We start from the raw sequence: 72,089 nt of genomic DNA, 5'->3' as shown, positions 1-72,089 counted from the left end.
GTGCCAAGTCACTTGGATGTTTGAATTGATCTCTCTATTAAAGCATAATTTCTTAAGGACTTGTTTTTGAAGTGTGTAGATGAATCATACTTTTTAGCTCATTACGATTTATGTCAATGGAGGAAGTGCTAAGTTTTTGTCAACTCTTTTTAGATGTTTTAGCTTTTCTGCCTAACTGTGGCATGAAGTTAGATAAATTACATGTGGTTGCAGTACCGGATATTGATGTTGTTGGCACATTTAAAATGAGTCAAGCAGCATTAAAGTATTTGAGGGAAGGTGGAATTGGAAAGCCTCCTTTAGAGGCTAGTGTTATTTTAAATTTAAGTGCTACAATACAGTACCTCAGCTTTCTGGTATCAAATTCATGTCTCTGCTACAAAGGTTCATTTTTAATCATTATATTCTTCTTGGATTAAGATTTGAATTAACTATTTAATAAATTTAAATGTTTTAGCATAAACATGAGAGTCATTTTACTTACATAATAATTTAAACAAGTTATCTAGCAAAGTTTTGTTTTGTTTACATACATCTGTTGATAGTCTTACAAGATCTATGGCTTTAGAGTGGGGGAAAGATTATGGAATACTTGTAAATGGTATTGCATCTGGTCCAATTGAAGGCATTTCTAGAATGGACATACTTTTACCCAAGGAATTCCTAGGTGATCTTTGGAAAAACCAACCTCTTTATAAAGAAGGAGAAAAATGGGATGTTGCTATGGCAATCATCTATTTGGCATCTGACACTAGTTAGTATCTCTTGAACCTATCTAATAATCAATATTCAAATCTCAGAGATGGAAGCTATTTAAAGAAAAATATTATTTTGAGGGTTTATTTTTTTTTAAATTTCTTTTCCATAGCCTTGGAGGTGTTTAAAAAAAAAAAAATTAACAATTTTTGAAAATTCCATGGTATAGAACTTTGAAAATAAGAATAGTATATTAGTCATACAAGAATGCTAATAGTGAAGCTTCTCTCTAACAAAGGATTAGTCATACAATTTTTTATATCCCTCTTAAAAGGTGTATACTTGATCACTATAACTTTACATGGATTTCTATATCATTCAAATTATCAGCTTGAAACATTATATATTCTTGTTTTATTTATTTGCTCTTTTTTGCTTTTAACTTGTATTGCAAAATTATTCAATTTCTAAAAATTAATGGAGACATATCTCATACCAGAGATGTGTCTGTCTTCAAAACATGTCTCAAAAGGTGCAAGATGGCTCTCCCTGTACCAATGCCTTTTTCCTTAGTCTGGAACTCATTAAAATCCTTCTATCGTAATCAATTTTCATTTAAATTTTGGCATGAATAAGTTCTTTATATTAAAACTTAATAAGTGTACATAAACATTCAAATCAGAATTTTCATCCATGCTCAGAGTGGTAATTAATCTACTAGATGAATTTTCACAAATAAGGAGCATTGACATGTTATTATATTTCTTTGAAGTGTTCATAGTTGTAAACATTAAACATCTGGTTTTCTTTCTTTTCTTTACAGATTTTAGGAAATTGTGCCAATGAATGTTGGGAACATATTGGGTGTAGAAGACAATGGTCCCGCTACAAAATGGTTAGCCCTTATTAGCCATACATTGAACAAAAATACAAGTTTTTCACCATATAGCTTGGATGGACCAAAAGATTCATCACTAGAACCTTGTAGTTTTGATTCTGATTGTGGATGTTCTCAAGCAAATCAGAATTCTACTTCTTACCAGAGTAATTCCTTCCAGACTTTGAAATTTCATATCAAACCAAACATTGAACTGATTAAAAATCCAACCTTGCTAATTGTGTGAATGTGTCCCTTTGGAAATAGATATCTCAGTAGACTGCAATGCCTGGTTTGGATCAGTTTCATCATAGGAAAAAAGTGTTTTCAATGTAAGGCATTCCTTGTAATATTGGTGCATATCTACATAGTTCCATGTTTGTATTTTTATATGTTGAATCAATGTAATTATGTTGTAGCAGATTTGATGATTGTCTCTGTTATTTCAATGTGCTCTATTTTATTTTAACTCTATTTTTACTGTGACTCTCCTGCATAATTCCTGCAGAGAAAAAGGTCTTAAGTACAAAATGAATTACTATCTCAGTATGAGTGTCAACTATTTGAGAAGGAACATTCAGGTTGCCATGCATTGCTAAGAGATGACAAGGTATTATTTTGGTCTATGAGTTTTAATATTGCTACTTGTGTGGGAGTTGTGACCATGCTTTTTAGTATTTTTGTTGCTTATAATCTTCTACTGTTTAGGGTTTATGGTGTGCCTAAAATCTCTTTTTAAACTAAAATGCCATTTTTTTCTTGATGTTGTTTCTAATGAAGTCCATTCTCTGTGTGAGAATATTAACTGGTTTCTCTTGTATGAAATTCATGTTCCTTTTTAATATATTTTGTATAACAATTTTACTATATTTTGCATTTACAGAATGCTTCTATCCAGGTGAAAGGCCCCCCAAAGAAAGACACAAGCTCTAAAGAATCAGATAGTGAAGAGTCTGAAGAGGATATTGTACAAAAAGTAGATTGCTTAATCTCTTTGCAATGAGGATAATGCTAATTAACATACTAGTTTGCTTCAAGTTGTTTTTATCTTTGGATTTTCAAAAATCCTAGGTAGAATGCCATGTCTATTCAGTAGGCATTTGATGTTTTTGAAGTATCACTCTCATAGTTGCATGCATTGAACTATTTGCATATGTAGATTATTCGAGTTTGTTCCTCAAGAGTGAAGCATTTTGTTGTTCAAATACTGACAAATATCAAAGCATCTATTTATGTGTGCTACTACTAGTTCAATTGTCAAAAAGTATTCGTTGATAAATCTTATTTATTTACACAACTCCTTTTTTGTTTTTTTCATGCCTGAATCCATGTTTTTTAAAACAAATATTATTAAAAAATTAAGTACACTTTGCTAATTGTTTACGGTTAAGTTAGTTCCTCATTTGAAATGACTCTATGGGGTGTAGTTGAAATTGTATTTTTAAAAACTGATTGGTATTTTCATTTTTGATGATGTCCATGACCTTATTCTTATTTTCAAACATTCTAAAGAAAAAAACTGAAAATATGCTAAATGTATAAGTTTTGACTCAAACCCTCCACGCAGTTGAATCCTGATAAATTAACATAATTTGATACATTGGAAACAATACTTATATGGGAATTAAAGTTACAATATCCATAAAGATAGAGGTTTCACACATCACATATCCTTTTGTTATTCATTGATTACACGATCAATAAACAAGTTAACTAAAATCTCTACATTTCATGTTATATCCATTTGCACCATGTGCCTCATGGCTATGTTTTTGTGATGGGTGATAACTAGAACAACAACTGTGACTCTCATGTTTGGTAAGTAGAGTGGAAGCTTCAGTTTCTAATAGACTGTGTGCCACCTATATTTGTATATCTGACTTTTAAATGGACTGACTCTCGATTTGTCTTATTTTAAAATAGGCGATCTCTTCCTGTCAAGAACATTCTAGGAAGATATGTAATGTGTTATTTGTGACCATCACAATTGGGATCTAACATATATAGACATCATTAGAAATTTAGAGGCACGAGATTTGCCAGGATGTTACTAGACAATAGCTTTTATGACAACATGAATCTTTTTTTGTGGAGAAAATACTAGTAGTAGTCATGCATCATATGCAACCTTCAAATATTGGCAGGGACCCTAGTGGACAAAAAAGTAGTGGTTGTGAGTATGTGTCATTGGAGTATCAATTCCTGATTGGGGTAAAGCTTCTTAGGAAAATGTTGTCCATAGTAAAATGAGCAACTGCAGACTCTACAAACTCACTTCTCAGTCACATAATTTGGTGGTTGTAATTTCCTTATGTTTCTAATTACGAGATACTACTTGAATTCTTCACAATTCAATGAATATAGAAACAGTTTCTTGTATTAAAGTAATATTTGAATGATTCTTAATTCCAAATGCATATACATTATGGTTCAGATCAAAATAATTATGATTGCATAACAATCAAGACGATATATATTTGCTATTTCTGATATATAGGAAATTACATGCAATGACTGAGGAAATTCTCAGTACCTTGTACTATTCATTGTGTCTAATATACAAGTAAGAATTTGCAAATATGCAGGCCATCTCTGATATAACTTTATATTTATGCTCTAAATAGTGTGATAAGTTGTTTGATATGACAATATAAATATACTCAATGATAATGTCATTTCTGATGGTAGACTTTATATGCTTGCACTGAATGGGTGCCAAAGGCAATATGCTCTCTTACAGAGCGATCATTGTGAGATACAAAATATATTAAGTTCTTCCAATCATCCTGAGTTGAATGATAGAACTACCTTTTTATAGCTTTCATTAGAAATGATTAGTCATGTTGTAAATGACGTGAGTTATATCTCTTTTCAGTCGCACCCTTTCATAATAATCTCTAATCACTTCTCTTATGATCCAGATTGGTTTGTTCACAATAAGCATTGGGTGGGGGTGACTTGGTGAGCTGACCTAGGGGGTGGACTTGGTGAGTGAACATAAAGAGTCCACTTGGTGAGCGTACTTGAATTGTCAGCTTGGCGAGCTGACTAGGAGAGTCAGCCTGGCGAGCTGACATGGCGAGTCAACTTAAAGTGGTGAGTTGGTGGGGCAAGTGGGGCTGACTTGGTTAGCTGATCTGGAGAGTTGTCCTAGGGGGCAGACTTGGTGAGCGAACTTAGAGAGTCGACTTGGTGAGTGTACTTCAATTGTCAGCTTGGCAAGTTGACTTAGGGAGCCAGCCTGGCGATCTAACATGGTGAGTGGGCTTAAAGTGGCAACTTGGTGGGGCAAGTTGGTGAGCCGACTTAGCAAGGCCACCTAGAGATGCGACATGGTGAGCTAACTTGGTGAGCAAGCTCGATTAGCAGACCTAAAGATTAACCTTGATGAGGCACTTTGGTGGGGTGACTTGATCACCAAACTCAAAGATTCAACTTGGCGAGCATACTTGAACAGTCGACTTGGTGGGGCAAGTTGGCGAGCTTACTTAGCAAGTCCACTTGGTGAGGCGAGAGGTGAGTCAACTTGGTGCGGCGACTTGGTGAGCAGACTTGGTGAGCAAACTTAAAGAGTCAACTTTGTGAGCGTACTCAAACAATCGAATTGGTGACATGATTTGGTGGGTTGGCTTGGCGAGCTGACCTAGCATGTGTACTTGAATAGTAGACTTGGTGAGCTGAATAAAAGAGTCAACTCATTAAGGTGACTGGTGGGAGTGACTTGGCGAGCTGACCTAGGGGATGGGCTTGGTGAGAAAACATAAAGAGTCAACTTGGTGAGCACACTTGAATTGTCGGCTTGGCAAGCAGATTTGGGGACTTGGTGGGACATGTGGCTGAGCCGACTTGGTGAGGCGACTTGGTGACATGAATTGGTGGGTTGGCCTGGAAAGCTGACCTTAAAGATTCAACTTTGTGAGTGTACTCAAACAATCAACTTGGTGACATGACTTGGTCGGCTTGGCGAGCTGACCTGGCATGCGTACTTGAATAGTAGACTTGGTGAGCTAACTTAAAGAGTCAACTTGTTGAGGTGACTCGGTGGGGGTGACTTCATAGGCTAACCTGGAGAGTTGACCTAGGGGGTGGACTTGGTGAGCAAAATTAAAGAGTTGACTTGGTGAGCGTACTTGAATTGTCAGCTTGGTGAGCTAACTATGGGAGTCAGCCTCACAAGCTGAGATGGCGAGTTGACTTAAAGTGGTGACTTGGTGGTGCAAGTTGGTCAGCTGACTTATCAAGGCCACTTGGTGAGGGGACTTCACAAAATGACTTGGTGAGCCGACCTACTAAGTGTACTCAAAGATTGACCTTGATGAGGCACTTTGGTTTGGTGACTTGATGAGAAAACTTAAAGTGTCAACTTGGTGTGCTGACCAAGTGAGTTTACATGGTGAGCGAGCTTAGAGAAGCAACTCTATGGGGAAACTTTGTAAGAACATTGAGTGAGCCCACTTGCTGGGGAAAGGTGGTGAAACCATTGGGTGAGTCAAATTTGTGAGCTGACTTAATGAGTCAACTCATTGAGGTGACTGTGTGGGGGTGACTTGGTGAGCTGACCTAGAGAGTTGGCCTAGGGAGCGAACTTGGTGAGTGATCTTAGAGAGTCGACTTGGTGAGCATACCTCAATTGTCAGCTTGGTGAGCTGACTTGGGGAGTCAGCCTGGCGATCTAACATGGTGAGTGGGCTTAAAGTGGCAACTTGGTGGGGCAAGTTGGCGAGCTGACTTAGCGAGGCGGCCACTTACAGATGCAACATGGCGAGCTGACTTGGTGAGCAAGATCAATGAGCGGACCTAAAGACTAACCTTGATGAGGCACTTTGGTGGGGTGACTTGATGACCAAACTCAAAGAGTCAACCTGGTGAGCATACTTGCACTAATGAATTTGGGTTCATTTTTCGACCTTCATTGATCAAATTTTTGACCAAATTCGACCAACCCATTGGTCAAAATTTTTTTGGTCAAAATTTTGACCAACTCACTGTTACATGATTTGTCTCAATCATATAACTAGTTATATATTTTTCATATTAGTTATTGTCAGTGCTTTTCAGGCATTCTATAAAACAATTCACATGCCTTGCGTATGATATGGCATTTTGCATGCATCCTGCACTTTCTCTCATCCGACTAATGATGGATTACGTAGAGTGATCTAAAACCATGATGCTAAAAAACACACAATGAAATCCAAAATGAACTTGCACTACAAATGGATTGTGGAAATCTGATATTGGTAAAATTGCATGCATGTCTACCAGGACAATCACAACTTAAACATATATTTGTCCTAGTAGACATGCATGCAAAATTAACAATATCAGATTTCCACAATCCATTTTTAATGCAAGTTCATTTTCAATTTGATTGTGTGTTTTTTAGAATCATGGTTTTAGATCACTCTCTGTAATCCATCATGAGCTGGATAAGAGAGTGCAAGATGCATGCAAAATGTCATGTCATACGCAAGGCATGTGACTGTTTTATAGAATGCCTGAAAAAAAATTTACACCTACCTGTTGGTAGAAATTTCTACCTTCATTGGTCAAAATTTCTGACCTTCATTCGTCAAAATTTCCACCTTCATTGGTCAAAATTTTTTACCTTCATTGGTCAAAATTTCTACCTTCATTGGTCAAAATTTTTGACCTTCATTGGTCAAAATTTCTACCTTCATTAGTCAAATTTTTTGACCTTCATTGGTCAAAATTTCTACCTTTATTGGTCAAAATTTTTGACATTCATTGGTCAAAATTTGTACCTTTATTGGTCAAATTTTTTTCCTTCATTGGTCAAAATTTCTACTTTTATTGGTTGAAATTTTCTACCTTCATTGGCCAAAATTTTGACCAATTCCTGGCAGAACTTGCACCATGGCTATGGAGGTTTTTTGACCAACGTATTGGTTGAAATTTTGACAAACCAAAAGGTTGGTCAAAAATTTTGACCAAAAAATTTTTGATCAAATTTTGTCAAAGTTTGGTTGAAAATTGGGTCAAAATTTTGACCAATAATGGTCGAAAAATGGTCTCAAATGTACTAGTGCTTGATAGGGTTTGTATGCGTGAATATGTGGCCTCTGTTTAACACACACACTTCAACACGATCCTTATTTGTGGATTTATCCTAGAATAAACATGATATTGTACACCCAAGAATAGTCCAGCAAGGCGACCTCTTGCCTTCTATCTAGAGGGATTTTACCTATTTAATATCCTCAGATTTGAGGTGTAGGCAACTAGACCCTCTAAGAATGAAGAATTTTAATGCAATTAAGTCTATATGAGTATGCAAGTAAATTTAAATGATATATGCAATTAATCTAAGAACATATAAAGTAAAATTATCTAGATGTATGCATATTAAATCTAGATGATTTTTTAATCTAAATGATGGAAAGCTTATGAGAATAACGAGTGCACAATTCAACAGAGATTCAATAGAAATAAGATTCAACCTTCGTAATGAGGAATTATGAGTTCCTTAAATACAATTCCTGGAATCTATCAACATATGAGATCAACTCAGATCAACAGTTAGGATTGAAGGAAAGACTCAGTTAAGATGGAAACTTCCTTGTGTAGGTGGAGTGAACTGTTTCTGATCTGAGTGTGATGAGCAGTCAACTGAACTTACCATGAGTGAGAGAGTAAGTTAACTGGATTGATTCTAATTTTGAGAAGTAGTTCACTCAAAGTTTCCATTTAGAACTGAAGAGAAGATTTAGGAAGAATATTTAATTTAATAAAATGAGATATGTTCTCATAAATACCTTTTCTATTTAATTAAATAATTTTATTTAATTAATTAGAATAAGCATATTTATTAAATTAAATAAATTTAACCTCATAGTACATTAGCCTTAGGAGATAATTTAATTTAATAAAGTATGAATACTGTAGATTAAATTAAATTTAAATCAAATAGGTTTAATGTGGCTAATATGAGTGGGTATTATATGGATTAAATAAGAAATATAATGAATGCAAATTAGAGTTTTCTGCATCTAACAATTAAGTCAAGTAGTGACAATCAGAACAAGAATTTTCCTAATAAAATAGGACTTTAGAAATTATCAGGATAGACCAAAATTGGTATCATGGCAATGAGCCAATTTTGGGGTATTACATTTTGCCCCTCTTTGAATAAATGTGTGAGCAGCACATTTAATTCAAAGAAAATTAGAAAGCATGATGTGAGGATCAAGAAATGATATTGGTTCTAAAATTGATGATACGAAGACCAATTGATAAGCTTTTAAGGACCATCTCCAGAACAGATCTTAATCCCAAGGAATCCAAGCAGAGCACCTAGATACCTAAATTGATAAGAATTTTAAAGGTTTCCTTCATAACAAAGTTTAACCTTTAAGGATCCAAACATAATTTCTAGATACCCGAGATTGATAGCATTTAAAAGATCATCTCCAGAACGGAGCTTAACCTTTAAGGATCCAAACAGAGCGTCTAGATACCTGAGATAAATAGCATTTAAAATATCATCTCCAGAATGAAGCTTAACCTTTAAGGATCCAAACAGAACGTCTAGATACCTGAGATCAATAACATTTAAAAGATCATCTCCAAAATGGAGCTTAACCTTTAAGGATTCAAACAAAATGTCTAGATACCTAAGATCAATAGCATTTAAAAGATCATCTCCAGAATGGAGCTTCACCTTTAAGGATCCAGATAGAACACCTAGATACTTGAGATTTGATAAGCATTTAAAACATTATCCCTAGAATGGAGCTTAATCTTTAAGGATCCAGATAGATCACCTAGATACCTGAGATTGATAAAGGATGGTAAGATCAAGTTATGAGTCATAGAATCATCCTCAGAACGACGCTTGATCCTTAGGATTTAGAGTTTAGACTGTCCCAATACCTATCCATCAAACTATAAGAAGAGTTGTTAAACGATTGATCAGTTGATGAAAAGATAAGATAGATAGCAAAGATGCTAGATAGAAGGGAGCAAGATGTCCTGAGTGATGAGATGCCCCAAGTGACAAGGACATAAGATAGGAACAAGATGCCCCAAGTGATGAAGCTTCAGATTGATTTGAAATTCAAGTTCAATGATGTAATCATCCTACCCCCTCGGGAGTGAAATCAAAAGATGACACACCAAAAATATGATGTAAAGCAATATACAAAGAGATACAGAAGAAATCTAAGATGTCTTAGAGTGCAGAAAGGATCAGAATGATCAAAAGAAAATATAAAGAGATCAAAACAATCTGAAGAAAATTGGAAGTCAATCCAAAGTGATTTTGAGGTCTAAAAGATCAAGTTTGACCAAAAGTTGACTAGAATTGGCCATGGTTTAATTGAGTTGACTATTTCCAAAATGGATTTTGAAAGTATGAAGAACTTTGAGTTGACAAGATTCTAGTAATCAAAAAGTATCAAAAAATTGTGGGTTGCACAAGCATTCGATCATGTCGGTCTCCAAAATTTTAAAATACATTTTTGAGGCACTGAGGTGTGTCAAATTTTGAATTCAATCCAAAAAATGGATTTAGAATGGTCAAATTAGCCAAGGGTGATTTTCATGTAAATCAAAGCACTTTGAAAAATTAGGTCAATAACTATATAAGGGCCCAATGGGTCATTTTCAAATCATTTGTGCATTTTGTCTTTTGTGAATAGTGGCTCTAATAGGAAGATGGTAGTGAACATACGAGATCGTTATTTTGAGCACTCCTGACGACATAGTCGGCTAGTAGACTACAGACCTCCAATGAATCATCGATATCCCAGCTTCGTACTTTCATTTTCATGCATTTTGATGTCATTTACTGCCTTTTTTTTAGCATGTTTTAGGAAGGTCAAATCAGTCTTTGCGTGAGATTGTCCTTTCTCATGTGAAGACATTCTCTTCTCACACAAAGAAATAGGATCCGCTATTTCTTTGCATGCGTCGGTGGGTTTTCTCACATGGGAGATACTGACCTCTTGCATGAAGAATGAGAAATTTTGCTCGATCTTCACGTGGAAGACTTTTGTTCTTTGCACGATGAAGAGATTTCTCACACAAAGAAATGAAACTTTGCACGAGATCTTGACATCTTCGTGCGAGATCTTGACATCTTCACACAAAAATTCATGACAACAGAGTTGAATTTTTCATTTTTGTGCATGAAATTTACATTTTTGTCTACATTGTTCTGTCGTTTTGACCTGGTATTGATCATTTGCTTGTCATTGTTGTTTGTGTGTGTTTAGGAGGTCTTTCATAATGTTTCATTCAGATCACATTATCCACCATATGGAGATTTCTTGTGGAGTCTCGATGATGCTAATAGGGCCCATATCTCTCGATTGGGCTTATCTTCTCTATGCCGGATCCTAGCAATGTTGGTGAATCACAGCCTGCTCAAAGCCTTGGTGGAGCGTTTCCATTTAGAGACAAACACCTTTCACCTACCAATGGGGGAGATGACTATCACCCTAGAGGATATATGGAGGATACTGAGGATCCCATTCCATGGAGCACGTGTGATATATGATGTGGTGCCCCGAGTAGGTACAGAGGCACTATCTATTCTGTTCGAGAGAGAGCTATGAAGGGGTCAAGCCATTAGTTGGGATGAGCTTGTACACACCTATGGGCAGACTCACAGACTAGCATTAGTGTTGTTAATATTTCTAGGTTGCTACAGCACAGCTTAGAGTGTGGTTGGGGGGTCATGTTCTGCTAGATGGTAGAGGCCCCAAAGATATTTGGGTGGAGTCAGTGCATGTTGGCCCATATGTTCCAGGAGATGCATGAGATAGCCTTCCATTAGAAGAAGACTATGGCAGCAGGAGTATATGTCTTATAGATCTAGGCATGGGAGCATCTTCCCATATGTAGGCCCATTCATAAGGAGACCTAAGAGCCTATGGAGCCATATATCTACAGGTATCAAGGTCACATTACCCAGGTCTTCCTGGGTAAGACAGAGCACTAGCAGACTTGCCTCAATGACCTAGTCTCTGTTGTATGGTGGCTTTGGTGAGAGACAGAGGATTGGGATGTTTTGCTCATGACCATTCTTGGGAAAGATGTCATAGATCATAGATCAGTTTGTGATTTCACGGGTGTGGCGGTAGTATGGCCAACTGCAGGACATTTCACAGGAGTATTGTGCCTACGCCAGATGGGCGAGGGATGTAGAGCGAGGGTGGCCACCACCACTGGACCCAGGTTGATCTATGATAGATGTGCGCAACTTGGTTGTGACATAATGGGACTATCTCCCTGACATTGTTGATGCAGGGTTGATGCTTACATACCAGTCATATTTGATTAGTCATCCTTTCCCATGATTCACAAACCCAATGGGGAGAGCAGGGCAAGGTTAGAGATAGGCACCTCCGTAGCATGAGGTACCTCAATAGTAGGAGCAACCATAGCTATAGGTCTAGTACTAGATACAACAAGTATAGATTCCCCCACATTAGATGGGATCATACATAGGTCTAGGTGGTAGTGGCACATCGTAGGGTTAGCGATGAAGGCCGAGGAAAGAGAAGCAGGCACCACCATAGGAGGTACCACTATAGCAGCAGCCACCACCATAGCAGCAGCCACCACCATAGTAGTAGGCACCTGAGATACTGGATGAGGATATGCCTGATCAGCTTGCTCCTGGGACACAAGATATAGTGTGATGCTACCAAGAGAAGATTCATCAAGCCTCTCAAAAATTGGGAGAGTTGCAGATATAGGTAGTTGTCCAAGATGCATAGCTGCTGGAGCAGTAGCAGGAGATTGATCAATGAAGAGAGTGTGCTGAGACTGCTGAGCAGAGAGTAGAGATGCTCCAGGACAAGGTTTTCTTATAGCTAGCCTAGGAAACATACTATTTTGTTGCATATTCGACAGTGGTTCTTGATGAGGCTCTGCAGGTACAACACTTTTCACAGTATGCACGAGAATTTGGAGGTGCACGACCTCCTGCGAGGCCAGACATGCCACCACCTCCTCCTCCACCTATTGCTCCTGCTCCTCTTGGAGATGAGAGTACAAGACAGAGTTAGATTTTGTGTGCCTAGCTCTTGATTTTGATCTCTGGCTATGTATTGATTGGTGTGCCAACACCATTTTGTATCATATTGATCGATAGCGCTCGAGTAGTGCCCATTGTTGTACTAACCCATTTTTGTGATAGATATATATACAAGATTTTGAACCAAGTATCATCATGTACATGTCATTTTCTATGTCTACTTCACTTTGATTTACATGAGATGTTAATATGATGATTATTAGATGTATGTTTTACTCTGATATGATGTGATTATGAGCATGTGGAGTAGATATTATGAGTATATGAATGCAATGCATATGAAAATGGATTGACATCTCATGTAGTGTTCCCTATTTTTCTTGATAGTGACAGGTACTCTATTGAGGAGCATAAATCAACAAACCAAATTCTTGTGCAGCTGTGGAGAAACTTGATATGTTTGAAGATGTCCCCAATCCTTCATCACATAGGGGAGAAATAGAATCACAACTGAATTGTGTGCTTATGCAAGTTAGGCCTATAATGCAAGACTTATGTTAAATGCAACCCTAGGTCTAGTTACCAAGCCTTGACAATTTATCATCACTATATATAGAAAAAAGCTCGTATGTTATACAATTCCCACTGACATTGCAATCATGGGAATATGAATAGACCATACGTTATAGGTTTTTTAGGATTAAATGTAAGCATTCGAGGCACAAGAAGTTAGAATGACTAGAACATTTGTCCCTTTTAATATAGCAAGTTAACATAAGCATCAAAGCATAAATTCTAGGATAACCAAAATGTTGTTTGCATGACAGGCACACCAAACACACGAAAGATCCTTCTTGTGCTAATCAATCAATAAATAGTATGTCTGCAACGGCCTTTGCATCTGTATCCTAGGACAACATTCATAATTTATACTTGTAGTGACCCATACATTCACTTATTAGGATGAGTATTAGATATTACTGTATGAACAGTTCACTCCAATAGACAAGGAGAAGTACCCACGTTATTGATGTACTCATATAAAAGGAGTCAAGGTACACTGGCCATCCAATGCGAGATGGAGGCTCTTATAGTGGACACCCCTCTAACAGGAACATGTCAACTAATTGGAACTAAACTGCAAATAGAAAGCAAAGACAGGATCATGCCCCCTAGTCATTACTTCTCTAATCAGAAATAACATCATCAATTTGCTCGAAGGGACATGATAAAGCAAAAACAAAGAAAACAAAGAAAAAGCTCAGCATATCCAAACAAGTCATTTCAAAACTATTATTTGTCATGGGATTAATGTCAGATGTCAATGTCCAAAACATGTTTGAAAGAAATCTCTTTAGTAGGGTGACAATAGTAGGCAGACACAGTCAGAACAATTGGTGATTGAGGTTAAAGAGGAATCTTCAAAATGAAGAACCTAAGGAGGAATGAACGATAGTATATAGACATAGCCAAGACAACTAGTGACTGATGCAAAAGAGATCTTCCATAAAGGAATCTAGAGACATGACCCAAGCAACAGTAGGTAGACATAGCTAAAAAAATAGGTGACTATTACAGAAGAGATTCTATGAGGAGAATCTTGAAAATGAGGGACACTAGCGATAGAGATTCTATTAGAAGAATCTCAAAAAGAGTGACACTAGTGACAGTAGATAGACACAGTGAGGACCACTGGTGACTTTCACGAAGGAGATTCTATGAGGAGAATCTCACAAAGAGTGACACTAAAGGGGAATGCCCCCAAGCTATGACAAGACTCAATCCATGGATACATGAGTGAAAGCAAGAAACCAAAGTAGGAAAGCGGAAGTATGAAAGTGACTATATAGAATAGCCAGAAGATGCACAGCAAGATGGAGCGTTGGGAACAAGAGGTGCCTGTTTACCAAGTTTTCACCTTCTTAGTAGGATTTTACTTTTTTTTGCTACCATGATGCCTGTTTCCAGGTTTTCACCAATGGCACTTTTTTGTTTTTCAATTTTTTTTACATTTTTCTGTTTTTGATTTTTTTTTGTATTTTTGAAATTTTTCACTTTTTTTGGTGTTACCAATGCGCCTATTGCTAATTTTTCACCAAGGTAACAATTTTTTTCAAGACTTTTTCTATTTTTTAGATTTTTTTTAGGACATATAGATATGTACAAAGAGCTACTGCTATCAGATCAATTGTAAAACTGCTTTAGGTGGAAAGTGTTGACAGGCTCCTTTAGCACTTCTCCCTTAGTTGTGGAAAGCTGATAGGTGTTGGATCCATATACTATAGTATTGATGTAAGGACCAAGCCAATTTGGTTCAAACTTTCCTTTTTGGACTCGCTGTTGTTGATTCTTGGGGTTCTCTCTTAGGACAAGATCACCCAACTAGAAGTCACATGGCTTGACCCTCTGATTGTAGCTTCTTGACATTAGTTGTTGATATGCTCTCAAATGATCACATGCCACTTGTCGACGTTCATCCAGTAACACAAGCTCTTGAAGCTGAGCTATCATGTAGTCATCATCAATAATAAGGCCCTTCATAGAGATTCTCAAGGTAGGAATCTCGGCCTCTATTGGAAGCACAATATCTGTTCCATACACCAAAGCAAAAGGAGTCATGCCCGTTGGAGTTTTGATGCTTGTCCTATATGCTCACAAGGCTGGCTTGAGCTGGAGATGCTAGTCTCTTTCTGATCTATTGACTGTGTGATTCAAAATTTTGACGATCACATTATTGAATGCCTCAGCCTGGCCATTACCCTGGGGGTAATAAATGGAAGACCAATGTTGTGTGATTTTGAATTTCTTGCATAGTTCCTTGAGGTCTTTGTTCTTGAATTATCCTCCATTGTCAGTAATGATTAAGGATGGTACACCATATCTACAGATGATGTATTTTGTGATAAAAAGTGTTATAGTTTTGCCATCGGCAACTATGAGAGGTACTACCTCTACCCACTTTGTGAAGTAATCTGTAGCTGTGATAATGAACTTATGTCCATTAGAAGAGGTTAGGTGAATCTTTCCCATGAAGTCGAAGGCCCATTGTTGAAATGGCCATGTTGTAGTAGAGGGAATCAACTCTCTAGCTGGAGCATGGATCAGATTCCCATGTAGCTGACACTACTTGCAGGATCTAGCATACTTGATAGCTTCTTGCTCCATTTTAGGCCAATAGTCACTAGGTCTAAGGAGTTTACAAGCTAGTGTCAGGCCATTGGAGTGAGATCTAAAAATGCCCTCATGAACATCAATTAGTGTGTGTTTGGACTCTTCGGGTTCTAAACACCTAAGGAGTGTTCCATCGAGACCTCTTCTATACAGATTGTCACCAATAATGACATAATGTGAAGCATTACAAATTAGGTAACATTTCTTATTCTAGGTCAGAACTTCTGGAATGGTTTAATTGTGGAGATAGGAATAAATATGATGTTAGCGGGATGATTCTTGTCCAATAATAGAACAGATCATCCTGGAATCAGGGGTGTCATAGGCTAGGTAGTGTAATGCTTCCACCAAGAATTCATGTTGAAGGTCATTTTCAGGCCTCTATAGCAGGGAGGCCAAAGTAGCCATGGAATTAGCCACTTTATTATCTGCTCATAGAACTTGTTGGAAGGTGATGTGTGAAAAATACTTCTTTAAGTCATCAACCATGAACTTGTAAGGAATTAGTTTCAAATCCTTTGTTTGGTACACATCATTAACCTAGTTGATGACAGGTTGAGAGTCACCAAAGATGTCTAATTGTTCCACTCTCCATTCGGTTGCAATTTTTATGCCATTGATCAAAGCCTTGTATTCAGTAATGTTGTTTGTACAAGGAAACATAATTTTGTACATGTTTAGAAATGAGTATCTTTGTGGTGTAATGAAGAGTAGTCTAGCACCTGATCCTTATTGTGTGAAGGACCCATCAAATAACATAACCCATTTTTGGTGTGTAAGTTTCAGAATTGACTCATCTAGGAAATCATTGTTCATTAGTAGAAGACTCTATATGGGTGCATTGGCCAGCTGATCTGTAATTGCCTGCCCCTTGATAGCCTTGTGTTCAATGTATTGGATGTCAAACTCACTGAGTATCATAACCCATTTAGCCAATCTTCCTACGAGAGCTACCTTATTGAGCAAGTACTTTAGTGGGTCTATTTTAGCCACAAGCCGTGTAGTGTGGGCAAGCATATAGTGTCTCAAATTCTGGGAAGCAAAGACAACTGCTGAGCAAGCTTTCTCAATAATGCTATAGTTCTTCTCATAAGAAATCAAAGTCAGGCTCAAGTAATAAATAGCCCTTTCTTTGTTTTCATTATCTTCCTGAGCCAATAGGATTCCCAAAGATGTTTTAGATGCTGAGAAGTATAAAAGCAAAGGCTTCCCATGAATAGGAGGCATCAGGATTGGTAGATTGACAAGATATTGTTTGATCTGTGTTAAGCTTTGCTCACAATCTTGGCTCCAATTGAATTTCACACCCTTATGTAAAGTCTTTGTGAAGGGTTGTGATCTATCAACCAATTGTGAGATAAACCTACGAATAGATTGGAGCCTTCCTTGCAGTCCTCTCATCTGACTGATGTTTTGAGGTGGTTGCATGTCCATTATTGCTTGTACTTTCTTCGAATCTACCTCAATTCCTTTTGTAGAACTAATGTAGCCCAACAACTTCCTTGATGTGACACCAAATGTGCATTTCTTAGGATTTAGTTGAAGACTAAATTTTTCCATATGATCTAGGATGGGCCCCAAATCTTGTAGATGAGTATTGTGTTTAGCACTTTTGACCAAGATATCATCAACATAGTCCTCCATGGTTCTATGCATCATGTCATGGAAAATTGTAGTAATAACATGTTGATATGTACCACCAATGTTCTTCAAGCCAAATGGTATTACATTCCAACAAAAGGTTCCCCATGCACATATGAAAGCTATTTTCTCCTGGTCTTCTGGTGCAATTTTTATCTGATTGTATCCAGAAAAACCATCCATAAGTGAGTACATCTCATAACCAGCCATCATGTCCATGATCATATCAATATTAGGGAGCCGCAAGTCATCTTTAGGACATGCCAAGTTAAGATCATGAAAGTTTTTACAAACCCTAATAGATTTATCATGCTTGGAAATTGGAACAATATTGGATATCCATTTAGCATAATCAATTGCACGGATGAAACAAGCTTTTAGAAGTTTCTCCAGTTTCACTTTGACTAGCAATGCAACGTGCGGATGCATTTTCTGAAGCTTTTGTTTAAATGGTTTGATGCCTGGTGCTATGGACAAGTGATGCATGATAAAATTGGGATCTAGCCCTGGCATGTCAAAGTATGTCCAAGAAAAAATTATTTTCTTTTCTTTAAAAAAAGCAATGAATTCTTCCTTTTCCTTAGGTGATAGCGACTGTGCCAGATGTATCATATGAGGATGTTCTTATGTGCCCAGGTTAATTGGCTATTTTGGCTCTATTAACACTGATGATCTCTCCTAACAACGACTAGGAAGTGCATCAAATATCTCATCTGTGGATGCGTCAGAGAGGTTTTCACCCTTGGATACATCTTTTTTTTTTACTTTTCTGGGTTCTAACATTGCCACAATGTGGTTTTCACCATCGGACCTTTTGCATTTTTTCTTTTTAATTGTATGACTGAGATATTTGATGTTAGCCTCAGTCATGTTGACACTCTGCTCATTGGTGGAAGACATTACAAGTTCGATAGCATTTAGGTAACAGGCAAGAGCATAGTCATTCTAGAACATGGGGACTTTTCTAGATGCATTAGGGTTCCAATCTATAAGCTCAAGATGTGTGAGTGAGAGAGTAGTAGCATATTCAATCGTGTTCACAGTATAGTCATTAAGTGCTTGGACTAGAAATTTGAGACCTACGGTGACCTTGTCCACAAGTGTGTTCAAATGCCTCTGATTATGAACATCAGTAATTGATGACTCTAGGACACTAGTTGGATCATACCCATGTGACCTAACCCTAGATGTTTCACCCGCTTCAATTTGGTTTTCATAGATATGTACTTGGTCAATGTCTTTGTCAATAGTCACTTCTAAAAGAGAGTCAAACTCATATTCTTTATAATCAATGCTACATGGCGAGAGACTATAGAACTCCCCAACAGTAATAGGGACATACTCGTCTTCATCCTTTGGGTTCTTACACAAATACTCAATATGGAATGACTGACTAGATTCTCTCTTTTTTGAATGATATTTGAGTTGCTCAGTATTGTCCTCAAAAGAGTCACTAGTATCATCCATAGTGCTAACACATGGCACAAAGTCATCGGGCTTAGCAAAGAATTTAGCAAGATCATGAGGAATGGGATAAGGATAGGAATCCTCATCATCAAATTCTTCCTCTTGAGTATCTGGCTCAGCTTGTGACTCATTTTCAAATGAACTCTTAGGTGTTGGTATAAATTTATTTGGTTGTAGAGAAAGGAACCTTCTTAAATCCTAAGCTAGTTGTATCACTTTTGCTTCAAGTTGTTGCTTTGATAGGATCAATTAGGCCATTGTTATTACATCCAATAGGGCTAGTTCCCTTGTAACCACAACGCTTCATAACCCTAAGACCAGGCCCATATTTCTCAAGAGTGATTTCTTGAGCTTGCTCTATTAGGTCTATTGGAGCCTCTTCTCTATAAATCCATGCTACAATGGCTCTATTTTCACTTTCATCCTCTAAGGACACTGTAGCCTTAACAAAAGTTCCATTATACTTGGTCTGAGGTGTTAATACAAATGGCTTCTTTGCCTCTGAGGATCTCCCATAATGATGAGGAGATTCTGGAAGAGATGTCAATGACAGCATTGGTTCAATGTGATACTCTCCCATGCTAGTTTCATTCAGTTTGAATGACTATTTGATTTGTTTCAACTTATTGTCATGATAACCAGTGGATTCACGATTAGCAAGGATGAAAGATTCAGCAACCTTGAGCATATTGTAGATGTAGCTAGTAGTGGCAAGAATAGTAACTTTGGAACCATGAAATGGGAACTTTATGGATTGGTGGTATGTGGATGGCACAACATGCATCTCATGTATCCATGGCCATCCTAACAGAATGTTGTAAGCCAACAGAATGTCAAGCACTTGACAGGTGACATCCATTTCTACAAGACTAACACGGTAAAACCATAAGACCTAGAGACTTTCATTCCACTTCATCATACACTTTGATAGTGATCTTATGTTGAGGATCAATAGAGTCCTTAGAATAATTAAATTGTCTAAGGAGAGCAGCAGAGACAATATTCAGGCTAGTGCCATTATCGATGAGTACCCAAAAAACATGTGTCTGATGGACATAACCTCAATGTGTAACGGTTGATTGTGTCGATGACTCACCAAAATATCATCCTCCTCAGAGAAGGTCATAAGATAAGGTGAGGTCAAGTGACCTACCATGGATTGAAATTGCTCAAGATCAAGATCTTGAGGAACATTTGCCTCAACGAGTGCTTTTTCCAAAATCTGCATGTGAGCAGGTGAGATTTTAAGTAGCTCAAAGATGGAAATTTGAGCATTAGTTCATTTCAATTGATTGAGAACACTATAACTAGTTGATTTTGAGTTCATTGTGGGTTTTTCACTTTTTCCAGATGGACCAGCAAGGGCTTTGTCTTTGTGTTTTTCAAGATCGAAAGTAGGAGTCACAGGGCCTTTGAGCACCAACTTGGCTCAAAAGAAGGTGACAACATTAACATAATGTTGCGAGGGTGTATTATCCATTATGTTGAGAGTAGTGCCCCTCAAGACAAATGGTTTCTTAGGTTTTTCATTATCTTGTTTTCCCTTAATGGTAATAACGTTGCAGTATTCATAATCCATAGGTTCAACCATGTTAATCACATTGCCATCATTAGAATATGCATAGTTGACCTTGTTGTTGGGTTGTGGTTTCAAAGTCTCTCCTTTTTCATAAGTTGGGAAAGATTCTTTGAATGCCTTGTGATCCGAGTTTTTGTTATGTCCATCTACCACAAGATCACCAGCATCAATCATGTCCCGGACTTTATGGCGCAAGTTTATGTAGTTGCTAGTTTTGTGTCCATTATTTTAGTGATACTCACAAAATGAGTTTTCATTCCACCATGGTGGACATGTTTGTGGATCATAGGGACGAGTATTATACATTAGTGAAATAAGTTCATGTTGTAGCTATGTTTTGTAAACCATGTCCAAAGGTTCTCCCAAGGGTGTATACTCTCGCTTGGGGCATGTTGCCCATAAGTTTCTTGGTTTGTTCTCAGATGTCTTGTTGTTAGGAGGAGGTTTCTCAATATTTTTGGCTACTTTGAGGCTTTCTATGAGATTAAATGTCACTTTAGCAGGTTTGGGGGTGACATTTTCAAGGACTCCATCATGTACGATTTCTCGATTCTTGTTGACATGTTTGGTTTTATCCCTATTGGAAGTGGAACCTTGTTTTATGTCCCTCTGAAGAGTGAGTTCACCTTTCTTGACCATAAATTACTCAATATAGATAGCCTGTGTGATCATGTCTTCAAAGGTATGTGGACCTTGAAGTTGGACTCTATATCTAAAATTAGGTAGGAGGTTATTAGTGAAAATGTCAAGTGTTTCCGTCTCTGGAATTTTGCACGAATACTTAGTGTATAGTTTTCTCCGCCATTGGAGGAATGTGAGAAAAAGTTCTCCAACTTTCTGTTTAAGGTTGCATAAATCTTGAATGTTGATAGGATGTTGAATGTTATGAGAATACTGTGGAACAAATAAGTTAGCAATTTCATCAAATGTCTTAATACTGGGAGGTAAATGTGAAAACCACTCCAAAGCCTGACCACCTAGGCTTCTTGGGAATAAATGCATGAGGTATGTTTGATCATGTATAAACTCCATAGAAAAAGCACCAAATTCTTTCAAGTGATCTTGGGGATCAGTGGTACCAAAGTACTTTTCGTACTTGGGTAGCTCTACGCCTCATGGGAAAGGCAGCATGTTAATGCTTTTTTCAAATGGAAATGGACAAAGAGCATCCAATGTGTATGTTTTTGTGGGTTTCTCTTTCTCGTGCATCATCTAAGCCAATTGGCCTTGCATAATTCAATTACTTCTGGAGTTTAGAAGTCTCAGTTTCTTCTTCAGGTGTGATAATAGTTTCCACATTGAAATGAGAGGGAAACTTTGCTCCCTCTTGGGAAAGTTTGAGAAAATACTTTTCTTTCTCTTCATTGAGTTGAATTCTCGTGACCTTTTGAAAGTTTTTGTCTTGTCAAAATTTTTCCATGTGTTCAGGGAGTAGTTCCACCTCTTCTTGTTCCTCATCGATGTCATGGTTTTTCTCTTTCTCTTTGTCATTCCTAGGTGGTTCTTGATGTCTACTATGACTACCATCTTTACGTTCATGATTAGTCATTATAGGAATGTGTTTAGTTTTAGTGTGTTGTGTTTCAAAAGGTCCTTTGAAAAAGGATTCAAACATCATGTTTGGGGATACTGGACCTCTACTTGTCTCAGTATCCTCTTGGTACAAAGGATTCTTAATTTGTTGCAAGTTTATGGAAAATATTCATTGAATTCAAGGTGACCTGACAATTGAGGGAGATCGTGAAGATGCCTTACTAGCCAAACTAGATACAAATTGTGTAACGAAGGGTAAGTGACCTCCACCATGATTACGACCCTTAGCACGACCTCACCTAAGTCTAAGAGGATAAAACACGTTGCCACTCCTGGTTGCGATAGTCATAGACAAGGATAAGAAGCAAGAACCTATACAAGGACTACACTAAGACTGAGTCTCAATAGGGTAAGACAAGAATGTTGTATACTAAGGCACGAGTAGTTTGATTTAAAGGCTAGAATAGCAAAAGGTTATGACTATTGTAACAAGGAGTATGACAAGCATTAAGGAACAAGAATCCAAAGAAGTAAAAGATAAGAATAGTCAAAATGTGGATAACTAATCTTCGGTTGAGCTAGATGCCAGTATTCAAGACTGTGCACAGATAGAAAAGGACAACTTAATGCAGGAATCAGACTGAACAGAGATTGCAAATTGGTCAAACAAACTAATTTGATAGTTTTAGAACAGGATTTTGCACAAAGATTTTTTCTAAGCCGCATGAGGAAGTTCACCAAGTCATGCAAAGACTCATGATAGTAATTTAATTTCACAAGAAGACTCATGACAGTAATTTAATTTCACATGAAGGCTTTCTATGGCTCGCGCGAAGAAGTTATAGGACAACTAAGACAGTGTCAAGATCTCACACGAGTATATGATCTCGTGCAAAGACCTAAACCAACTCGCATGAAAAGATGAATTCTCGTGCGAGAAAGTACAAGTCTATGCATAAAAAGTAGGACCAGATTAACAACAGCGTTAGATTTTGAAGAGATTTTTAGACTGTTCGAACAAATTGGATAGATTTATCAAACAAATTTTATTAGACAAATAGCAAGGTTAACTCAGAAAGAAATTTGGACAATGTTTTGAGATTCAATCAAGGCAATGTGTTTGAACAAGATAGTGGGAAGCAAGCAGTAGTCAAAAATAGTCCTACTGAGGACAAAGCAACTCGACATGATAGGGGAGTCTTGACCTTTGTTTGTTGTAGATAGTTTTGGATTTTTTTATGACTCAAGAACAAACATACTTTTATCCCTACAAACAAAAATTGGTAGAGAAGGAAAAACCTTTGTCCCACATCTTATGCACATGCGTGTACCTCACACAACTGCGTCACCCCCTAGAGGGCACTTGTGTTTTTGGTATATTCAAAGGACTCAATAGTATACGCTGAATGATTACCCTTATTGCAGAGGATGAGCACATATACCACCTTCAAATGTCCAGTAGCATGCCTATGGTGAGTTCTACAAGAGAGATTCTTCCCCCTCCTTGCACAAAGATTATGCCTCCTTTCGGAGGTGAACTAGGTGGCTTCTAACTAAAAAGTTTTTACTTGGCTTCCATTCGTATTAATTCTCGATGGCTCCACAAGTGGAGTTGAGACTAGTAGCCCACACCAACATCTGAAAGTACACACTACTTGCTTAGCAAGCCAGGGGCTGACACCAACCAGTGCATAGACAGAGCTTCCCCTTGATATGCGATATCAAGAATCAAGGGAAAGAAATTAATTTGGCTTTGGGATCTTTTGTTCTACAAAGCATCTTGATTATAGTGAGTTGGAATCTTCGACGAAAGGAGTGTGCTCACTTGGGTCATTTCCAAAGGTTGGATCACTTTGACAGGCCCTCTAAAGGATTGACTCAGACTGGTGGTTTGATTGCAAGGGTCAAATTTTTTTATTTCCACCAAGGGGAAAGAGCATACTCCTCTACCTTACTTTCTCACCCAAGCACGCAAAACAAGTTGATTTACCAACTTATCTTAATCAATCGACCAAACTTGTCCTTTCACAAGATTTTGATTCCCAAAAAGGAAACCATCATCTCTTCATAGAAAAGGACCCATACTAGAGAACCACTAAGCTGCTTGCCTTCTTTAAAATGCCATCTTTCATAAGTTTCTAGGTTTTTGATTCACCCTTGGTCATGACCTCCAAGTGGTGAAGAGCATAATCCCCTATTCTTCTATCTTGAACCCTAGGAAGTTCACAATCCCCTAATTAATCTATGTTTTGAAAGCAATAAATAAGACACGTTGTTTTGTGGGTTTTAAAAATGGTCTTTGTCAAACATATCTTTGGAAATCATCCTACAAGAAAACAATTACTCCATGTTTGGAGAGTTGTTAAAGGAATCTTTGACAAATTGTCCTATAGACAATAGTTAAGATGCAAAAAATCAGATAAATAGAGCAACATAGATTCCAAAAAAGTACGTTAAGGAAATTGAGTAAATTGAAAAGTAAAAAATGCTTGAAATAGAAGCTGTTGTTACAAGATCTCACGCGAGATCTCTAGCAGAGCCATGTGAAATCCTTTTACAGCCCACACGAAGAAATAAGGTGTCATGTGAAGACTCGTGCACTTAGGCACTTTCTTGTGTGAATTGAAAAGAATCTTCATGTGAGAATTTAGTATCCTCGTGCGAAAATGGATTATCTCGCACAAAGATTGTAGAATCTATACGGAACTATACGGACATAGAGCTTGAAAATTAATTTTAAAATGCAGAGGAGGCCTCAAAAATTGATTTTCTCGGCCTCACGGTGGGTGCCAAAAATGTATGCGTGAATATGTGGCCTCTATTTAACACACACTTCAACACAATCCTTATTTGCAGATTCATCCTAGAATGAACATGAGATTGTTCACCCAAGAATAGTTTGGCAAGGCGACCTATTGCCTTCTATCTAGAGGGATTTTACCTATTTAATTTCCTCAGATTTGAGGTGTAGACAACCAGACCCTCTAAGAACTAAGTGACAATTCATTTCAAAAGATTATGAGCTTGATCTATTCAAGAAAATGCAAGGATTGAAGCAAGTAGGAAAATTTGTTCAAGAGTATACTAAAGAGTTCCACCGAGTTCTCATTAGAACCAACCATGCAAAAGTTGATAAGGAGAAAGTCACTCATTATCTTAATGGGTTAAGGCCAAGTATTTAGGATGAGTCAATTCTCGTTTGAATGAACAATATTGAGAGGGCATACCAGTTTTCCCTAGGAGTTGAGGAGAAACTGAGCAAAAATTTTGACAACAAGAATAGTGGAAGAGGTCATGGTGGAACATTTGGCAGATGATCTTATGGAGGAAAAAATGATGATCAAAAGAAAAAGGATGACATTGAAAGTAGCACTCAAAACCAAAGGGAGAAAAATTTCAATTTTTTCCATGATCAAAATAATAGACGTTAGAGAGGAAGGGGTAGAGAACAAGGATCTAGAAGAGGATGCTTTTGTGGTAAATGTTTTCACTATAAAGAAGAAGTTCATAGAGCATTTGAATGTTCCTAGTGCCAAAGAAGGACACATCAAATAACAAAATACTAGGCAAGAGTGATACATGTCGATGAAGATGTCGAATCATCACATTCTAAAGATGTTGAAAGAGGAGAAATCCTAGTTAATAGAAGAGTCCAACTGAGTGGCGAGAATGAACCTGATCAAAGAAGGAGCTTATTTCACACAAGGTAAAAATGTGAAGATAAGTGTTGTGATGTGATCATTGATGGTGGAAGTACTAACAATCTAGTGTTAGAAATGATGGTCACAAAGTTGAAGCTAAAGAGACAGAAACACCTATGCCCATACCATATTGCTTGGGTGTAAGATGACCACAAGGTCATGGTTGGTGAGCAATACTCAGTAAAGTTCAAGATTTTATGCTACTAGGATGAGATACTTTTTGATATCATACCTATGGGAATATGTCATATGTTGTTGGATAGGCCATGGAAATTTGACAGGTATGTTGTATACTATGGGCAAGTAAATACCTACACTTTGACCAAGGATAAAGTGAAACATAAGTTGAATTCATTGAAGGAGAAAGAAGAAAAGGTATGTAGTGCTGCCAGAATATGTTTTCTTGATAGAAAGGAGTTTCTCCAAGGTATGAAGCATGAGCATATGTGTTTTTTTGTAATTCTAGAAGATGTTAAAGAAGAAGTTAAGAAGGTACCTGCAAAATTTGTAGGTATGTTGGGAGAGTTTTCTGATATTGTATCAGATAATGTACCTGATGGATTACCCCCAACGAGGAATATCAGTCACCACATGGATTTAATTCTAGGAGTCAGTTTTCCAAACAAGGGAGTGCACAAATTGACACTAGTAGAAAGTGAAGAGTTGAATAGACAAGTTCATGAGCTATTGCAAAATGGGTTGATTTGAGAGAGTCTAAGTCCATATGTTGTACCAGTATTATTAGCCCCAAAGAAGAATAGAGAATGGAGGATGTGCACAGATTCTCATGTTATCAACAAGATCACAATTCATAATAGATTTCCATTTCCAAGGATGGATAATATAATGGACTACTTGAGTGGCGCAATGTATTTCACAAAGATGGATCTAAAGAGTGGGTACCATCATATTTGTATCAAAAAAGGTGATGAATGGAAGATTTCTTTCAAGACAAGGGAAGGACTATATGAGTGATTAGTCATGCCTTTTTGGCTAACCAATACACCAAGCACTTTCTTGAGGCTCATGAATGAGGTATCGAAGTAATTTCTAGGTAAGTTTGTCATTGTTTACCTAGATGATATTTTGATCTTTAGTAAGACATTGGAGGAACATTTGATGTATATCTAGAAGGTCTTTGATAAGTTGAGGGAAGAAAAGTTGTTGATAAACCTAAAGAAGTGCAATTTTGTGAAGGAGTTGGTGTACCTAGGATTTTTAGTCTTAGCAGAAGGTTTGAAAATGGACCTAGAGAAAGTGAAGGCTATCATTGAATGGCCTAATCCAAAGAGTGCTACAAAGGTAAGATCTTTTCATCAACTCACTAGTCTTTATAGAAATTTCATAAGAGGTTTTAGTAGTATTTTTGGACCCTTGATAGAAACAATGAGAAGGGATAGGAAATAATTTAAGTGGATTGTAGGAGCATATAAGAGTTTTAATCTATTGAAATAGAAAGTTATAGAGCAACCTATTTTAGCACTTCCAAATTTTAACAAGGTGTTTCAAATAGATTGTGATGCTACTTGTACTACAATAGGAGTTGTTTTGACCAAAGAAGGTAGACATGTTGCGTATTTTAGTGAGAAGTTTAATGATACCAAAAGAAAATATTATGTTTATGATCAAGAATGTTATGCTATAGTTCAGGCATTGAAGAAGTGGAGACACTATTTTCTTCCTAAGGAAATTGTTTTGTATATTGATCATCAACCTTTGTAATATTTTAATAGTCAAGGAAAATTAAACCAAATGCATTTGAAGTGGGTTGATATTTTGTAGAGATATACATTATTTTTGAAACACAAGAGTGGGAAGTCTAACAAATTTGCAGATGCTCTTAGTAGAAGACATCTTTTGCTGACAGCAATGCAGATTGAGGTCGTTGGGTTCAAGGAACTCAATAATTTGTATCTAGAGGATCCTAATTTTGGTAAAGTGTGGAAGGCTTGTATAGAACCTATTACTCTTGATGGGACAAAGTAGTTGGAATTTATAATCCAAGATGGTATGTTTTCAAAGGAAGTCAGTTGTGCATTCCAAGAAGCTCAATGAGAGAGAATCTCATTAAGGAGAAGCATAGTCAAGGATTGGCTAGACACTTTCATAGAGATAAACCCATTGATTTGGTTTCTAGGAACTATTATTGGCCATAATTGTAGTAAGATGTGAAGAATTTTGTACAATGTTGCAGACTATGTCAAATCGTGAAAGAAGTGAAGTAGAATATAGGGTGTATTAGTCATTACCTGTACTAGAGAAGCTATGGGAGGATGTCAACATGGATTTTCTTCTTGCATTACCAAGGACTCAATGAAGGCATGATTTTATTTTTGTGGTGGTTGATAGGTTTTCAAAGATGACACATTTCATTCCTTGTAAGAAGACCAATGATGTTGTTCATGTGGCAAAGTTATTTTTTAGAGAAGTGGTTAGACTACATGGTCTACCAAAGAGTATAGTTTCAAATTGAGATACCAAATTTTTTGGGTATTTTTGGCATACATTGTGGAAGAAATTGAAAACAAGGTTGAAGTTAAGTTCATCACATCATCTATAGACTAATAGAAAGACAAAAGTTATAAATCATAGTTTGGGTAATTTGTTGTGATGTTTGGTTGGAGAAAAGCCAAAAGGATGGGATATGATTTTACCTCAAGTGTAATTTGTATATAATAATTCTATCAATTGGAGTATTGGTAAATCACCATTCCAAATTGTATATGGGAGTAGTCCCAAAAATACTTCTAAATTGAGGTAGTTGGATAAAGGAGAGATAAATAGTGCTGAAGTGGAAAAATTTGCTAAAAATTTGAAGAACATCCATAAGGAGGTGAGGAAGCACATTATAAATATGAATGCATAGTACAAGGCTAAGGTAGATTTGAAAAGGAGATATAAGGAATTTCATAATGGAGATGAAGTCATGGTTCATTTGTGAAAAGAGAGATTTTTAGTGGGTACATCTAGTAAGCTAAAAATAAAGAAGTTTGGATCGTGCAAGATAGTGCAAAGGCATGATTCTGGAAATTCCTATGAAGTGGAGTTCCCTTCTAAATTAAATATTTCACCAGTATTTAATATTTTTGATTTGATATAGTATAATGAAGGAGGTTATGGAGATGAAGATGTAGAAGCACAATAGATTATTCCAGCAGTTAGTTTGACAACAAAGAAGATTGAGGAGATATTGGACAATCATGCTGAAAAAAATACAAGGAACAAAACTTATGAAGAATACATAGTCAAATGGAAAAAGAGGCTAGTAGAAGATTCATCATGGCTTGAAAAGGAGGAGGTTAACCATCTTGGCTTTCCTCTTAATACTTGAGATGTGACGGGGTCACTTGACAAATTACCCTGGGTGTTCGATGCATAAGCATCCTAGGTGTAAGAGAAATCTTGCATCAACCAAAAACATTTCATTTCAGTTGTTTCAATAAGGGTTCTCTTAATGTATATTTTTTGTCTATGGAGGCTTGCTACTTAGTAAGTCAGTCATACGAGCTTGGAATGACCTAATTTTAGAGGTGGATATTCATCTTAGATATATTAGCCTATGAGTTAAGGATCAATGCCATATCATGTGTATTCATGGATTTATTATGGATATTTGGTTTGCAATTTTGGTATATAAACTTTAGGCTGACTATTGGAGACCTAAAAGTTCCCTCATGAGGCCCAAAAACTCAATGAATGGATACTTACATGTACTTGAGCCTATAAATCAAGAGATGAAGTTTTTGAAAAGTGGTTTTAATAGCCAATCAGAGCAACAGCTCAAGAGTTATGGTCTTCCAAAGTTGGACAACCAAAACATCCAAAATAAATGTCAAAAATGTATTTGGCCAACTTTAAATGTAATGTTTTGACTAAGTAAAAATAAATTTTAAAGGACCCAAAACCTTTTACAAAGTAGCTAACAACAAGAGCAAAGAAGCCAAAAAGAATTGTGCATCAGCACCAAAAAACAAAACTAAGACCATAAGCCTTAATACAAACAGTGAAAAAAGACAGCAAAAAGAAAGTGAAAAGGCATCAAAAGCATAGCCATAAGGTCTTGAGTAAATCAGTAGCCTAATCTGCAAGGATATTCATGTTAACCATAGAGCCCTTTTGATCATCCATTTCTTTGACTTCTATTACCTAAGTCTTCTTAGAGTTAGCCCTGGTTCATTTGTTGGGATTATGTTCCTCTTTCAAGTCCTTTAAGCCCTAAACTCTCTAATGTTCTAGTTTGTCTAGCAGTATGTTAATTTTGTCCACCATAGTCTTCAAGATGGAGAAACTCTGATAAGAAAGTTTCTTAACCACCTTCTCAGTGTTGACCACCATGTTATGCATGTCATCCATCCTTTTTTGCAAATCCTTCATCTTATGTTCTATAGCTCTATTATTGGCTTCCAAAGGTGGAATTCCCTTCATAAGATTCTTAACCTCTTGTTTATTACCAATCATCCCAGGAAGTCCATCAAAATGTTGACCTAGAGTTCTCTCACCTCTGGTGATCCTACTTAACTAATCAAACTCTTTCCTAATGTCTTTCATTCTACTAATATCCCATTTTATTAATCCCAGATTAAAAATCATTCCCTTCCAATACCCTTGTTCCTCATAGTACCTGTTATGAACCAGGTAATCCACATCATTTTCCAAATTTTGTTTCTATCTCAGAATCCACCTCCTTAGTCTTCCTTTTCTTTGCAGACAAGCTCTCAAGAGCAATCTTTTTCCTCTTCTTAATCTCCATCAAATCATCTTCCTCCTCTGTGTCCTCATTATTGCCCTCATCCTATTCACTCCCCTCAATTTCACACTCCAAATTTTTCTTACTAAAATGGGGTATGTCCACTTTCTTTTCTTTAAGAAGATTCATAATCATAACCATTAAACCTTCATGGTAAGCATGGTCACCCTCAAGATTTTTCTATAAAGCCAAAATGGTATTACCCAATGATGGGAGATCAAGTCCAACCCTATGCCTAAAATGTTGACCAACATAAAATGATGCCCAAAAATCTTAGTGAAATGACCATCCAAGGTTAGTTATTCAATCACCACAAACATGATAAACCTCCAAGGATGAGAAATGGAGCCAAGGCTAAAATATGCATTAGAAATTTTAACCAACTTGTTATGCTCCTTAGTCATCTCCACAACCTCTTCAAAAACATGATCTAATAGCTTCCTATCCCTGTACAAGTTGATACCCTCCATATCATGAAGACCAGTAGCTTCCACTATAATGTCCTTTGTGACATCCATTCTCTGGTTTCCCACCATAATACTACCATCCTTCTAGGTCTCAATAAATTGGTGAGTAATGGAAGGATTGTTACCCTTTAACTTCTCCATGAAGCTCCTGAAATGACCCTATTCCAAAATATCCCATATATCTTCTTCTTCCATTCCTTGCAACTTCTTGGCTCGACCCTCTTTCTCCTACCTCCCATCTTTCTCAAACTACAAAAAAATCTCTTAGTCATAATAGAAATAGACAATATAGAAAACTAAATATCGATATCACAAAAAATATTTTTTTTATGCATAAACACCCACAATCTACATGGAAATGAATGAATAGTCCCTTCAAAAATAATCATAGCCCACAACTCCCCATTCCTACCAAATAATAATTATTCCTAAATATCATGTTCATCATTATTAAAGATTTTTTGCAAACTTCTAACCTTATCATACTCTATCAAGGGTAGCCCATCAGTAGGGATATTGTCACCATGATTCCAAATCATCTTTACATGACTATTCTATGCCACATTCATGGCCTATTCAACAACTTGGTTTGTTTCTCTATAGTTATGAGTGATAATACAATCCTCAAAAGAATTAATAAGATTAATAGCCTTGCATATAATATTATGGATAGTCCAAGATGGATTATTAATTTTGTTAAGATACTTAATAATATTAAGGGAATCCCCCTCGAGCCAAATTTTCTTCAAATTCATATTCTTGGCAAAAATAAGACTGGAGAGTTGCACTAGCTTCTACGACATGGTTAGTTTTTTCCTTGATAAGAATAGCCATAACACCCAAACTATCCCCATTCATATTTCCAATAATGACATCGCAACCCACAATCCTTTGGTTTCCCTTCAAGGCCACATCAAAATTAATCTTACACTAGTCTTGTGGTGGAAAATCCCACCTAGCCAAATTCATAAGACTAATATCATTTTGAGGGACACTTAACCCATCCAATTTCCAATTCTTAAACACTATGCCTTCCCATTCATTCCAAGGTTCATGACCTTTCCCGAAAGCCATAATATTCTAATCATCATATGCTTACTCTTATGAAATAACTAAGAAAAATTAGTCTCCTTATCTTTGAACACCCTATCATTTCTTTCCTTCCACACACCCCAGCATAGAAATGGAAGGGTGAACTCCCATAACTTCATAATCAAGATATTAAGAGAATGAGACTTCCATGCAAGGAATAACTCTTGAATATTGAGGAGGAAAATCCAGTCCATATCCAGCATACCACAGATAATTTCCCATAATCTTCTAGTATAAGAGTAGTGAATAGTCAGATGATTAACCAAATCTTCCTCTTCCTTATAAAGATAAAACCTACTAAAAAGATATGTACCTTTCCTCATTAAATTTTTAGTGGTAAGAATTTTATCTTGCAAAAGAATCCAAAAATATAAATGTTAACTTTAGGGGTCAAGCCTTTAAACTAGGCTTTAGCCCATCAAGGCACCTGATAGTCTTTCAAAGCATTGTCATATAGAGAGGAAATAGAGAATAGCATGTTAGGATTATACTTCCATATTAAATTATCCTCCTCTTGAACTAAAACGACAACATTTAGAATTTTGTTAAGTTTATTAAGGTTCTCATCCACTTTGTTAAGGTTCACCCATTTATCCCCTTCCCAATAATTAGCAACAAAATATGTATTGTTAGGGTCTATTGGCCCTAGGTATTAATTTTGAGTGTCTAGAACCTTTTTGAGCGACATAAAATTACCTATTTAAAAAATGCTTGAACATTGTGTAGGACAACTCTAGGTGATATTTCATAGCTTTGTCTTGCAGATTACTGTAAGGAATGCACCCATGTGGGTTAGCATATTGTAATTGTAAATTATGTAATTCTGCATTTATGGCAATAATAAGAATATCATATTTTATTCCCACAATTGTTGTTGTTTCTCTATTTTGTTATGTGTTTATGGTATTAAGGGAAATACCCTTCATCAGATATTAAAAATAAGCTATACTTCAAGTCCTTGTAATTATATTATGTACTAAAGTCAAATAAAAACATAACTTTTATACAATTATTGTTTTCAAAATAACCTAGACCCAAATATAAAATAAAAATTTAAAAAACAACTAAATTAGATATCAACTTTAAATATGTCTATACACAAACACACACACACACACACACACACACACACACACACATATATAGTGCATATGTGTGTGTGTGTATATGTATATGTATATGTATATGTATATGTATATGTATATGTATATGTATATGTATATGTATATGTATATGTATATGTATATGTATATGTATATGTATATGCATATGTATGTGTATATGTATATGTATATGTATACATATACATAGACATATGCATATACATACATACATACATACATACATACATACATACATACATACATACATACATACATACATACATATATATATATATATATATATATATATATATATATATATATATATATATGAATGTATATGTAGGGTCAGTGCAAGAAGTTGGGTCTCATTTTTGGCTAAAAAGTGGAAGTGGGATGTAGTACAAGGTAGGACAATCCCCAAAAGAGATGTCCTAGCCCCTAGCAAATAATTGGACAATGAAAACACAACAACAAAACAATATCTGATACCAAATCATAACTCTTTATTCAAAAATTAATTGATTACATGCAATGTACTAGGTTGTAAGGCCTTCCTAGTTATGGCCAAAAACAAAGCAAGTAATAGTTCTACAAGATCTCTCAAGATCTAATCCAAACCCTAGCTAGTCCAAATCCACAACTGGATAAAAACACCAAGAAGAATATACACTTGTACCCTCAGGGAAATCCTTTGGTTCTCAAGCCTCAGCTACTAGCCCTACTCACAAACTCATAACTCTGCCACAATCTTGTTGTAAATTGCCTCACATTTAGTGCTCTATCCACAGACCTAGGAAAACTCACCCTTCAACTACTCCACATTGAACTCAAGATCCACTCCCTCTAAGTGAATGAATTCCTAAAAACTCCCCAAGACCCCCTACTTATACCCAACTAAGCCACAAGTCAACCCAGTTCATTACAAATTAAAATTAAAATACTTACATTAATTAAATGTTGAGCCACAAGTTGGTTGCAATACAAATTAAATATCCAAAATCAGCTACAACATAAATTAAATACCAAAAGTTAGCTCCCTGAAAACTCAACACCATAGGAACTAAGACCAAGCTTAGTGTTAGAGAAATCAAGCCAAGTATCAGCTTTCCACTCCATGTATAACTAAGTTCCCAGTGCATGTCAAGCTCCTAGTGCATGTCGAGCTCCTTGTACATTTTGAGCTCCTGGTGCATGTTAAGCACTATAGTATTTATTGAGCTCCTTTAACAATTGAGGTCCTTGGCCAACACCACATCTTGTAGCGACTAAGCATCACTCCTTTTTCTTTGACCTAGCACCAAGCTTATCCACAAAGCCCATTCGATCAAACCTCCAACCAAGAAAAAGAATAAAGATGATTGAGAACCTCTATCTTTCCATAAATATGCCTAAATCTTTAGGAATCTCATATGCCCCTACATCAAACTCCTAAGGTACAAATAAAAGTGTGTTCCACACTTTGTTTTCCAATGAAAAATCCACAACTATATTCATCTTCACCAAAGGCTTCCACTCCAACAAGGACAAGAAAACCAACATGCAAATCATCCACATCTACATCATTCTATCAAACACTAGAATCTTAACCATCCAATTAACATGCTCATTCCAATGAACAAACTAAATATAATGCATCATCACTAAATTAGAAACTAATGAATCCAGACTAGTAGCAATATGTAGATCTCGATCAAAACATTCTAAACTCTCAACACTAGCCATCTCATTGCTTACAACAAGATGCTCTGTAACATACAACTCACCACCAATAGTAACTAGATCATCCACAACCAAGTGCTCTACAATTTCCATGTCAAACACAGCCAACTGATCATGAAAACCAATCTCAACCTGAACATTAGCAAGTTTAGGAATGTCCTTAGCAACAACTTCAATTTTCTCAATAGATTCTATATCAGACTCCACAAACTGATCAACAAAACTAACCTCCTCCACCTCTATCTTGCCATGCCCTCTTCTCTCTTGAACAAGTCTTCTAATTGGCCATACAACTCTCTTCTATATCGATAGACTCCAACTCCACAAACATCTATGGAATGCCTTCCTCATCTTGTCCTTAACTCAATCAACTAAACTAGCTACAAACTGAGCAGACATCTCAGAAAGCCTCCTCTCCACCACATCACAAAGACTTACAATCATCCTAGGGTCCAATCCTCTCAGATCCATATCTCAATATATTTTTAAACCCTCAAAAAAAAATCAGCAACAGATCAATCTTTCCCAACAAGATCAACCTTCCATCTTTGCATCCATCGATCCATCTGCAAGTCCTCTATAATTTCAACTTAGAACCATGATCTTCCACCTCACAACCAAGAGATCTAGGACTCTAGAAAGAGAAATCCACCACTAGATCAAGATATTCTTCTAAGATTAACATCTCTCAACCCAAGGTCTTGGTTCAAATTTCCTCAACTTCAGTGATCTATCTACGCACTTAGGAACACCTTCACTCTAATACCACCTGATATAGTGCAAGGCAAGATAATCCCCAAAGGAGATGTCCTAGCCCCCAAAAAATAACCATATAATAGAAACACAACAACAAAGAAAGATTTGATACCAAATCACAACTCTTTATTCATAAAATAACTAGTTACATGCAATGTGTCAAGTTGTAAGGACTTCCTGGTTATGGCCAAATATAAAGCAAGTAATAGTTCTACAAGATCTCTCAAGATCCAATCCAAACCCTATCTAGTCTAGATCCACAATTGGATAAGAACACCAAGAAGAATCTACACTTGTACCCTCAGGTCCACTGATGACGGGCCACACCACCCGTACCAACTCACAACCAAAAATTCAATAATATGGAGACAAGAGAGATGACAAAATGCTTCATAAAACTTCCATTAATACTTGAAATTCATTAGAATATTCTCCAAATGGAAAAACTCCAAATTCTTACAATATAAGAGAGATTGCTTACTAAGAGCTTCTACAAGAAATTACATCCGAAGAGCTTCTACTTGAAGAGCTTGTCTTGAAGAGCTTCTATTTCTCCAACTTCCATTAGAAGAGCTTCCATTTCTTCAACTTCTTTTACAAATGATAATAGGCCTTTCTTAAATAGGCACTTACCACCCAAGGCATGATTTATCCACAACATTCTAGAATCTCCACAACCTTCTACAATATCTACAACCTTCTAAAATTTCCACCTAAATACAACTAAGCACCACTATGTGGCCCAATTAGAAAATTACATTTCTTTTGTGGATCACAACAAATATTAAATGCATGATGCCACCTACACACCTCAATTAATGGAATAATAGCTATTTTTATTATTTTTCTATGCATGATGCCACCTACACACCTCAATTAATGGAATAATAGCTATTTTTATTATTTTTCTATGCATGATGCTACCTACACACCTCAATTAATGGAATAATAGCTATTTTTATTATATTTCTATGCATGATGCCACCTACACACCTCAATTAATGGAATAACAGCTATTTTTATTATTTTTCTATTTACACCACCTATGCATCTTGAAAATAGAAATTCCTCTTTTCTCCTTTTTCCCTTATTTTGTTTTTAAATTATTTTTCCTTCTATTTTCGTCACTTTCTCTCTCCTCGACAATTTTTTTTTTTTTTTTTTCTAATAATTTAATTTTTCCATGCAAGATGCTCCTGCATCAGATCCACCAATCTATCCTTTGGTTCTCAAGCCTCAACTACTAACCCTACTCACAAACTCACAATTCCACCACAATCCTACTCTAAACTGCCTCACATTCGATGCTCTATCAATAGACTTGGGAAAACTTATCTTTCAGCTACTCCATGTTTTGAACTCAGGATCCACTCCCTCTAAGTGAATGAATGCCTAATGACTCCCCAAGACCCCCTAATTATACCCAACTAAGACACAAGTCAGCTCGATTCATTACAAATTAAAATTAAAACCCTTACATTAAATATATGTTGAGACACAAGTTAGCTACAACAAAAATTAAATACCCAAAATTGGCTACAACATAAATTAAATGCCAAAAGTTGGCTCACTAACAACTCAACACCACAGGAACCAAGACCAAGCTGAGTGTTAGAGAAATCAAGCTGAGCATCAGCCTTCCACTCCAAGAATAATCAAGTTCCTAGTGCATATCAAGCTGCCAGTATATGCCAAGCTCCTAGTACATGTTGAGCTCCAAGTGCATGTTGAGCACTATAGTATCTATTGAGCTCCTTTGATGATAGATCTCCTTGGCCAACACCACATCTAGTAGTGACCGAGCACCACTCCTTCTTTGATTGAGCACCAAGCTTATCCACCAAGCCTATTCAATCAAGCCTCTAACTAAGAAAACCATAGATATGATCAAGCAACTCCAACTTTTCATAAAAATGTCAAAATCTTTAGGAATCTCAAATGTCCTTACATTATAGTGGTTTCCCCATTTTTTAAATGTTCTTTTCAAATGATGGTAAAATTTGAGGAACTTATAGTTTGAATATCAGAAAATTTTAGTAATAGAAATTGTAGTGCTTAGAGTCTACTTCTTTAATATGTAGTTCATTTGAATACTTATATGACATTTTTTTTTTTGTATAGATCTTTAGAAACTACATTTTCAAAATGTTTGTTTCTAGACCATACCATGCTTGCGTACAGATACCATAATTTGACACAACTAAATGAATTTTTGTGAATCCTTTTAAAAGAGGTTATCTGGCACACCAAAGATTGATGAGAATAATTTTTCTTAATTTTTATTGAATTTTTTTTTTTAATTAATTTTTAGTTGATGATTAAGCTAATTTCTAAAGCCTCTTCTGTACGAACACCATAATTTAATCAAAATTTAACTTTTTCAATTTTTTTTAAAACTTCCAAAGAATTGTGCAAATTGATGACATGTAAATTAATTTAAGAAATATCAAAAATTTAAAAAGTTATTAAGGTTTATGCAAATCTCACTTTTTTATGTTTAGGTAACACTTCTGATAAATAAATAATGCAAAAGTGGCAAATAAACACATAACACTATAAAAATTGTATTTCCAAAATCAAAATAGTAAGATCTATAATGGGTTTTCATTTTGTCACAAAGTTCGATGAGGAACACCCTACAAAATTTTGGTAATGCATCAAATTGTTGAATAATTGCCTTAGTCAAAATTTGATAGATAAAGATAGAGGCTTGGTCCCACCAAGAATGTACCATGTCTTTCCCCAAGTCAAAACCAAATGCCAATGTGAAATTCCTACCCATGGCCTTAGAATCAAGCACCCAATTCTTAATTCAAAAATTAGTTGCCCAATTGTGATTTAGTTGTTTTAAGAATCAGGCACCCCATAGTTCAAAATATTAGGTACTCGATATTAAAATCATGTACGTGATTATTTAAAAATTAGGCACCCAATTCTTACATAGCCATTAGATCCCAAAAGTTGACTCACGAAGCACTAAACAATCATTGTAATCATTGTTTGACAATCCCAAGCCGCAACATCAAATTTTTGTCATATTGTTCTACTTTCTTGTCATCTTTTGCATTTTTAAAACTTTGATTGATTTGAATTCAAAATTGGTGCAAACATGGGATCAAAATGTTGAAGAAAGAAGAAAATGCAAGTTCTAACAGATGAGGAGATTCTAACAAACAAAGAGAAGGAAGTACAACACCAATGAGAGAGAAGACAAAGAATTAGAGATTTGAGCAATGTTGGGTCTTTAATTTCAAATATTGTTTCAGACGAGAAGGACATTGAGGATACCATGATGGATGAAGAGGCTAAAGAAGAGAACCCAATACAAGTAGATTCAAGTGCACATTCGAATCAAACATTCAATACAAGTGTGTATCCAAACCCTCGAGTTTATTCTCATGATGATACTGGTCAATTTATACAAGCAAAGTATAATTTAAATGATTTAGGTTTTCTTCATGAGAATATATTATGAAATGATCATGCACAAAAAACTCCAATGGAAATGCAAGCCACAAAAGAAATACAAAGAAAAAATGAATATTAGATTGGAATTCCAAATAACATTGAAAATGAAATGTCAATTGAAAACAACAATTCTATGAATGTAGACATGGAAACACCAAGTACTAAAGAAACATGTTTGAATGATATTGAAGTGCATGAACATTTCTATTTTTCTAATGATGTGCTAGATAATCTTCATGGAGATAGATTAGGACAAATGCTAATTTAGATCATATAGGCAATTTTTTTATAATAAGAAATTTGTGTTTCAATGTCAATTTGATGTTGCATCTAATTAAAATGTCTAAAATGAAAAAAGTGATGAAAAGGTTAGGAACGTATGTAAAAATCAAGAATAAAAATGAGTCTTTAAAAAAAGTTGTATCAATTGTTGCCAGTGCCTTTAATGTTATCAGAAAGAGAAGTTGCTCTAAAGATAAGAATGTAGCACAGAAATCAATAACAACATATGTAGTTAATAAATCAACTTTTGACAAAAGATTGATTAGTAATAAAAGTGGATATCTTAAGTGAGTTGTAAAACTTTAGAAAGAGTTGTAAAGAGAAGGGTAAACTTTGAATGTGATCCAACAAATAGTTCGTGGGCATCTAATGATAGACTCTGAAGATCTGATATGAAACTTACTAGTGATGTCAAAAGTTCAGTTGAAATTTTTTTTCATGATAACACAATAGTGTCACCTAATTCAAGAGATGTTCTTAAATTGAGGGTTGTCTCAAAAATATGTGATCCACATACTAAACACCTTTTGGACATGACTCAAAATGAATTGTTCAAAAAAAAATTAGACAATAAGGTATTAACTATTACCATTAGTCAAAGATCTTTTGAAAAGTGTAAACCATGGAATGTAAGGATTAACAAGAAAAGAGTCACATATTGTTATAAAAATCATGCTCAATTTTGTTACCATTATGATGTATTTTTATCTATACATAGTACCATGCATAATAAAGAAATGTTGCAGGAATGTGGTATAAAAATAACACCTCAAACTAAAAAGGATTTCATATTAGGATTATTGTGTAAGCCACCTAATGAGCAATATTTTTTGATATGTGTGGTAATCTTTCTTCATTACATGAATGTTTACATAAAAAAAATTTGACTACTTTTGGACAACAATTAGTTGATGTAAAAATATTCAAAACTATTGAATATCCATCAAAGGATGGGAAGATTGGAAGAAGGTGTGATCTAGTTCCATAAAAAGTTAGTTGTCATGCATTTATGGATGATTTTAGAGTGTAATCACACCAAAATATCTTAAACACACTCAATATGCTAGATGGCTTGATGGAGAATTTTGCATATGTAAGAATAAGTTTCCAATTAGTACTATACTTTCAGTCATTGACTTTGTAGAGAACTACACACTTGCACCCCAAGATGAGGTACAAGCACAATATTGAAATTTATTGCAAGTAGAAATTTTGGTTCATATAGTTTATAGGCATGCACCTAATAGTACAGAAGAGGATCGCAAAATATTGAGAGAGTGCCATTTCTATATGAGTGGTAATAAACTCCATTCATCTAAGTTTGTCCAATATTGCTTCAAGGTCTTTTATGATAATTTAAGAGAGAGATAAATTCAAATGACACAACATCTAATATGGTCAGATAATTGTATAGGGATATTCAAAAATGCTAAAATATTCTATTGGTTGAGTGTGACAGATAGGAAAACTAATATCCAACATATGTGAAGTTATTTTGAGGTTGGACATGGTAAAGGAGAACATGATGGTGTCAGTGCATGTGTGAAGAGAGCCATTTTCAAAGAGCAATTAAAGTTTGAGGAAAAATGCAAATTAAAAAATGTACATGACACTCTAGAATGGTGTAATAAATATTTACACACAAGATCAAGTCAAAACTCTACAATAAAACATTTATTTTGCCTAGTTGAAGAGAAGAATATCCTATCAAGATATGACTATGATACAATTAGTGGGTCAGCTATGTTGACATTCAGTCAAGTTTGTTATTAGCAACAACACTTATTTTGATTTTGTATACAATGTTTGACAAGCACTACAGTTTAGTGTTTGCCAAGCTTTATAGTTTCTACTAAGTTAATAGCTTAAGTCAAGTGAAGCCAGTGTTAATTAAGTTGAATGGAGAATAGTGTCTACCAAGTACAGTCATGGTAAATAGGGAATGTAGTTTATACCGAGTTACATAGTATCTATCGAGTCACCAGTGAATATCGAGTTCAAAACTGCATTAAAGTGATTAGTATGGATTGAGCTTCTACTTTTACCGAGTGCATGACAATGTTGAGTAATGACAGTGGATGCCATGTATCAAAACTTCACCAAGTCAGTTTTCAGAACTTGAGTATCTGCATTTGGGTTGACTTTGTAATATTGGTGTTAACTTGTTTAATGGATGACTTTGTAGTTGGATTGATATATACAATATATCATTTCCTTAGATGACATACATGAGAAAATGTGAATGGAATATAAGCATGTAAATGTGAATCAATAGCAAAGTAAAGTGTATTGTAAAGCCATATTAGGAGTAGTAGAGTTATATTTATCACATAGAGGTGATCAGTATTTAAAAAGATCTCAATCAGCAATTCAGTTGTAAGTCAGAGATCTACTATTTCATCCTAACAGGTGAATCAGCTTCAAATCCTTTCACAATGTTGACTTAATAGTATTTTCTTAAATCTCTTTACCGAGTGCATACTTCATTGTATGTTTGTAAAACCTCAAACAAGGTGGACCTAGCAGCCCTAATTGCTCCTAATAGGGAAGATCGTCAAAAGTGATCAATATAAGCCTTAATCAGCCAACTTTATGTTGCAGTATTGAAGTTTTGTGGGTATCATCCACACCCCAGTTTTACTTTCTATTTGGAAGGTTTCTGGGTCACCAAAAGTAGATCACATTTATTAATATTAATGCAATTAAGTTCTAAATTTGTTAAAAGGTTTTGAGGTTACTAATTCACCCCTCCCCTCTCAGTAACCTAGCTAGTCCTAAATATTTCCAACAATTGGTATCAAAGAATTGTGGTTCTCAGGATAATGTTTGACAACTTGAGCAAAGATCAAGGACAATGGAGATATTTAGACTTGACAAAGCTATTGACAATGAAAAGTTAGATCTAGAAATGGCCATAGCTCAACTCAAGAAAGAAAAAGAGCATCTTTCCCAATCTCTAAAAAGAAGGAAGGAACTTGCAAATTAGACGAATGACCACCAACATATTGAAGAAAAGATTGAATATTTTCTCCCCTCAATTAGTTTAGATAAAACAAATAATGCAATCAAAGAACTCCTAGAAAAGAATGGTTCCCTGCGAAGAAGTAAGAAAATTGAAAAGAGAACAAGAAATTCAGTCAATAAGATTGTGTGAAATCTCATAACAGAGAAATAAGGAAAAAGAAGACTTAGATAAAAGGAACAATGAAATTCAAAATCAATCCCTTCAGCAAGAAAATCTTATTGATCAACTCTCCAATGCAAATGAAGAAATCATGAGTCTAAGATCTGAAAATGAAAGTATCAATTTGCTGTTTCTCCTCTATCTCATTTCAATTTTGATCACAAGGGGGTAGTAATTAGCAAATTCAATCTTTGATTCAATTTTATCAATTTTATCCTTGATTTTTCAAGTCAAAATTTATTTGTATTCATTGTCTTGATGTGTTCCTAATTCGACCACACATCTGGGTTGTTTTGTGATCTCAAATCGACCTCACACTTTAATTTCTTTCTTTGACTACATGTGTTCCCAAATCGATCACACATTAGTCAAAAAGGGGCAAATGTATGCACCCTAAAATGGTCGCCTAAACTATGGGCCCTCATTATTCAATTTATCAATTTATCAAATTTTCTGAATCAATGGTGTGTAATATTTTACTAAATCAATTTAAATCAATTTCCTTGATCAAATTCAATTATTCTATTTTTCTAAGGTTGATCATTTTATCCTAAGTCTTATTTAATTAAAAGAAAATCTCCTCTTTTAATTAAATAAAAGAAGTCCCCATTTAATTAAAAGAAAACCTCTCTTTTAATAAAATAATTCATCCACATTTAATTAATTAAGAGAAAAGCCCCTCTTTTAATTTAATTAAATATCCCCTATTTAATTAAAAAAACTTGTTCCCTTTTAATTAAATGAAAATCCCACTTAAATATCTCTTTTTGATGAAAAAGGAAATAAAATAAATTCTTTTATTTTAATTTTTCTACACTTAAATGCACATATTTCTAAGTGGGACTTATCTTTCCACTTTCTTCTCAACCACTCCTCTTTTCTCATTGGTGGATATTTATTTCACATGGATCATTATTTCTCCACCCTTGATTAAATCTTTTTCCTCTCAATCTAGATCGTCCAATCTTCTTTATAAGGGAGAGCCCTCTCCTCATTTTGGATACCCATGATTATGCTATTGTTATGCTGCAGGATTGGAGAGCAAATTTTAAAGAAGGAGTTTTGAATGTTAAAGCTTTTGTGGAGAACTTCTATATTCTTCTCTCATTCTCTCTTGCACCCATGGCTTTCATCATGGGCTTTTATCATTGCATTTGCATATTAGTTTAGAGTCATATTTTCTTTCATAGATTAGATCTTGCTTTGTTTTGCATTGTTATCATTTAGATTAGCTTGCATTTTCATTTTCGTAAATATTTGATGATCATGGAGACTAGCACTCTTGTTTTTCCTCTTTGAATCTCTCATTTCATGGTGTACTTGCATGGGCATGAACTAGGTCAAACTAAAGGCCTCCATTGCAAACCCTTGCACGCGATGAATAGAGAGCTATGAGACACCATTCGATTTGAGAAATCTTGGATATAATGACTCATAGAAGTGTGCCCACATTTTAGGCATACATTTTTGGTGCCCATCGTATGCCTAAAATGTGGGCACACTTCTATGAGTCATTATATCCAGAATTTCTCAAAAGTGAGGTCTCGAATAGCGACTCATAGCTCTCTATTCATTGAGTGCAAGGGTTTGCAATGGAGGCCCTCAATTTGACCTAGTTCATGCCCATGCAACTACACCATTAAATGAGAGATTCAAAGAGGAAAAAAAGAGTGCTAGTCTCCATGATCATCAAATATTTATGAAAATGAAGATGCAAGCTAATCTAAATGATAACAATGCAAAACAAAGCAAGATCTAATCTATGAAAGCAAATATGACTCTAAACTAATATGCAAATGCAATGATAAAAGCCCATGATGAAGGCCATGGGTGCAAGAGAGAATGACACAAGAAGATAGAAGTTCTCCACAAAAGCTTTAGCATTCAAAACTCCTTCAAAATTTGCTCTCCAATCCTGCAGCACAACAATAGCATAATCATGGGTATCCAAAATGAGGAGAGGGCTCTCCCTTATAAAGAAGATTGGATGCTCTAGATTGAGAGAAAAAAGATTTAATCAAGGGTGGAGAAATAATGATCCATGTGAAATAAGGATCCACCAATGAGAAAAGAGGAGTGGTTGAGAAGAAAATGGAAAGATAAGTCCCACTTAGAAATATGTGCATTTAAGTTTAGAGAAATTAAATAAAAGAATTTATTTTATTTCCTTTTTCATCAAAAAGAGATATTTAAGTGGGATTTTCATTTAATTAAAAGGGAGCAAGTTCTTTTAATTAAATGGGAGATATTTAATTAAATTAAAAGAGGGGTTTTTCTCTTAATTAATTAAATGTGGATGAATTATTTAATTAAAAGAGAGGTTTTCTTTTAATTAAATGGGGACTTATTTTATTTAATTAAAACAGGAGATTTTCTTTCAATTAAATAAGACTTAGGATAAAATGATCAACCTTAGAAAAATAGAATAATTGAATTTGATCAAGAAAATTGATTTAAATTGATTTAAAAAAATATTACACGCCATTAATTCAGGAAATTTGATAAATTGATAAATTGAATAATGGGGGCCCATAGTCTAGGCGACCATTTTAGGGTGCATACAAAAAGAATAAGGAATGATCTGAACTCTGAAAGAAAAATCAATGAAAGTTTAAGGAATGACTTAAATTTTGAAAGACAAATCAATGAAAGGATGAAAATTGATCTAAATTATGAAAAGCAACTCGATGAAAAAATAATGAAATCCCAAGCAGACACGGATCAACTAAATCAACAAAATGAGCAGAATCTCTATAGGCAAAAGGGTAAGGTAGGAATTGGATACAAAGAAGACGGAAAGTCTTCCAAACAAGGTACACAAAAGAAACAAAAACCTACCTACAATCACTATGGTAAGATAGGTCATACATCAAAAAAGTGTTGGAGTAATGGAAAAGAAAAATTCAATGGAAAATGCTACAATTGTAGTCAGCATGGTCATAAAGCTAATGAATGCAAAGAAAAACCAAAGTTTGAGGGCAAGTGTCACAAATGTAAGAAACAAGGTCACAAGAAATCTAAATGTAGATCTAAGTCATTCAATCTAGTTGAACAATTTCTCAAAGCAATATTCGGTTGACACTACAATACTTGGTGTAGATGTCATTACTGTGGAGAATATGGACACATTGGCATGAATTATGTTAAACATCACATGAGAAGAAAGGATACCACCATAAGATGTTACACATGTACCAAACTTGGTCATATAGCTAAGAATTGCATTAATACAGGTAGAATTGAAGATGAAAAGAAACCAAAAGTAGATAGGATCAAGAAGAAAATGAAAAGCTAGCTCAAGCAATGACAATCATGCCACTCAAGAAGTGGGTGACTACCATTTCCAATTAAGTTCTTAAGGAAGAACTGGAACTATCTCTTCAAGGTCACGTCTTAAACAATTCCAATTGAAAGGAAGTAAAGATTCATATTAGTATTCAAGATATAGAAGGATCATCAGTAAGATTGGTAAAAGTTATCACCGAATTGAATTCTCTACTAAGCAAGGTTGGGTCATGGGCTCTACTAAGCAAAGTCAGGAGTAACATGGTTATATTTGGTTGCCGAGTTACAAGCTTTCACTGAGCAATCCATATGAATAGTGGATGGCAAGCTGTCACACATGATGTCATCACAGCTCCCACCATATTGAGCATTAATAGGAAGTTTTACCAAAAAGGCAAGAAATCAAATTCATTTTCACTAAGAATTCAAAACATTGCGAACAGAGCGATTTGATGCACATCTAAGAGACTTTGAATAGAATTTGTAGTGAAGTTTGTTCAAAAAATTTCTCAGCTTACCAAGTTATAATGGCATCTAGTAGCAGTAGCAAGGTGAAGAAAGGTTCTGAAATGTTGGTGTGAGGTGTTGAATGGAAAGCCCTTAACTTCAAACTTGTTTCGGCGATCACCGAAATCTTTGACCCGAATGGAGCTCAGTCATAGATCCCACCTAAGGTACTTCTCATAAATGATATCCAAACTCATTTTAAATGTGCAATTTAGGAGATAGGAACCCTTGAAATGGATAATGCCCTAAGTGAACTTTGTGTGAATGGAATTCTCAAACCTGAGCATAAACATTTGGAAGAAAAAGGTTTAACTCATATTCCTCACCTGCCTCAGAACTTTCAAATCAAATAGATTAAGTATATTATAAGTCGAGTTCATAATGGTCAACTGTGGTTAGGGAAACCATTTTTTATCACCAAGAAAATGGTACATCGCATTATTAGTCTCCCCATGCTCAGCAAAGCTAAATCCACTAAAACCCTAGGTCAAGATGAGTTACAAAAGAAAACCCTAGCTGAATGGGATGAAAGAGGAATGAAAATTAGTAATGTAACTGATACAAAATTGAAATTTGGCATTCATGTGATAGCACACAAGATTTATAGTTTGAGCTGACTCAATAGTGTGTCATGCAAAGTAATTGACTTAGCTTTTAAGGTTGTGAAGAAAAATCTGGCATATGACTTAGCAGGTTTGTTGTTGAAGTAGTTGAACAAAAACATGGAAAGAATTAGAATTTCAAAGAATAGCTCATGCAAATTTGGTTCATTGTTGATATATTTATTTTTCTATGTTCAAAAGTTTTTCCCTTCTAAAGGCACGATTGTATGGAGAAAAGGCATGCTAGTTTTATATCATATTAATGAATATATCACTGAAATGAATGAAAATTTTGTCAATATCATGGATAACTATTTTGAAGCCTTCAAAGAAAAGATGAATAACAGATTCAAGATACCAAAGAAGTTAGTTGAAGACTATAAGGATGATGTTTTCTTTACGGTAGATAGTGACAGAGTCTACATCTAGGTAGTAAGGCCCAGAGTTGTGTGGGTAAAACCTCTTCCATATGAGGTTAACATTGATGAGGCTAAGAAAACCATTGAAGCCTTGGTAAATGAGCTTGTAGATCCAAAGGCACCTTACTTTGGATCTTATGATTCGGCAAAAGCAAGAATTGAACTTGAAATCAAGCTTACATAGGTAGTAAACAAAGGTAAGAGGAGGATAACAAAATTGAGAAAAAAAAGCACCCCTCTTATGTTAACCAAGGGTAAAGGAGAAGATGTGGAAGAATCATAGAATGAAGAGGAATCAGAAAAGGAAGAAGAGCCAACAAGGAAGAAAGCCAAGATAATTATCACCAAGCCACCAAAACCATCCACTATAGTGTTTACAAGGGATCTAGGAAGAAAGCAGTGATGTAATCTTCAACTGACATCCTCTTACATTTCAAGAAAGGCTAAAGATACTAAGAGAATGTGCTAGAATGAACAATTTTAAAGCACTCAAGTATGAGATAACGACTCCAGCAGAGCAAAAAGAAGTTGAAGATCTGGTCATGCACAAGATGGAGATGGAAATTCTATCTAGACCAGCTAGCATCACAAGTACCTCTAGTTTTGTTAGATAAGATCAAGGTTAGATGGGAGAACACCAAGCAGACTGTCAAATACATTTTTGCACAAACATTGAAATAGTTGGTACTCAAATTGACTGATGTGGAGGTAAATAAGGCATTAAAAGACAATGAGAATAAAATGACTTTAAAGCTCAACACTTGTCTAGTTTTGATGAAAGATATAAAGTATGTCATGAATAATGCTACAATCCTTTGGAAAAATGTATTCCATCTTCACAAACTAAGTGAATATCCTATTGAAATCAAAGATGATGGTGATGGAAATGACAAGGATGAATACTTTACTCAATTTGTCACAATTGATACAGATGAATATTAGGAGCTAATGAAGGATGATGAAGAAGGAAAAGAGGAAGAAGCTACAGAAGAAGCCAAGAAGAAGAAAAAGAGATTGACCCAGTTAAGATAGATGCAGCTGTCATAGCTTCACTTGCTTATCTCTAGAAAAACTTGCAAAATCATCAAGCTTGGAGACAGCTTCATTAGATTTGATTTTGATAACCATTGATACATCAAATTTCCAATCACTCCTTACTACCTCTTAGCTCAGCACATCACTAATAGAATTGTCTTCCACTTCATCTACCGAGCTGCAACATCATTTAGTTACTAGGTCAGCTTCAGCAATGGATACTAAATGTTCTACAATTTTAAGCTCCTTAGTAGTAAGTACAGTTTTGGATTCTACAGTTTTGGCAACCTTAGTTGTGCATACTAATGTAAGTACCTCAGTTGTGCATACTCATGTAAGTACCTCAGTTGTGCATACTCCTATAAGTGCTATAGTTGTAAATACTTCTGTCAGTACTTCACTTGCCAATATTTCAATTTTGAGAAGTTTAGTAAAAACATTAGTTTTGGATTTTGTTAGTATTCTAGTCAGTATTCCACCAGTAGGTACTGCACAAATTTTCACTGCTAGTCCTACTGTTTCCACTATTGTTTCTATTCTAAATTCTAAAGCATCAACTTCAAAGACAATTGAATTGAAGATTCAACCAATACTTTTGATTAGTGGAAAGGAAATAGATGAAGATATAGATCTGGAAGAGGAAATTGAAATTCCCAAATAGGACTTTGATAATATCTGTGCGGATCAAATGCATATAGTTGGTCATCTTCTCCAAAAGCATGCAAAGTAGAAGAGACTCAAAGAAGAGAGAGATAGAGAATATAATATTATTGAGGATGCAAAGAACATTTTGACTAAAGCTATAGGTGTTGAAGTTGATACTTCTCAATACATTTTGTTACAATTGGAAGAGGTAGTCAATAAATTCAATGAAGATTCCAATGGTCAAGATAAATTGTTTGAGAAAGTAGAAAAGAAATTTGGTAACAAAGTGCTTGAGCACATTGCTTAGAAAATTATGGCTATCTAGCAGGTAAAGCTTTCTTCAATTTTGACAAGTCTTGAAACCTCTTGCACAAATGTAACGTCACTTTTTGAAAAGTTATATGATATTACCAAACATACTAAGGAAATAAAGAGAAAATTGAATATAATTGATGAAGATCTTATGGTTAGTGCAAAGTAGTTGCAACTTAACCCCAGTTCAAGCTCTACACATCATATGAAGATCAAACTCTTACTAGATATGCAAGCAGAATTGTTGAGAGAGGAAGCAAGGATCCGGTCTATTCTCATAGATATTTAGAATATGATCCTTCCCATCATACAATGCGAAAGCACATTGCCTATTCCAAAACATTGATCCATGACAATAATTTCTCAATTGCAAATCACATGATCAAACTCTCTGTAGAAGTGCAAGTTTCTCTACAAATGTGCAAATTTTTGCAAGACAATTGGGATAAGACCTTAACTCTCATTTTTAAGGTACATTCTAATTTTCTCTCACATTTTGGTGTCTCCATATAAATAGATTGTGTATAAATATTTGGCATTATTGTCAAAAAGGGGGAGGGATATTTATATATAATTAAAGGGGAGAGATATTTGTAAATACCAAGAAAGAAAGATACCATATTGGGAGATACACTTAGTATGTTAAGATGCCTAACATGATACGTACATTGTATGGGGGAGAATCATGCAAAGAAAAAGTATATATAACAGAGCTACAAAGAAATATTTTGAAAAATATTAAAAATTAGCATGCCATACCAAGCCAAGTATCACACTATGTTGTACATAAGTTTTAGCTAATAAGTGTTTTTGTCACTAATGCTAAAGGGGAAGATTGTTGACATTGTGTCAATTTTGTTATTAGTGACAACACTTATTTAGATTCTGTATACAGTGTTTGCCAAGCTTTACAGTTTCTACTGAGTTAACAGCTTAATCGAAGCCAGTGTTAGTCGAGTTGAATGGAGAATAGTGTTTATCGAGTACAGTCATGGTAAATAAGGAATGTAGTTTATACCGAGTTACACAGTATATACCAAGTCACCAATGAATATCGAGTTCAAAACTACATTGAAGTTATTAGTATGGACTGAGCTTCTACTTCTACCAAATGCATGATGATGTCGAGTAATAATAGTGGATGTCGTGTATCAGAACTTCACCAATTCAGTTTTCAAAACCTGAGTATCTACATTTGCGTTGACTTTGTAATATTGGTGTTAACTTGTGTAATGGTTAACTTTGTAATTGGATTGATATATATATATAATATATCATTTCCTTAGATGACATATATGAGATAATGTGAATGGAATGTAAGCACGTGAATGTGAATCGGTAGTAGAGTAAAGTGTATTGTAAGGCCATATCAAGAGCAATAGAGTTATATTTATCACATAGAGGTGATCAATATTTCAAAGGATCTCAATTAGCAATTTAGTTGTAATTTAGAGATCTACTGTTTCATCCTAACAAGTGAATCAACTTCAAATCCTTTCACAAGGTAGACTTAACAGTCTTTTCTTAAATCTCTTTACTCAGTGCATACTTCATTATATGTTTGTAAAACCTCTAACAAGGTGGACCTAGCAGTCCCAATTGCTCCTAACAGGGCAGATCATCAAAAGTGATCAATGTAAGCCTTAACTGGCCAACTTCATGCTACAATATAGAAGTTTTGTGGGTATCATCCCCACCCCAGTTTTACTTTCTATTTGGAAGGTTTTTGGGTCACCAAATATTGTGTTCATGGTGTCTTATGTTTCTCAATTTCTCATGCATGCAATAGATCAGATTTATTAATATAAATGCAATTAAGTTCTGAATTTGTTAAAAGGTTTTGAGGTTACTAATTCACCTCTCCCCTCTCAGTAACCTAGCTAGTCCTAAACATTTCCAACAAGCTAAATGGCATTAATTTAGGAGTTTGGATTCTAACACTTGGACTATATGGACTAGGGATCTTGCTTGTTTTTTTTAAAAAATTTCTTGTAGATGAATGGGAAGAATGAACGAATATAGAATGGGTTAAAGATTGGCAACAAAAATCATTAGCACCTATAAACACACACATTGAACATGATATAGTAAATGAAGGCCCAAATGTTACATTTGTATTAGAAGACTATGGTCCTATTTTAGACCTCATACAAACTAGTATGTACAATTTAATTTTTTTTTTTTTGTGATTGTGCTTCAATTTATATTATTCATTTATGTACATATAATTAATATCATTGAAGTACATGCAATTTTACTTTATCTTATCTTGTAGGACATGTTTATGTTTTTATTGCACCTGATGATAATGATGAACAAACTGAGTATTGGCTAGCTAGATGTGTGGAAACTAAGAAAATTTGATATGTCATCAAGTAAATGATGATGGTTTTGAGTATCCAATTGGTTCTATTGTTGTAGTTGGCACCTGGCTACATACATACCTAACAAGAAGAAATGGTTTACTAGTATTTGAAGACTATCAATCAGAAAAGAAGATTTTACACTATTCTCATTTTGTTGTGGCAGCAAATATCAAATTCAAAAGATATAAAAGGAGACCCGCCAATAAGGTACAATGGACAATTTGAATGGAAGAGCATGAGGCAATCATAGATGCATTGCAAAAGAGAGATGATGTAGATGGTATAGTAGGTTGACTATAAAATATGCACATGTAAGTTTTTCTTTATTGTGCTCTTTTTATATATGTACTCGTATAATTTTAATGTGTGTATGCATTGTCAATAGAAAATTAGAGAACTTATATACATATTATTTAGGTCTCAAGTACAACTTAGGCAAATTTAAATATTTTAGGTGGATCCAACATCAACATCTTGTGCAATTACACATAGTGAGGGTACATTAAACATATTTACATTATATGCATAGGTCTTATAAATTTATGCTTTTACTCACATTTCAACAAATTTTTTATTTTTTATTTGGATGACCTCATTTGAATAAATGTGTTCATCCAAATTTTTATTTAATTGTAAACATTTAAAAACATGAATTCACTTTTATTTATGTCCTTCATATTGTTTTACATATATATGACTTCACTTGTTTTAAATATATGACTTCACTAGTTTTTTAAATATATGAGTTCAATTGTGTAAAATATAGGAGTTCACTTCTATTTTAAAGTTATTGGTGTGCACTTGATATTAAATGCTTTGTCAATTTGTAATCACCTCCCATATTTTTCCACTAATTTTATATTCAAACATGTTTATATTAACGTTCCCATATTTAAAATTAAATTATTGTTCATACCATATACTAGAAAAATTTGTCATAACATGAAAAAAATGTGTCACAAAAAATATTTAACATTTCATACTTACAACATGATACCATAAGAAGATACCATACACTAGCATGAAAACAAGTCATAAAATTATATAACATGGTCTAATATTTGATAACGTAATCTATCATGTCAAAAAAAAATATAGATAAGTGTCTTAATACAAAGTGTATTATAATTATAAACAAAATGTGTCATAAAAACACAATGTTAAGGTGCCAAAAGACCTAATCTATCTGATCTTCCATCCTCTTTACTCCACATGAAGAGGACTTAGATGGATCATCATGTGTAACATGGCATGTCTCATCATGTGGGGCATCATGTGTGACATATTGTGTGGCATCCTGAGAAGACAATATGTACATGCTTAGTTAAAATGGGTTTCAAGATCTAATTGACAAATAGAATTAAATATTTAGTACTTATTTAAAATTTTACCATGTGAGATAGGTGTCCCTCTATAAGAGGAGGAGGTGCACTCTCATACCTACCAAATGTGGTAATGGTCAAGTCCTACAAGAGATTACATAAATTTTAAAAATTTGATAAAGATCATAATGAACTATGTATAAATAACAATATTGACCTCAAAGGATGATATATGTACCTACATCTAGCTTAGTCCTATACTCCCACCAACACTTGTTGTGACATCCTCCTAAAAACATGGATACATAAACCTTGAGTCAAAATTATATATACATAAATTATAAAGTATGTAAATTAAAAAGTACATAATTTAGACTACATCTTTTTGAAATAAAAGCATATATGTCATACTTGAGTACTAGCCAGTGTCATAGATGAGTCTAGAGATATGCTTCTACCATTATGATCACGTACTCCAATCGCCTACAATTACAATACACAATGATGAATCAGAGTTGTAGATATAAGTTAGTAAGCATACATATGTAACAAAAAATATTCAAAAAGTAATGTAAGGCTGAGCCTCACTAATAGAAATACCGACATGTCTAAAATGGCCAAAAGGTGAAGGACTCAAAAATAGACTATACTGAGGCATAGATGGAATAGTACCATCCATCCCCTATTCATAGAACCAACATACATTATTATCCATGAATTAAAGTTGAAGATAAGTTAATAACAATGTGTACATAAAAATAGTAAAATGTTTCTTTCTTGAAAAGTTCATATTGTAGGTATTTGAGGCCTCACTACTAGAAACACTAACGTGTCTAAAATGGCCAAAAGGTGAAGGACTAAAAAATAGACTATATTAAGGCCTAGATGGAATAGTACCATCCATCCCCTATTCGTAGAACCAACATACATTATTATCCATGAAGTGAAGTTGAAGATAAGTTAATAACAATGTGTACATAAAAATAGTAAAATGTTTTTTTCTTGAAAAGTTCATACCGTAGGTATTTGAGGTTGTGCCTCACTAGGAATGGATCAAGACTTGTAGAAGTATCTAACTGTGTAATTAATGATGATCCCTACAAAATTAGATAAAAATAATGCATTAACACATGCTATTAAATTCAAATTCCAATGCACATTATTTTAAGTGTAATTTAAAGTGCATACCATATGAGGGATGCCAACATCTGAAGGCCTCAAAAAAATACTATATTGTCTCTTAGGAGGAACAATATCATCCATCCTCTGTTAATTGAAAATCGTCATACATTGTGGTTGATACAATTATGCATATGTAGAAGGTAAATAATCGTTGGTGTAAATAAGTATTTACTTATTACACTTGCTTAAGGTTACTTACGTTAATGCATTATTTTATTTGTGAGACACTTAGGAGTTTGCACACCTTTTTGAGTTGTCATGTTGACAACATAGGAGTACGTAACTCTATTTTAGCACATGGTGTCTACAACACTGATTTGCATGTCACACCCTTGTAGGCTTATCCTCACATCATCGCACATACTTTCATGCTTAATGGAGGATAACCCATATCTGGTGGACATGTGCTTGGTTGTTGACATATCATGTAGCTGATTACGAGTCATTCTAGATGTATCTCAGAGGCTTTTATATACAGGCACACCTAGTGTACTCTTATCATGGCATATTGAATACATCATCATTCTGATCATACTTTCTCTCTTAGTCTATAGTTGTGCTTGTGTTTGAGTTCTTAATTCCTCAGTGAATTTTTCCCTTAGGCAAATTCTTCCATGGTATCAAAGCTTGGAGATTTTCTCATCACATAACTGTTCGAGACCATCGTTGCTTCAACACCTCATGTGGGACAAACCTTTCTAAACCCCATGAAATCTTGCAAGAATATACCAGTATGCATTAAAGATTTCTCATCATCCATAGTGATTCACGACAATCAGTAGATTTCAAAGGCTTTCTAGCCATTGTACCCAACTCTCAGCCCATGTTTTTGGTTTTTTTCAATGCTGCATCGTTGACTTTGGCAGTCTCTGCAATCCTTATTCGGCATTCACTCTGCTTTCCCGCGTAGTGTTTTTCATTAGAAATTTTGGCCCTATTTTGTGTTTTACAATGGTGCTTCTCTTTTTTGGTGCCCGCATTTGGTGCTTTCTGCCCACAATGGATTTTAAAACCTGACAGCATTGTAGTCCTTGTTGACTCACACCCACATCATCTACTTCCACGTAGATCAACACACATCCAAGGAGATTCCTACCCTGTCACTGCACACATGTCTCAGCTGACACATCGACTGCCAACTATTCATACTGTCATAGCCTACGTCAATGCTAGCGCAAATACAACCCAGTCATCAATTTTGGCACGCAGGAGACACATGATGCAATTTTACTAAGTACACAATAGCAACTTGTCCAACTCAGTGCTTCACCATGTCAAGTGCCACATTTGAAACTTTTCGTACGGATCCATACATTCTGTATAGTATGCATGCTGAGTCATCTACCATGTCATCCCTAGTATGCTAATTTTTTTGCCTACATCGGCAATTCTCTAGGCTAAATTTGACGGCCATTTAACCGTCAAACCTAGTCATTTTACAACTACAGTGACGGTCATTTGATCGTTAATTTTAGACTCATAGTTTTTTCTCCAGACCCTTCTCCAGATTGCATTTCAATTTGGCAGCCTGAATTTGCAAGCCCATATCTTGGACATCCGAACTCTAATTCAGGTGCAATTTCTTTTGAAATTGGGTAGAATTTCCTAAATTTTCTAGTGGTGGTGTGTTTTCTAGTTTTGGTGCACAGATTTTGTAGAAATTGCATTTTTGGTGACTGTACCTACATAATCCTATTTTTTGCAACTTCAAACGCTCCCTACAAGCACATCTGGTCACTTTTTTAGGTTTCATTTTTTTTGAAAGTGCATGTTTTTTTGTCTACTTTTTAGATCTGAAGTCAAATTCTAAGGTTGTGTGGACCAAATCTCACTTTTAGAACTAGGCCTTTTTCAACATTGTAAAGCTTTGATTCTTTTTCAAAATTGTTGTAAATCTAAGCTACAGTGCTTAACTGACAGATTTGAGCCTCATAAGGAAATTGTAAAAGAAAAATCAAAAAGTCCACTTTGATCATTTTGACAAGTGGCCCATTGTACACACACTACTTATAAAGTGCCAAAAGCATCTTTTTTGGGGGGTTCTTTCGATTGAGTGAAGAAAGGGGGTGTGAATTGTGTTTTTGTGTCTCTCTATTGTACTCTTTTCATTTCTACATCATGGGTTTTAAATTTCCTCCTCTAACTTCATGCAACTATTCTACATGGAAAGACATTGCATGGAGTAGATTAATCGAAAAAGGATATAGTCTTTATGTTGAAGGAACAATTATCAAACCTACTGATGCTAAAGAACTCATTGATTGGAAAATTCAAGGCCAATAGGCTTTAGGAGGTATCAAGAGTTGTGTACATGGGGATCTTCTCTTTCACATTAAAAATTATTCAAAATTCAAAGAAGCTTGGGATAAACTTGAACAATTGTATGGTAAGGTGGATGAAGAAAAGGGATTTCAAATTCAGGATGATCTACTTCTCTTAGATCCAAATAATTTTGACACAATTCAAGATTACATCATCAAAGCCAATGAGTATAGGGCACTTCTTAAAGATTGTCAAAATCCCATAAAGGATGATAAGTTGATTCATCACATCCTAAAGAGGCTACCTTCTGAGTACACTGCCTTTGTTTCCAGTTTTAATACTCATAGGTTGACCGTGGGATCTGCTTACCAAAAGCCTTCATTTGATCCATTTATAGAGATGTTGATTGCTAAGCAATCTCACTTGATGGATTTAGGACTTCTCAAGTCATCAAAGACCAAAGCCTTGGTGGCTAGTGATGAGCACAAATCTAGTCAAGGAGGGAAAAGCAACAAGAAGAAGAAGCATTGGAAGCAGAAAACACAATTTGAGACACAAAAATCCTCCTCTCAACAAAGTAATTCTTCTTCCAACAAGAAGGGAAGTAATGACAAGAAGCACAAACTCTTTTGTGCATATTGCAAAAAGCCAAATCATCACGAGCATCATTGCAAGAAAAAAAGAATCGATGAGTTAGAAAAAGTACTCAAGAAGAACAAGATTCAAGTGTCAGGTACTTCCAAGGATTCTACTCCAACCTCTTCAAAGGGTAAAGAGAAATCACTAATGGCTGCAAATCTTGACTCTAGTGCCTCTTACCATATGGGTTCTTCAAAGGGAGATTTTTCTTCATTGAAGCAGTCAAAGGTACCACACATCTTCATGGGAGATGATACTAAAATGGAAGTTGAAGGGAAAGGACATGTGGAAATGGAAAATGGGGAATTCAAAGATGTTCTCTACGCTCCAAACCTTAGCTCCAATCTCTTATCAGTTTACCAAATCACTCACCTTGGAGATGGTCATAAAGTTGAGTTCCTTCTAGATTCAGTAATGGTGTGAAATCTACGAGATGATTCATTGGTTGCAGTGGGGAAAGTCAATGATGACAAGAGGCTTTATTCCTTCTCCCACTTTGTGCCTAAGTCTCCTTCTCAAGCCTTTTTGACTCACTCTACTTCACAACTCAACTTATGGCATGATCAGTTTGGTCATCTTGACTTTCACTCTCTTCAACAACTTTGCTCAAAACATATGGTCAAAGGTCTACCTAATATCAACTTTTCTAAGGGAGAGTGTTCATCTTGCTCAGTGAATATGAATCTCAAGGAGAAGTATGATAAAGGGAAGTCTTCTCAAGCTCTGGTTGTTCTTCAATTAGTTCACATGGTTTTAGCAGGGCTCTTTGTAGTGACATCAATCAGCCAAGGCCACTACATCCTTGCATTTGTTGATGACTTTTCAAGATTCACTTGGTTCTTCTTCCTTCATCATAAGAATGAAGTGGTCATGTTGAACACAAGTCAAGGAAAGCCATCAAGGTACCAAGGGTGGAAAATGAGAATAGATATGTAGACAGAAGACTTAAGAACTTTTGCAGAATTGAGGGGATTGATCTTCAGAATCCACTAGCATTTAGTTCGCACAAGACAGATGTTGCAACTATGAGGATTAGGACTCTCAAAACCATGGAAAGTTGCATGATAATAGCCAAGTCTCTCAATCCTACACTTGAAATTGAAGCCATTAGTAGTGCTACTCACATACTTAATAGGTCTCCTCATATTGCCTTAGACAGGAAGACTCATTTTGAGGCATGGTGCAGCAGAAAACCAGTTGTGAGTCACCTTAGAGTCTTCGGTTGTCCAGCATGGGAAAACTTATCTTCTAGAACTTGCAAGGCAATGACACCTAGGCCTTGTACCTTCATTGATTATGAAGACAATACTAAGGCTTATAGACTTATGGATCTAGAGACTCTAGAGATTTTTGTGGAGAAGCATGTTCATTTTGAGGAAAGTTCACCCAGCTTATCCTCTACTCTTCCCCACACATCATGCATAGTGGAAACTGATAGTGATAGATGTGATAGTGCTTCAACAGGTTCAAACGTGTAGGATTCTATCGACAGTCACAGTGAGAGGTCACATCAATCTAATCCACATGCTTACATTGCCTCAGCGGAAGGGCCAAAATAGCATGGTACATCTCATCTTCTAGCTCCAGCTTCAATTGACTTGGGAGACAGACTTGAGGACATACATCTTCTCATTGATAAAGGTGATCCTTCTACAATTGTTGCGAGGGCTCACTCTGACCCTCATGTCCATTCTCTACATGATCAATCTATACAGGTTGGCATGATTGTGGATCCTTATGAACAACAATTAGTGGAGGTCTCTTTGTCATTTGAGGAGACAAATGGTTCAGTGGAACAAGTTCAACAAACATCCTTGTCTGATCTGCATTTGTTCTTTTCAGCACAGTTGGAAGGGGTGAACACCAGCATCAGCACAGGGATACTTGAGCAGGTTTCAAGGCCACCATACATCTTTAGGAGTGTACCTTTGTAGGGCCCATTTTTCGTTGCACCAAAAGCCATGACTGTTAGTGAACATGGAACACCACATAATTAACCACCTGTGGGCAGGGGAGCGCGTCGCATCACCCAACAATCTCCCCCTCAATGCACATACCAGGTGCTTACGCAGGTCGGGAAGGCACCGGAGAGATTTGAACCCATGACCAGGCCAAAACCAGGCTCTGATACCAATTGTAGGACCCATTTGCCGTTGCACCAAAAGCCATGACTGTTAGTGAACATGGAACACCACATAATTAACCACCTGTGGGCAGGGGAGCGCGTCGCATCACCCAACAATCTCCCCCTCGACGCGCATACCAGGTGCTTACACGAGTCGGGAAGGCACCGGGGAGATTTGAACCCATGACCAAGCCAAAACCTGGCTCTGATACCAATTGTAGGGCCCATTTTCCGTTGCACCAAAAGCCATGACTGTTAGTGAACATGGAACACCACATAATTAACCACCTGTGGGCAGGGGAGCGCGTTGCATCACCCAAAAATCTCCCCCTCGACGCGCATACCAGGTGCTTACACGGGTCGAGAAGGCACCGGGGAGATTTGAACCCATGACCAAGCCAAAACCTGGCTCTGATACCAATTGTAGGGCCCATTTTCCGTTGCACCAAAAGCCATGACTGTTAGTGAACATGGAACACCACATAATTAACCACCTGTGGGCAGCGGAGCGCGTCGCATCACCCAACAACCTTTGCCTTTGTTTCTTCCTAAGGGGAGGAACACCATTCTACATTCATGGACCAACTTCTTCCTTGGAGCAGTTTTCACTTGTCAACATTCTTCTTTTGGGGAGGAGCCTATTTGGTTTCTCTTTCTTCTATCATTCTCTTATGTATATACTGGATGTATGTCATAATGGGGGGGTCTTGATTACTTCATCCATCCATGCATCCCTATTTATCTCCCTTTTTGGGGAAGGGTTTTTCCCATGAGGTTTTCCCTCTTTCTCCACTTTATGAGAGATTGCATCTTCATTATATACATGGGTACCTAATATGGCATACTAGTCGAGACCCATTATGCATCTTCATCCTAGTTTCATAAGCTTAAGGGAATTCCCCTAAGTTGCACTTAAGGGGGGGTGTTGGTGTAAATAAGTATTTACTTATTACACTTACTTAAGTTTACTTAGGTTAATGCATTATTTTATTATTTTGTATTATTTTATTTGTGAGACACTTAGGAGTTTGCACACCTTTTTGAGTTGTCATGTTGAAAACACAGGAGCATGCAACTCTATTTTAGCACATGGTGTCTACAACATTGATTTCTGTGTCACACCCTTGTAGGCTTATCCTCACATCATCGCACATACTTTTGTTCTTAATGGAGGATAACCCATATTTGGTGGACATGTGCCTAGTTGTTGGCATATCATGTAGCTGATTATGAGGCATTCTAGATGTATCTTAGAGGCCTTTATACATAGGCACTCCTAGTGTACTCTTATCATGGCATATTGAATACATCGTTATTCTGATCATACTCTCTCTCTCTCTCTTGGTCTACAATTGTGCTTGTGTTTGAGTTCTTAGTTCCTGGGTGAATTTTTTCCTTAGGCAAATTCTTACAATAATAATGTACTTTATAAATTATAATTAATTTTTAACCTATTTCTCATGATTATCATCCTCCGCAAAAATGATGACACATCAATATTATCACCACCACCACCATGAAAAGCATACACCTCATCATCAAAATCACAACCCTTGGTAGCATTGGTGCAACTAGTACAAATGTGTCCAAGAGGACAAATATCCCTTGCCTATGTCTACTACTATACTAAATTGTCTAAAAGGGCACTCAATGAACTAAGAGCATATGACACTTCTCGATAATGGAGAGGCACTGGAACAACTGGTGTAGGAAGAGGGACAAGAGGTTGAGGATGTCGGTGATTCTTGGTACTATCACTGAGCTTTGCCCAAATCCTATCCTAAGGCATCCCTCCACTGACCCCCTGAAATGACTTTATATCAACATAATTGGGTTTTAAATTCAATTCAAACTCTGCCGATAATTTCTTAAGTACATTTCATGCTTAATGTGTGGTGGATGGTCAAATACCATCCACCACCACTCCCAAAAATATTGTGATATGCAAGGGTGTGTAAACCATCTAATAAAGAGACAAGGTTTCTTCTCACTTATATCTTCACCCATCTTCAAGTTCTTAAAACATCTTTTTAAATGTCCTTTATTTATTTTCAGGTCATGTACCTATTTATAAGATAGTTCATTAGAATAAAAGGCATGCATGTTTTGCCTCCATTCTCTGATGCTATCTATCTCATAGTCTATGTTCTCTACAGACTATCCAATGTCTTGCATGTTATCTACAAGGTGAAGTTGTTGAGGGGTGGGGGATGGGTCTCATGCCTAAGGGTCTCTATGACTCACATGAGGTCATAGAGGTTACATCTCATGCTCTCTCACAACTCCTCTAGGGTAGGTGGTAGAGGAGGAATAGGTGGTCATGGAGGTGGGGGTGAAGGTGGGGATGGAGGAGGGGGTCGAGATTGGGGTGGGGGTGGGTCCTCATCAAATATGTCATCCATGAAATATAATTTTCATATATGTATACGAAAAAAACATTCACAAAATTACTATTTAATTAAAAAAAATACAAAACATATAAATCTAATTACACATCTTTAAAACTATTTAAACATCTTAAAATACATGTCATAGTTAGGGTAAGGATTTGCGATTATGTAATAGTTATCCCATTCAAACTCTAGTAATGTTTAATTATCATCTAGGTTGGCACTAATTTGAAAAATGGAAACCTATTTTGTTATCTAGGTTGGTATTAATTTAAGTCATTATCTAGAGTTAGGCCTTTCAGGTCTAGGGTTAGCTACGCATTTAAGGATTAGGATTAGTTTTAGAATTAGGGTAAGGGTAAGGGATTATATGGGGAACTATTTGAATTAATATCCAAATAAGATTTTTTTTTTTGTTAAAAAAGCTTGTGAAAACCACTATCAAATTCCTAAATAGGAAGAACCACAATTAAATGTATCTTATGTAAGAAATAGCAAGTGCAAATTTGTTAAGATTTCTTTGGTGAACATTGATCCATAATTTAGATATAATAAAAATCAATGTGATTTCAATAATACATTTGAAAGACATAATTTATGGCATAAAAAGTATATAAATTCTAGTAAATTTTTAACATATGTCTTAGTTTAGAGAAATACTTATGTTTAGTGCTAGGGTTAGGGTTTAGGTTATGATTAGGATAATAGTTAAGTTTGTGATTTGAGTTAGTAGTATAGTTAGTGTTATGATTATGCTTAGACTTTTGGTTCTAAAGTGTTAGGGTTTATATAACATGTTAATGTTTATGTGTTTATTTTTATGTATGCACATGTGTTATATGTATATAAATATTTTTAATGTACACATATTTTATGTATGCATGTGTTTGTAATATAAATTAATTTTAAATGTATATATATATATATATATATATATGTTTAAATTAATGTATTAATTTTTAATTTGTACATATATATCATATTCATCCTAGAAACTCATAGTGTTGTAATATACGTTTTCACTTGATTTGCACAAATATTTCTTTTCTTTATATAAATGTTCCATAAAGTATTAAATTTTGAAAAATATCAAGATGATTGGACAAGTGGTTTAGGAGATTACTAGATTAATAAAATGAATTAATTTATATTTTAATAAACATTAATAATTTGCATCAAATTTGCATTCCCACATTTCAAATTAGGATGAAGATTCTATCAACCTTGTAAATTTTATATATTTATTTAAACCTAATATTGTCAATATATCATCCATGATCGATGGGAGATTCACCATAAATAGTAAATATTATGACTTTTGATAAACTCATGGATGTGGTTTCGACTATTGAGGTTTTTGATAATGCATTCCAATGGCTAGAGAAACATACTCTTATAGGATATTTTGGTTAGTGTTATGTATTTCTATTGATGTCAACCTTAAAGCTTACAATATGTATTATAGCATTTGATGATGACAATGACTAAGAAAAGTTAACAACAAACATTATTTTTTGAATTAAGGTAAAAATAGGTTTTATAAGGGGATCCAAAACCTTGAATAAACTAAAGACTTTGAATGATAACTCTAATTTAACAAAGTGAACACAAAATTATCTAACCCTAGAAATATAAATAACTTGCACATAACTTAAAACCCCTTTAAAATATTGTATTAAACCATTGTATCAAAAACAGTCTTAGTTCAAAGAAATATTTATGCTTAGTGATAGTTAGGGTTTAGCTTATGATCGGGATAACAGTTAAGTTTATGATTTGAGTTAGCAGTACAATTAGTGTTGTGATTATGCTTAGACTTTTGGTTCTAAAGTGTTAGGGTTTATGTTACATTTTGGGTTATGGTTACAATTGATATATGGATTAGGTTTTTAGTTAGGGTTTAAATGGAAAATCTTGATCCTAAATGTTAAATCCCAATTTGCTAACCAATAGTCCTAAATACTAAGTCTAAATTTAAAACAATAAACCCTAAATCATATCCTAAAAATAATCCTAAATAATGACCCTAATTATAAATTATAAACATGAACCCTAATTGTAAATGCTTAATCATAAATGTTAAACCCTTATCCTAAATGCTAAACCCTAATCCTTTAATACTAAATGTTAAACTCTAATCTCAATTTTTTGAAACCCTAATCCTAACCCTATCCCTAAATCCTAAGCCTAATTATGCTCTAAAATTCAATACAATACATGATACTAAATGCCAAACCCTAATCCTAAATGTTAAATGCTAAACCTTAATCCTAGATCATTAAATGATCAATAGGATTAGTATTTATCGACTTATGATTAAGATTAGGGATTAACAATTAAGATTAATTTTTTTAAATTAGGGTTAGAATTAGGGCTTGGCATTTACTTTTAGGGTTAGGATTTAAAATTATAAAGCTTAGCATTTTCAAAATTAGGTTTTACTATTGAGCATTAATATATGTTGGTTAAGATTTAGGATTTAACATTTTGAATTAAAGTTTTTCCATTTAGAATTAAGTTACAATTTAGCATTTAGGATAAGGGTTAGGCTTATATTTAACATTATGGTCTAACATTTAGTATTAGGGTTAGGCTTTAACGTTTAAAACAGAATTTTAGCATTTTTAATTAGGGATAGGATTATGTTTTTTTGTTGACAAATATGGTTTAGTATTTAGAGTTAGTGTTTTCATTTATAATCATTGTTTACTATTTCATAATGTTATTTTATTTAGTTGGGGTTTAAATGGTTTAGTGTTAAGTTTAGGGTGTGAATTTACATCAACTTACAGTCTTTAGTGTTTAAACTAATAGGGACAATAGGATATGAATGTGAATTTTTATGTTTTTTGGTTTTCTAGGTTTAGAATTTTCAAATTTAGATTTCTTTTGTATGATGAAGTTTATTTTTAATTTTGTTTACCTAATTTGTATATGTGTTTTATTTTTATTGTTTTACCTAACACTAATGTTTATGTTTTCTACTTTAATTTTATGTTTTTGAATTGAAATTGAACCTATAGTTTATGTTTTCAATATTATTTGAACCTATGATTTATATTTTTTTTTATAGTTTACCTATTCTATGTTTTATATACTAACTTTGACAAAGAAAATAATGTTTAAAGTAAATACAATGCAAATCTAATTATAGATATAATACTAATAATCATGAACAAAAAAACAATAATTTGATCAACTTTTAAAGAAAAAATTAAAAATAATGAAATAAAATAATAGAAAACAAATTAAAATACCTAGAAGAGTAAAAAAATTGACTGGGGGGGTTGTAAGACTTTTAAAATCGGGCTCTTGTCTTCAGAAGTTGCTAACACCAAAACAAATGACAAAAAATGACAACAAATGCTAAAAAACATAGGATATAAGATTTTACGAATTGGGCACTCGATTTGTTTGAAATTGGACACCCAATTTTTAAAATACCATGCTCGTTTATGTTCAGTAGCCCAATCCATACTCAAGAATTAGGTGCCTGATTTTTTAAAATGGATCACCGAACCATAATGGGCACCCAATTCTTAAAAATTGGGTGGCCGATTAGAAGAAGTCTCATTCTACGAAAAGGACTTCCATGGAATTCAAACTCATCTTCTTTCTCTTACCTTGTATACACATATGTATCTATACATGTATATGTTTGCATGTATATAGGTGGATTAGTGAGTAGTGATTTATAAGAACTTGTCTCTCATAGGCACGTGTGGTCCATTCAACATTTATTATATATAATCTTCATTGAGGTGAGGTGAGGTGTCAAGACTTTTTGGAAGGTTGACAATCACAATATTACTTTGACTAAGATGTGCTTAACTAGATAAAGTTTCCCAAGATGAAGTCCATTTAGCTCGTTACCTCATTTACAAAGCTTTCAACAAGTTTCACACTCTACAAATCATTCATTGTAGGACTCCTTAACTTATCTATTTTCAAGTATTCAATATTCTTGGAATGTGTCAAATAATGTGATTTATTTTTTTAAATATGCATTTTATTAGATTCCAGACCTTCCTTTTTTTTTCTTGCTTTGATTCTCAAACCTAGATAGAAATGTTTATGTAGATAAAGAAGTTTGTGAGGGATCAAGAATATATTTCTCTTTTATTCACAAAAATGTATACCAATTCAATAATTGTGCACCAAGATTAAAACATAAGCCCTGGAAATTTCTCTAGTGTAGGATTTGATGCCACATGAAAATTCTTGTATAGTTCTTAATGAATGTGAGAGCATTAATGTGCCATAGATTATAGTAATATTATATTTTTCACTTTAAATTTCACATAATAAATAGATTGAAAGGGAAAGTTTGGCCTTAAGTTTAAATTTCAATTTTTAAATATATCGATAGTTAAAAATAATATATTAAATTTAAACAAAAGCATATCATTTACACACTTATCAATGCTCTTAAAACAACTTGCACTCTTAAAAATAAAAATAATTATAAAGATTTACATGAGATACCAACTTTAAACAAAAAAACATGTCATTTATAAACATATGCTTTAAAAATAACAAATGAGAAAAAAAAAAAAAAAATACAAATGAGATTACCAACTTTACACAAAAATGTGACACCTACATATTTTTATTCCTTAAAAACAACCTATACACCCAATATGAAAATAAAAATAGCTACTAAAATCCAAATGAGATTACCAACTTCAAATAAAAGCATACCATGTATATATTTATGTTTTAAAAATAAGCTACACAGTGTACACATTGAAATAGAAGTTATTACAAAAATCTAAATAAATTTATCAGTTTTAAAACTAAGCATACCATTTATATATTTATGCTTCAAAAACAACCTGTACCCAAAATGAAAAATAAAAACCCTTTAACAAAAATCAAATTCAATACAAATTTTAAACAAAAACTTACCAGATATACATTTCTTGCTTTCAAAATAATTTACACCCAAAATGAAAATGAAATCTCTTGGAAAAAAAAAAATTAGATACTAAGTTTAAACAAAAGTATATTGATTGCTTCAAAAACAACTATGTTGGAAATGAAAATTAAAACCATTACAAACTGTGTACACTCATAAGGAAATGAAAAAGTTATATATGTATATATCAACTTGAAACAAAAATGTACCACTTATTGAGAAAAAATAACCTGCACCCTAAATGAAACTCGTTGCAAAAAAGTTCAGACTAGTTGTCAATTTTAAACAAAATGTACCATTTATATACTAATTGCTTAAAAGCAATACTCAAAATGAAAATACTTATAAAATGTTCAAATAAGATACCAACTTTAAACAAAATATAGCATTTATGTACTTATTGCTTAAAAATACCCTACACTAAAAACCGTTACAAATAGTTCAAATTAGATGTCAACTTTAAACAAAGTGTACAATTTTGTTTCTTATTGTTTAAAAACAACCTAAACCCACATTGAAAATCATATTAGATACCAACTTTAAACAAAAATATGTGTTATATATACTTATTGCTTTAAAAGAATCTACAAAAAGATTAAAAAAAGATATATTCAATAAATACATTTTTTTTTTATTAAATAAAAGTAACAAAATAATTAATTTTCACAATGAATAGGTGAAGATGAACATCTATAGAAATATAAAGCTCAAAGAAACATAACAATATACATGATACTATAAACACCCAAAACATAAATGAAACTTCACAAAAACATATCATTTATATATACTTAAAAACAATAACATTCCTTTTATACACTTATTATAAGCCGCACCCAAAAATCAAATTACAAAAATTCAAATTAGATACCAATTTAAGATAATAATAATAAAAACCCTTTGGAAAAAATGAGGTACTCTCACGTGAGAAAAAGGCAATGATAAAATGAGATTTTGTAAGTGGGCGAAATGTGAAGCCCCGACGCCTGCCATACGTACGAGCGGAAGCACGGCAAAATTTGTTCCCTCTTTGATTTTCATACAACCACCAAATTTAGGTGCTAAATATGAAAGGTTAGAGAAAAGTATCAAATCAATTACACCAACTGACAACAAAAGTATGGTTAAGTTTTGTGCAGGGCCCAAGGGTCAAAATGCTTAACTAAATGAAAATCTATGGGAGCATAGAGCAATGATGAAATACGCCTTTTTCAAAGGAATGATGAAGATGGTAGGCCCCCTTGTTGTTAGGTTATAGGGATTTGTCCCCTTCCAATATTTTAGTTAGGTTGTCATGCCAAGGTATGTATCTAGTTTAGTACAACACCGTTGACCTCACCCACAAGTGTCTTTGTCTTTGTCTAGGGAGTACTTCTATTAAAAAATGATTTAAAACTTATGGTTTGGAAATTTATTTTTAAATGTACATAAGAGAAGTTTGTTAGGTAATAGTTGTGATTTTGTGCAACTATATATTCTAAAGGATGTATTGTACTTTGACAATTGTTTTGTTGTTGGTTTTTTTTTTGTATGTGGTTGTGATTTTGAAAATAGTTATAGTTGTTTTCTATAGTTATTTTGATATAACTATTATTTTAACTTTTTGTTAGTAATGTCAGAAGCTGTGAATATATTATGTGTACGTAAGTAAAAAAAAAAAGTCATTTCTAAGTATTGTCGGATATCTGTTTATATGTGTCCCTAATATCTACATGTGCAATGCAACCACCTCAGGAAAATTGTCAATACTTATTATGAATATCCTAGTAATGGCACTCTCTAAATACCTATAAAGATTTATAACTCCTCTAATTAAAGTTGAAAAATTCAAACTATTGAGGATGCAAGTTGGCAAATCTTAGCACATAAAATTTATTAATGGTCGTCATTTTTTCCTTCCCCTATCATATATTGGAATTATGTTATTGTTTTTTGAATAATAAAGCAACCAAAACAAGGGGGTTGGCCCTTACTAGACAATTTGGCCTATGACCAACGGTTTACCATTCAAACAAAAGATTACCCCCTAAAATTGCTTATCAAAACAAAAACATCATTTGAAAGAGCATAATAAGAATAGCTAACAGGCATCCAACACAGATAAAGTATAATAGTACTGCTAATAAAAAGGAATTTATAAACAAAGGTAGAAAAGCCTTTGAACAGACTAAGTCCATGTTGGAATTCTTTAGAATAACTAAGAGGGGGGTGATTCAGTTATCCAAGGACCAGATGTACAAATAAAACTTTTCACATCTTAGTGAACCCATATCCATAAAACCTTAGTATGCATCCATCCATTAGATCATACAACTCTTACACTTTCTAGGTTATTGTCCTAGGTCAAAATAACTTTGCAGAAATGTAAACATGAAGCATAACAGATTCAATAACACATTTGACACATGGATTTTATGTGGAAACCCAATTTGAGAAAAAAACACCAATAACATGTTATTAATTCTCACTCTTCTGAAGTGATGCCCTATGAAAGGCCAACCCTATTAAAGGTTACAATACACATTGTTAAATGTGACCTGGTTAGAGGATTTCAATCACTTTATTAGGAGTGAGCCTTGTTGGAAGACTTTAGATCATTCACTTGGAATATCACCTAGTTAAAGGATTTACATATGATTGTCAGCTCAACCTTAATCCAAAGGATTTACCCTAGACTGATACAATGATTAGAAAGTAATAGTAAGACTTAATTTGATAACAAATTACAACTCACTTGCACATTATAGATCTTTGTTTCAATCCTCTATTCTGCTTGGCTTTCATACACTTCAGCTCTAATAGATTGTTCACCCTTCAAGCATTCATACTCTTGAGTCTTCTTGCTTTTCTTGCCAATAACAGTCTCTTTTGTTTGGCCACTGAATGAAGCAATACCCTAGACTCCTTGTCTTCCTTAGGTTCTTGTACATAACAACCTTTGCTTCTGATGAGCTCTCTCTATAAATAGAGATTTAAGATCTTTTGTCGTTTAACCTCAATCATTTATTTTAGGGTTAGGTAGGATTAGGTAGGATACAATGAATCTACCCACTTTTCTATTTGGTGCCTCTAGAAACTACTTCTTCAATCTTCCTTGAATCTACCACAAAACAATTTAGCTTAAATTCTATGCCACCAACCCATCATAGTTATCTTCCACACGCTTCACATAATTCAAGAAAATGAAATAGTTGGCTCAAATTCATCAAATCTATGATTTAACATGAATACTGGCACTCGACATCAATATGTTGTTACTTAACTTCCATATTGTTCTTCTAAACTCATCTTCAGCTAGTTGACTTGGCAAACACTAAAGTTTACTGATGCATGGCATTAACTAAACTTTACTCAACTTACATCAAGTTCACTCAGCATACACTGAATCTTCACTTTGCTCAGCTCCAATTAATTTTCTGCTCGGCTCACACTAATTTTACTCAGCACCTACTATGCACTTGGTCAAGCTTGGCAAACACAATTCTTCTTACGTGTTCTTCTAGACTTAGTCAATGTATCCAATCTTTGCAACCTTAAGTAGATAAAAAATACACTATATCATCACTATCTTAACTAATCTTTGTATTCCTTTTTCATACCATAACTCAACCTTTCCTCTAGGTGCTCTTGTTATCACATTTGATCAAATCCTCTTCATCAATCAAACAAATGATAGTACTCAAATAAACTAAGCAGTTGTCTTACCAGCAAGTAGCAGGTTTGACATCAATCACAAATCAATGATTGTTCCATTACAAGTTCTTCACTTCAAAATAATTTCATATCAACAATCTCCCTCTTTGGCATTGATGGCAAACCAATACTAACAACAATACCCAAAAGAAAATAATTCCTTGTATTAAAATCTCTCCCTTTATCAATAGCTTTCATCTTTTGTATAGGCTACAAAATTTTGTGTTCATCTATCTTTGTCTACTTTGTTCTTATATCTCCCTCGATACTTTCTCCCTCTTACTAGGTAGATGTGTTGCTTTTAGTCATTTCTCCCTCTTTCATAAATGTTAGGTACACTATCTCCCTCTGAGTAGATATTTCATATTTCTTTCTCATTTCTTAAGTATTTCTCCCTTTACTAGTTCTCCCTCTTTGACAACAATGCCAAAGACTTGTCATCTCAACATGCAAATATGAATAGTTTTAGTTTCTCCCTTTATCACCTTACTTGTGACTGATCTTTTATTCCAACTCTTTGATTACTTTAGGCAACTCCTAAAGTAATATCCAATGCATCAAGTTGTAAGATACAACATCCAGCTTGATTGATGCAGGGCACTACTCATACTTCTTAAGTAGCTTTGGATAGGGGTATCACCCCTAGTTTACCTCTTAGATACTCATGAGCATCCTTAGGTAATGCTTTTGTGAAGATATCAACTATCTACTCTTTTGTATTCACATATTCCATCTCCACTTCTTTTTCTTAAACTAACTCTCTCAAGTAATGATACTTGATTACAATGTACTTAGTCTTTGTGTGCATCACAGGGTTCTTTGATATATTTATATCACTTGTATTGTCACAATAAAGTACCAAAGGTTTAGTGATTTCTTCCTTCATACCTTTGAGTAGTTGTTTGATCCATGCAATGTTTGTACAATTTACTGTAGCAGTCACATATTCAGCTTCAATAGTAGATTGATATGCAATTTTGTTTCTTCCTAGTCCAGGTGACCAACCTCTTTCCTAAGAAAACTGCTCCTCCACTAGTGCTCTTTATGTCATCAATGTTTCCAACCCAATCAACATCAATGTAGGCTCTCAACTCAAAATTCTCATTTTTCCAATAGTATAGACTATAGTCTTTTGTTCCTTTTAGATATCTCATAATTCTCTTAATAGACATCAAATGATTGTCCTTAGGATTAGCAGAGGATCTTGCAACAATCCCAACAGATAATGTAATGTCAAGTCTGCTATGTACTACATATTGCAAGTTTCCAACCATAGACTTGTACAATGTTTGATTCATATTAGTTGAATCATCATTCTTTGACAACTTGTTTCTTGTCACCATAGGTGTGCTAACTGGTTTTGAATCTTCCACTCCAAAAAAATCAATACATCCTTCACATATTTAGACTGGGCGATGTATATACCAATCTTGCAATAGGGGAAAATGTTTCTCCATAGTCTATCCAATCTTTCATGCCATAACTCAACCTTTCCTCCAGGTGCTCTTGTTATCACATTTGATCAAATCCTCTTCATCAATCAAACAAATGATAGTACTCAAATCAACTAAGCAGTTATCTTAGTAGCAAGTAGCAGGTTTGACATCAATCACAAAATAATGATTGTTCCATTACAGATTCTTCACTTCAAAATAATCTCATATCAACAATCTCCCTCTTTGGCATTGATGGAAAACCAATACCAACAACAATACCAAAAATAAAATAATTCCTTGTATTAAAATCTCTCCCTCTATCAACAGCTTTCATCTTTTGTATAGGCTACAAAATTTTGTGTTCATCTATCTTTGTCTACTTTGTTCTTATATCTCCCTCAGTACTTTCTCCCTCGTTTGTAAATGTTAGGTACACTATCTCCCTCTGAGTAGATGTTTC

This window comes from Cupressus sempervirens, chromosome 6, assembly GCF_028749045.1.
Source record: "Cupressus sempervirens isolate cs-2001-9-10 chromosome 6, ASM2874904v1, whole genome shotgun sequence".
NCBI classification, from domain to species: domain Eukaryota; kingdom Viridiplantae; phylum Streptophyta; class Pinopsida; order Cupressales; family Cupressaceae; genus Cupressus; species Cupressus sempervirens.
The sequence above is the reverse complement of the archived record's forward strand: the minus strand, read 5'-3'. Positions refer to the sequence as shown.